This window comes from Meriones unguiculatus, chromosome 8 (assembly GCF_030254825.1).
Source record: "Meriones unguiculatus strain TT.TT164.6M chromosome 8, Bangor_MerUng_6.1, whole genome shotgun sequence".
Lineage (NCBI taxonomy): Eukaryota > Metazoa > Chordata > Mammalia > Rodentia > Muridae > Meriones > Meriones unguiculatus.
In genome coordinates this window covers 67,284,986-67,349,562 of record NC_083356.1, presented here as the reverse complement: position 1 = coordinate 67,349,562, position 64,577 = coordinate 67,284,986, and the positions used below count along the sequence as shown (strand labels likewise).

The following is a 64,577-nucleotide window of genomic DNA, read 5'->3' as shown; positions in this document are numbered from 1 at the left end:
GTCTCTCATCCTATAAGACAGAACGTGATGAATGGTCACTGTTAGAATAAACCTTGAACAAACTCTGCTAAAGGGGAGAATTTCTGTTCCCCTGTGGCTTGCTGAAATTCTCTACCCTGTATTGAAATTCTGAATCCTTCCCCCTCCTGCCAGGGCCTTACTCAGTCACCCACTATGACTGGTATCCTGTCAGTTGTGGGTTCAGAGGTTGGTCTGGTGTTATTTATTCTATTGTTAATTATTTTGCTCCCTGAGGTCTGCTTGCTGTCTTTTATGAGCAGACACTCATGTACCCCAAAATGACATTTGTAACCATGCCTAAGAAATTTTTCCGATTTGCTGAATAAAAGGCCTACACCTGGGAAAGGCAGAATGAGAGGCAGAGCTAAGGATTGAGGGCTTTGGAAACAAAGGATCCCAGAGACAGGTAGAGGGACAGGAAGGAAGCAAAAGCAGCCATGGGTTAGTATGGAAAGAAGCACATGGCCGGATAGTTGTGGATGCATAAAACCAACCCAGATGAGAAGAATAAACAAGTATTTATGGAATTATAGATGGGAAGTAGCCCAGAAAGAAATTATTAGAGTAATTGGCATGGGATGGGTGCTGGGAGGTAAGGGTAGTTTAGAGGGTTAATATCTTCCCAGCCCCAGGTAAAATGAGGCTTATCTAAACTCTATCAGGTGTCTATGTCCTTTATTGATTTGACAGCTGGTTCAATAATACCATCATAATAATTAAAGATTTTAATAATAAACATGACTTAACCATAGTTTTCTATTCTACAACACTAGGGCAAGGCAGTTTCTAGAGATAAAATAGCCTTGCATGTCAAACCACCCCAGGAAGTAGTAGAGACTGCAGACAGACATGTAGCTCCCTAAAGCTGTATTTAACGTATTTATTCCCCAAGCTCCTTGTATAAACTCTATGTGTCCCCTTTCCTCCTCAAACACACCCCTTGATGCACTAGAGAGTGTCTGCTCCTTGTTCTTGAAAATCAAGTCTTCTGCTGAAGACAGACTGATCTTTTTCTGCCTCTTGTCTCTCTACACTGCTTCACAAATCTAAGTCACCAGTATAATTAAGAATCTTGTCATTTCTCTTTTCCTTGAGCCAGACCTTAGGATTGGAAACACAGCTGCTCAATTGGATGAATTAGATGTAATGGGTTAAACTGAACCCTAGAGTAGCAGGGCAGCAATGAATCACCAAGTTTATAATAATTAATGTAATCACAGGCAAGGCAATGTCTCTAACGGCCTGACCCATAATGGGTAGCACAGGCAAAGTGAATTTTATAGTGGAGTGATTCCTATAGATGGACATTTGTAACAGGATAATCAGCCATAGTGATGCCTGAGTGAAGCCATAAGCCATTTTTGTTCAATTTGTATAAGCAGAGGAAAAAAAATCTCAAATGAGAAATACTACCTTGGAGATATCTTCATTCAAGAAACAATTTCCAGACTTCATCATTTTCAAAATCAGAATCCTTTGAACGGACAAATGACCAGGTCCTCCTGACAAAAGACCAAAGGATTGGAATGTTAGTCTTTCTTGCATTTTTTTTCCCCAGAGAAACCTACTGCCTTATACAAGGGCGACTTTACAGTGAGGTAAAGGAAACAATCAGTCTCTCCAGGGTCTACTAGAAACTGGTTCTGAACAAAGTAAAATTCTAGGAAACCCCAAGAAGTATTGCAGCACTTTAGTTAACATACGGACTTATCAGGGGTGTGATGGAGTTTCAGCTGGAGTGGTTCCAGTGGGTCTACAAATTTGTCCTGTGATTATTTCCCCAGTTCCAGATTGTATAATATACTTAGAAATTGGCAGAATTCCCACACTGTTTCTCTAACCTGAGAAGTAAAGAATATTGGAATCTTTTAAAATTATATCTATCAGGGAAAATAGTGAATCAAAACTATTTTCTTTTATTATAACTATTTTCTTTTATTATAGAGAGACAGGGCTAAGGACTTAATATCATATGTTAATTGGCATGCTATGGTCATATACTATACTGTGATTAGTTATACTATTACATATTAATATATAGCATATTAATATACTATATTAACTCCCTAGCCCTGTCTCATAACTTAATTCGAATGTAAATTGATATTCCATTTCCCACAAAATATCACACTGGTCCAGTACATTGAAGACATTATGCTGATTGGGCAAAATGAAAAGGAGGTAGTAACCACCTCAGACATTCTGGCAAGGTATATGCAAGTCAAATAATGGGAAATAAATCCAACAAAAATTTAAGGGTCATCTTCTACCTTAGTAAAATTTTGAAGAGTCAAATAGTGGGAGGCATGTAGACATTCATTAAGAGCTGATAGAAGATTTATTACACCTGGCCTTTCTCATCACCAAAAAAAAAAAAAAAAAAAAAAAAAAAAAAGAAGTGCAACATTTAGTGGGCCTGTTTGGATTTTGTAAACAGCACATTCCTGCCTTGGCTGTGACTGAGAAAACTTCAAGCTTTGAATGGGGCACAGAACAAGAAAGGGCTCTTCAACACGTTTAGGCTGCTGTGCAGGCTCATCTACTCCTTGGACCACATGATCCAGCAAATACAGTGGTACCCAAGGTGTCAGTGGTGATGGGGATTTCTGCTTGAAGCCTTTGGTGGGCTCCTGTAAGAGATGTTTGGGATTTTGGAACAAGGTTCTACCACCATGTGCAGACAGCTATTCTGCCTCTGAGAGAGCTCTCTAATGCACTTGCTGAATTGTCAGTGACTTGGAAACAGGATAATTGGAAAACAGTCGAGAAAGGCATTTGGGGAAGAAATGTGTGGATTGATCGTCCATCCAGATGGGCAAAGGATATTAAGATACTTGTGTCCTATGTAAATGTTCACCCAAAGATAACTTCAGCAGAGGAGTTCATTGATTAAGTAAATAAGATGTCCTCTTCTGAGCCAGCCTCTTTCCCAAGCCATATCTGCTCTTCCCATAGTGGGTTCATGAAAAAAGTGGATATGAGAGGGATGAAGGCTCCACACGGGCTTGACAGTTCTGTTCCCCTAATCATAAGTAATACACTTGAGGTATAGCAACTCTGAACATTGGAACTGTTCTTACTCTTACTGCTAAACTCCCTGAATGCAATATCTGATGTTCTCTCTAACCTAGGTACAAAGAAAATTAGCCTCTATCATTGAATTCCCTAGACAGAAACCTGAGAATTTTTATCATTTTTGGTATCTTATATAATATAAATCCTTACCATGACAATTGAGAGGTCTATTTGTAGCTTACTATTTACAACTCTATTTAGAAGTATGTAAGAATGACTAAAAAAGTTAAACCAGTTTGTTACAAAGAAGCTAAAAAGACATTTTAAATCTTTGGCCAAAAAAATTGTCACAGATGGCTGAAACTTACCTCCAAGCCAAAGGCACATCTAGGGACACAGATGAGGCTATTTCTATTTCAAACTGACATGGCTTCTCAAATATTACTTTTCGTTTGCTGTAATATTTTCTCACATCTACACAAATTCTTCCATTCTTCATATTGCAAGACTAAAGGGGATTGTCCTGGTTTCCCTTACATAAAAGCGATGAGGGGGAGAGACACTTGATATATTAGTTAACTTTAATGCATGACATTTGTATCTAGTTCTGTTTCTGATTATTAAATTTAAAAACAAATGGTTTTCGAATCCAAGAACACATCAAAGATATCATCGACTATGACCAAGTAGGCTTCATTGCAGGGGTGGTTCAATATACGAAAATCCATCATTGTAATCCACCATAAAAACAAACTGAAAGAAAAAGACCACATGATCATTCCTTTAGATGCTGAAAACCCATTTGATAAAATCCAACATTCATTTATGTTTAAAGTCCTGGAGAGATCTTACCTAAACATAGTAAAGGCACTTACCTAAACATAGTAAAGGCAAAATACAGCAAGCCTATAGCCAACATCAAACTAAACAGAGAGAAACTTAAAGCAATCCCACTGAAATTAAGGACAAGGAAAGGCTGCCCACTCTCTCCATATCTCTTTAACGTAGATTTAACATAGTTCTGGAAGTCCTTGCTAGAGCAATAAGACAATTAAAAGAGGCCAATGGGATTCAGTTTGGAAAGGAAGAAGTCAAAGTATCACTATTTGCAGATGATATGATAGTATACCTGGGTGACCCCAAAAATTCTACCAGGGAACTCCTACATCTGATAAACACCTTCACCAAAGTAGCTGGATACAAAATTAACACACACACACACAAAAAAAATCAGTAGCCCTCCTATATACAAAAGACAAAAGGGCTAAGAAAGAAATTAAGGAAACAATACTCTTCACAATAGCCACAAAGTACATAAAGTACCTTGTAACTCTAACCAAGCAAGTCAAACACTTGTATGAAAAAAAATTCAGTCTCTGAAGAAAGAAATAGAAGATATCAGAAGATTTGGAAAGATCTCCCATGCTCATGGCTTGGCAGGATTAACATAGTTAAACTGACCAACCATCCTACCAAAAGCAGTCTACAGATTCAATGCAATTACCAATAAATTACCAACAATTTTTTTTCAGAACTTGAAAGAAAAATTCTCAACTTCATATGGAATGACAAGAAACCCAGAATCGCAAAAACAGTACTCTACAATAAAAGATCTTCTGGAGGTATCTCCATCCCTGATCTCAAACTGTACTATAGAGCAACAGTTATAGAAACTACATGGTACTGGCATAGAAACAGAATGGTTGATCAATGGAATTGAACAGAACACGCAGAAATAAACCCACACACTTATGGACACCTGATTTTTGACAAAGATGCCAAAACCATACAATGGAAAAGAAATAGCATCTTCAACAAATGTGCTGGACTAACTGGATGTCTACATGTAGAAAAATGCAAATAGATCCATACTTATCACGCTGGACGAAACAATAATCCAAGTGGATCAAAAACCTCAACATAAAACCAGACACATTAAATCGGTTAGAAGAAAAAGTGGGGAAGACTCTAGAACTCAGGGGTACAGGAGAAAACTTCCTGAACAGAACACCAACAGCACAGGCTCTAAGATCAACAATTAATAAATGGGACCTCATGAAACTGAAAAGCTTCTGTAAAGCAAAGGACACTGTCATCAAAACAAAGCGACCACCTACAGATTGGGAAAGAATCTTCACCAACCCTTTATCTGACAGTGGGATAATATCCAGAATATATAAAGAACTTAAGAAGTTAAACACCAACAAACTGAGTAATCCAATTAAAAAAGGAGGTACAGAGCTAAACAGAATTCTCAATAGAGGAACATCAAATGGCAGAGAAACACTTAAAGAAATGGGACCTCATGAAGCTGAAAAGCTTCTGTAAAGCAAAGGACACCATCATCAAAACAAAACGACTGCCTACAGATTGGGAAAGAATCCTCACCAACCCTTTATCTGACAGAGGGCTAATATCCAGTATATTTAAAGAACTAAAGAAGCTGAAAAGCAACAAACCAAATAATCCAATTTAAAAAATGGGGAACAGAGCTAAACAGAATTCTCGATAGAGGAATATCAAATAGCAGAGAAACACTTAAAGAATTGCTCAACCTCATTAGCCATTAGGGAAATGCAAATCAAAACGACCCTGAGATTTCACCTTACACCCATCAGAATGGCCAAGATGAAAAACTCAAGTGACAATACATGCTGGAGAGGTTGCGGAGAAAGGGGAACCCTCCTCCACTGCTGGTGGGAATGTAAATTGGTACAACCACTTTGGAACTCAATCTGGTGCTTACTCAGACAATTAGGAATAACGCTTCCTCAAGACCCAGCTATACCACTGCTAGGTATATACCCAAAATTTACTCAAGTACACAACAAGGATATTTGCTCAACCATGTTTATAGCAGCTTTATTCGTAATAGCCAGAACCTGGAAACAACCCAGATGTCCATTAACAGAGGAATCGATACAGAAATTGTGGTATTTTTACAGAATGGAATACTACTCAGCAATCAAAAAGAAGGAAATCATGAAATTTGCAGGCAAATGGTGGGATCTAGAAAAGATCATTCTGAGTGAAGTATCCCAGAAGGAGAAAGACAAACATGGTATATACTCGCTTATATAGCCCTACAAGATATGATAAACATAATTAAGTCTATACACCTAAAGAAGATAAATAAGAAAGGAGACACAGGGTAAGATGCTCAATCCTCACTTAGAAAGACAAATGAGATGTGCATTGGACCTATGACAGGAGTCTACCGCAGAATGCATCTGAAAGACCCTACCACACAGCATTTCAAAACAGATACTAAGACTCATACCCAAACCTTTGGCAGAAGGGTCGTTAGTATGATGGGGAAAGGATAGGAGCCCCACAAGGACCAAATATATCTGGGTACAGGGTTTTTTTCTGAAACTGTTTCTCCAATCAAGGACCATGTATGGATATAACCTAGAACCTTTACTCGGACGAAGTTCGTGGTAGCTTAATAACCAACTGGTTTCCCGTAGTAAGGGGAACAGGGACTATTTCTGACAGGAACTCAATGGCAGGCTTTTTGACCTTCACACCCCGCAAGGGAGGAGCAGTCCTGCTAGGCCACAGAGGAGGACTTTGCAGCCAGCCCTGAAGATACCTGATAAAACAGGGCCAGATGAAAGGGGAGGAGGTCCTCCCCAATGCGTGGACTTGGAAAGGGGCAGGGAGAAGCTGAGGGAGGGAGGGTGGGATTGGAAGGGAATAAGGGAGTGGGATACAGCTGGGATACAGAGTTAATAAAATGTAACTAATAATAATAAACAATAAAAAAGAAAGAAATGTTCAACATCCTTAGTCATCAGGGAAATGCAAATCAAAACGACCCTGAGATTTCACCTTACACCCATCAGAATGGCTAAGATCCAAAATTCAAGTCACAACACATGCTGGAGAGGATGTGGAGAAAGAGGAACCCTCCTCCATTGCTGATGGGAATGTAAACTTGCACAACCACTTTGGAAATCAATCTGGCATTTTCTCAGACAAATAAGAGTAGTGCTACCTCAAGATCCAAGGCATATATACAAAAGATGCTCAAGTATACAACAAGGACATTTGCTCAACCATGTTTGTAGCAGCTTTATTTATCATAGACAGAACCTGGAAACAACACAGATGTCCCTCAAATGAGGAATGGATATAGAAATTTTTGTACATTTACACAATGGACTACTACTCAGCAATTAAAAACTAGGAAATCATGAAATTTGCAGGCAAGTGGTGGGAACAAGAAAAGATCATCCTGAGTGAGGTATCCCAGAAGCAGAAAGACACACATGGTATATACTTACTTATAAGTGGATTCTAGACATATAACATAGGATAACCATTCTAAAATCTGTACACCTAAGGAAGCTAATCAAGAAGGAGGACCCTGGGTAAGATGCTCAATCTTCATTCAGAAAGGCAAATGAGATTGACATCGGAAGAGGGAGAAAACAGGGAACAGGACAGGAGCCTATCTCAGAAGGCCTCTGAAAGACTTCACCCAGCATGGTATCAAAACATATACTGAGATGCATAGCCAAACTTTGGGCAGAGTGCAGGGAATCTTATGAAAAAAGGGGGAGACAGAAGGACCCAGAGGGAACAGGAGCTCCACAAAGGGAGCAACAGAAACAAAAAATATGGGCACAGGGGTCTTTTCTGAGACTAAAACTGAAAACAAGGACCATGCATGGAGATAACTTAGAACCCCTGGACAGAAGTAGCCCAAGGCAACTCAGTATCCAAGAGGTTTCCCCAATAATAGGACCAGGGATCATCTCTGACATGAAGTCATTGGCTGGCTCTTGGATCACCTCCATCTAAGGGGGGGGGCAGCCTTGGCAATCCACAAAGGAAGACAAAGAAGCCAGTCCTGATGAGACCTGATAGACTATGGTCTGCTGGAAAGAGAAGAAGACTTCCCCTATCATTGGACTGGAGGAGTGGCATAGGAGAAGAGGGAGGAAGGGTGGGATTGAGAGGGGACAGGGGAGGGGGCTACAGCTGGGATACAGAATGAATAAACTGTAATTAATAAAATAAAAAAGTAAAATAAACTGGTTTTACACAGTTATTCTGATCTATACTTAAATATATTTTCTCTTAGTGGGAATTGATTATCAAATAAATCTCTCCAATGTGACTGGAGCTATTAGACTTTTGTTCTTCTTGTTAGAAAATATAAATCATGTTTAAGAGGGTTTTCTTTTTGGTAAGTCTAGAGCCCAGTCCTTGGGAACAAAGATACAGCTCAAAATTGTTGAGTTATAATTCAACACACACACACACACACGGACAAAAAAAAAAAAAAAAAAAAGGAATTTAAGATGGAAGCACTGACAAATCAAGCCAGTGCAGCACAAAGGTCTCCTGGTAATTTATAGTGTACAGGCAGCCCAGGAGTTTACTATCATGATGACAAATGCACTGTCATTGTTAATAGAATATTTCCTTGCCAGGACTTCTTGTTATGCAAGTCAGGTTTCATATGTCGTGTAGCATTATAGCAATAAAGTCTACAGGAATTTGCAGTGAATTTCAATTATGAAAATATTATAGTTAACGGGCAATATGTGCAGTAAAGATAGGGGTTTTTATATGTGCCTTCTGGTAGTCTATGAGTCAATGATTTATACTATAATTTATATTAGCATTTTTTCAGTATGAAGAGGCACAATTTGGTAAAAAAAAAACTTAATTTATAACATATGAAGATATATCTATGTAACTCTTGTATTTTTATTTATATTTTATTTTATTTTTATTATCATTTATTACAATTTATTCGATTCGGGTCCTGGATTTGGCTCCCTCCCTCATTTCCTTCCAACACTACCCTTCCTCCCTCTTCTCCTCTTATGCCCCTCCCTTCATCCAAGATAGGGAAGGTCCTCCTCCCCTTCCATTTGACCCTAGCCTTTCAGGCCTCATCAGGACTGGTTGCTTTGTCTTCCTCTGTGGCCTGGCAAGGCTGCATCCCCACAGGGGAAGGTGATCAGAGAACCTGCCGCTGAGTTCATACTGCCCCCTTACTAGGGACCCCACTTGGAGACTGAGTCTATGAGCTACATCTAAGCTGGGGTTTTAGGTCCTCTTCATGCATTGTCTTGGTTGGGGTACCATTCTCTTCAGGGCCGAAGGGCTCAGTTTTTATGGCTCTGTTGTTCTCCTTTTGGAGCTCCTGTCCCCTCCAGGTCTTTCAATTTCTGCCTTATTTCATAAGATTTCCTGCACTCTGCCAAAAGTTTGGCTATGAGTCTCAGCATCTGCTTTGATACCTGGATCAATAGAGTCTTTCAGAGGCCATCTGTGGTAGGCTCCTGTCCTGTTCCCTCTCTTCTACTGCTTCCAGTGTCTATCACATTTGTGCTTCTGATTGAGGATTGAGCATCTTCCCTATGCTCTTCCTTGTTGTTTAGCTTCATAAGAGTATAGATTTTAGAATGTCTATCCTATATTATGTGGCGAATATCCACTTATGAGTGATTATACCATATATGTCTTTCTGCTTCTGGGTTACCTCAGTCATGATCTTTTCTTGTTCCCACCATTTGCCTGCAAATTTCATGATTTCCTTGTTTTTAATTGCTGAGTAGTAGTCCATTGTGTAAATGTACCACAATTTCTGTATCCATTCCTCATTTGAGGAACATCTGTATTGTTTCCAGTTTCTGGCTATTACGAATAGTGCTGCTACAAACATGGTTGAGCAAATGTCTTTGTTGTATACTTGAGCATCTTCTGGATATATGCCTAGGAATGGTATGGCTGGATCTTGAGGTAACACTATTCCTAATTGTCTTAGAAAGCTCCAGATTGATTTCCAAAGTGGTTGTACAAGTGTTTACATTCCCACTAGCAGTGGAAGAGGGTTCCCATTTCTCTACATCCTCTCCAGCATGTATTGTCACTTGAGTTTTTGATCTTAGCCATTCTGATGGGTAAGTTGAAATCTCAGAACAGTTTTGATTTGCATCTCCATGATGGCTAAGGATGTTGAGAATTTCTCTAAGTGTTTATCTGCCATTCTATGTTCCTCTATTGAGAATTCTCTGTTTAGCTCTATACTTCATTTTTTTAATTGGATTACTCAGTTTGTTGGTGTTTAACTTCTTAAGTTCTTTATATATTCTCGATATTAGACCTCTCTCAGATATAGGGTTGGTGAAGACCTTTTCCCAGTCACTAGCCTGGCATTTTGTTCTGATGAGTGTCCTTTGTTTTACAGAAGCTTTTCTGTTTCATGAGTTCCCATTCATTTATTGATCTTAGAGCCTGTGCTGTTGGTGTTCTTTTAAAGAAGTTGTCTCCTGTGCCAATGAGGTCAAGGCTCTTCCCCACTTTTTCTTCTAACAGTTTTAGTGTGTCTTGTTTTATGTTGAGGCCTTTGATCCACTTACTGTTTAGTTTTGTGCAGGGTGATGAATATGTATCTATTTGCATTTTTCTACATGTAGACATCCAGTTAGACCAGCATCATTTGTTGAAGATGCTGTATTTTTTTTTCCATTATATGGTTTTGGCTTCTTTTTCAAAAATCAAGTATCTGTAGGTGTGTAGGTTTATATCTGGATCTTCTATTTGATTCCATTGACCCACTATTCTGTTTCCATGCCAGTAATATGCAGTTTTTATTAATGTTGCTCTAGAGTACAGTTTGAGATCAGGGATGGAGATACCTTCAAAATATCTGTTATTGTACAGGATTGTTCAGGCAATTCTGGGTTTTTTGTTTTTCCATATGAAATTGAAAATTGTTCTTTCAAGTTCTGTAAAGAATTGTGTTGGTATTTTGATGGATATTGCATTGAATCTGTAGATTGCTTTCCGTAGGATGGCTATTTTCGCTATGTTAATCCTACCTATCCATGAGCGTAGGAGATCTTTCCATCTTCTGATATCTTCTTCAATTTCTTTCTTCAGAGACTTGAATTTTTTTTTCATATGGGTCTTTCACATGCTTGATTAGAGTCACACCAAGTTACTTTATGTTAGTTGTGGCTATTGTAAAGGGTACTGTTTCCTTAATTTCTTTCTCGGCCCCTTTGTCTTTGTATATAGGAGGGCTACTGATATTTTTGAGTTAAATTTGCTAAAGGTGTTTATCAGCATAATGAGTTCTCTAATAGAATTTTTGGGGTCACTCATGTATACTGTCATATCATCTGCGAATAGTGAAACTTTGACTTCTTCATTTCCAATGTGTATCCCCTTGATCTCCTTTAGTTGTCTAATTGCTCTAGCTAGGACTTCAAGTACTATGTTGAGGAGATACAGAGAGAGTGGGCAACCTTGCCTTGCCCCTGATTTCTGTGGGATTGATTTAAGTTTCTCTCCATTTAGTTTGATGTTAGCTATAGGTTTGTTGTATATTGCCTTTAGTCTGTTTAGGTATGTCTTATATCCCTGATCTTTCCAAAGCTTTAAACATGAATGTGTGTTGGATTTTGTCAAATGCTTCTTCAGCATCTAAGGAGATGATCATGTGGTTTTTTTTTTCCTTCCATTTGTTTATGTAGTGCATACAATGGTAGATTTCCACATATTGAACCACCCCTGCATGCCTGGGATGAAGCCTATTTGGCCATGGTGGATATTTTTTATGTGTTCTTGGATTTGATTTACAAGTATTTTATTGAGTATTTTTGTATCAATATTCATAAGTGGGGTAGATCTAAAATTCTCCTTTTTGTTGGGCCTTTGGGTGGTTTATGTATCAAGGTGATTGTGGTTTCATAGAATGAGTTTGGTAATGTTCCTTCTTTTTCTATTTTGTGGTATAGTTTGGAGAGAATTGGAGTTAGCTCTTCTTTTAATGTCTGGTAGTAATCTGTACTGAAACTATCAAGCCCTGGGCTTTCTTTGGCAGGGTGTATTTTTATTTTTAATGAACTCAAGAACAATGTCCTTTTTCCTGAATAGTACTCTTGGTTAAAAATTTTTGTTATAAAGCAATAGTGTGAAAGATAATGTCTTTAAATTGAATTTAACATCTTTTGTGTTAATTTGTTTGTTAACTCTATTCTGCAATTAACATTTATAACTTAACATGTGATTTGATGTGTGCTTTTTCAAATATTAGTATAAATTAAAAAAATGTGTAAGCATTCATGTTAAATTAAGATTAATTTGTAATCTACAACTTACAGTTTCTTTTGATATGGAGACCAACAGCTGTATTTTAAATATCTAGATGGTGTGTGTAGCACTCAGACATGTAGATTTAGTCATTATTATAATGGTTAGTTTTTGTCGATTTGACAGAAACTAGAGTTACTTGGGAAAGGGAACCTTTATTGAAGAATTGTCTGCCTCAGAGTAGTCTTTATGAATGTTTATGGGGAAATTTCTTTATTGCTGATTGATGTGGAAGGACACATCCTCCTGTGGATGGTACTATTCCTGGGAGAGTGACTGTGAGCTGCATAAAAAAGGTAGAAAGTCAGTAAAATTTCATCTGTGGTCCCTGCTTGAATACCTGCATTCAGGTTCCTACCATGGGTTTCTACAAGGACTGTGACACAGAAGGGTAAACTAAAATAAACTCTTTCCTCCCCAAGTCACTTTTGTCAGAATGTTATATAACTGTATAATAAAGCAAACAATAACCATACATTCACATATGCCATCTGACAAAAACAAAAGAAGTTAAAATGTAAACAGTAACTTAGAAAATAGCCAGGCAGTAGTGACCCATGCCTTTAACCCCAGCACTCAGAAGGCAGAGGCAGGCAGATCTCTGAGTTCAAGGCCAGCCTAGTCTACAGAGCAAGTTTCAGGACAATCAGCGGTACCCAGAGAAATTTTGTCTCAAAAAACCAACCAACAAGCAAGCAACAACAATAAACACAAAAAAATTACAAAAATAAAAATAATTTACTAAGAATTTCCAAATTTAAAAACACTGTGATGTTGGAGCTGGAGAGATGGCTTAGAGGTTAGGAGCACTGGCTGCTCTTCCAAAGGTCCTGAGTTCAATCTCCAGCAACCACACAGTGGCTCACAACCATCTATAATAAGATCTGGTGCCCTCTTCTGGTGTGCATCTGTACATGCAGGCAGAATGCTGAATAAATAATAAATAAATAAATCTTTTTAAAAGTAAAACACTGTGATGGATAGATAATCTTGGTTGTTAACATGACTACATCTGGAGTAAATTAAAACCCGAGCAGTTCTCTGGTTTTCAGATCCTACTGATTAGAAGAATTACAAAACTGAACTCAATTTCTATTTAACTCATACCCTGTGTTGGTTCTCAAAAATGTCCAGTGTAGGTATTTTCATTTAACAAGGAGGACCCTGGGCAGGGTGCACAATTCTAATTCAGGTCAAATTGAATAGGCGCTGGAAGCGTTATAGTCTTTGCACCTTGAGACAGCAGGTGATGTAGGTATTCGTTTAGGGCTGAATCTTCACGGTTCCTTAGTCTCCGCCCTTAAAGTAGTTTTGATTCTCTGTTTTAACTCTAATCACTGCAAAAAGAAGTTTATCTGATGAGGGGTAATATCTACATTAATCTATAATAATAGACATGAATGTTATAAACATCAAAACAGTTTGATGTCATGTCAATTTAGCAAAATAATAGTAGGATGTTTTTCCTGAGGATTTGTTACCTCTCCAGCTATAGGGTCCTAGCCAGTAATAAAATAAGAGAGAAGAAGTCCCTTTTATGGAGCTTTGGAGCCTGAGCTTCCTTCCTTCTTTGTTTCTTTTTTCTTCTCTTCTTCTTCCAGCAAGAAAGTCAGAGCAGGCAGTTAATCTCTTAAAAGAGATTTATTAGAGGGACAAATCTAGGAGAGGAGGGATGAATCCAGGAGTGGCTGCCTCTGCTCCCAGGAAAAGGCAGCAGAGAACTGGGCAGACACAGCCTTTATAGAACATTTCTTAGGAAGCAGAGCTTTCTAGGGCAGGGATGTCTACAGTGTGGATTGGTGGGATTCAAGTTCCAAGCTTGGGGAGCTTAGGGATTGGTGGGTCTTAGCGGGAAGCTCAAAAATTGTTGTTTTCTTGCACAGGGATTGGTGGGTTTTTGTGGGAAGCTCAAAAATTGCTCAATGTTCCTGATCAGGGATTGGTGTTTTTTTGTCCAGACCTCAAATTTGGATAGTCTGGGATGTGTCCTACTGAAGGGTTGGAGATGGCAGTTACAGAGCTCTTGGGGAAGGACCTGAGCTGCTGGAGCTTCCACAAGCAGGAGTCTGGCCACTTTTCTGCCATGAGGTATTACAAAGTTTACAAAGAGTCCACTGTGAAGCAGGACACTAAAGCAGGAAAGGTTGTTGTCATCATGGGCAGGCCCGTATGATCATCAGTAGGCATTCTGAGGTAGGAAAGCTGTTGTTAGTTCACATAGTAGTAGGCTGAGGCACAAATAGCCAACATGGACAGCTCTACTAAGGTGCTTACATGATTATTTTGTCTCCTATCTCCACAGCCCCAGGGCAGGAAGGAGGAGCTGACTGCTCTGAGGCAGGAAGGACTAGCAATGAGCCACTTGTTGTGGGTTATTAATATTTATTTTTGATTTATCTTTTAGTTAAAGAGTGGTTATTCCTAAACCAGCTGTATACCCAAATCACCACACAGAGACTAGGATTTATGTAATTAACCTAGAGCACAATGCGGGGCAATAGTTAACTCCATCCTAAATCTTTAACCTTGCATAGTTTCCTTCCATTCAGATTTTCCACATTATATTTGCTTTTAGTCATATCTTATGTCCAGTTCATCTCTCCTGGTGGTTCCAAGTTCTCTCCTATCAATCTCTCCTCTTCAACCCTTCCCCTTAACTTCCTTCTCCTCCCCTCCAGACCAGGATGTCCCACCCTATTCTCTCCATTGCTCATTGGCTGGTTGTTTAATTGAAAATACAGAGAACAAATGGTGGCATGTTTACACAAGCTTGAGACAGATGATGCTTAGAATAAACATCACAGTGCAATGTCCAGACTGAAACCAGATAATGGGGTAGAGAAATCAGCATATGAATGAACAAGGGTAAATTGTATACATTCAATGAGAACATTATACCAACAGAGGTGATGGACAGGGGGCCAGTGGGCAGCAGGGATTCCCCAGTGCCACATGGAAGAGGGATGGCAAAGGTCACCATGTCTTGGAGGCATTGGGACTGCTTGGGTGGCCACCTCACCTTGGGATGGCCTGCCAGTTTGGGGCAGTATCTCCACTGCAGGACTGCTAGTGTGGGTCCCCAGCTGTCAACCCAGATCAAGGCTCCACTGTGGCAGCCCATCTGTTGTGGCAATGGTTTTAGGTGGTCTTAGGTGTTGTGGCCTTAGGTCTCTCTGGCTCTTTCTGCTGTGGCGGTGGAGGGGTGGCAACTTGGATCACTGCAGGGATAAAAGCCACACAAGGCCGAGGTTCCAGCAGCAAATCTGCAGTGGCATCAGGCCATGCCTGCGGAGGTTGGGGACCTGATGCTCCCTGGGGATCATGCGCTGGGAGAAAGCAGCACTTGCAGGGCTGGACAGTACCTGACAATACAAAGGGCAGAATTTAAGGCTAATGATGCTATCAATGTGTATTCTTTCCTTCATCATTCTTGCAGTTCAAGATGTGAGCCCTCAGTTTCTTGCTGCTTGTTGCCATGCTTCCACTCTGCCATCATAGGCCCTTATATCTCTGAAATCTTAATCCCTTGTATATCCTTTCTTCTAGGAGTAGTCTTGATCATGGTGTTTCATCACAACAAACAAAAAGTAAGTAATACACTACTTAAATATGTAAACTTTCCATTGCCATAGAAGAGTGGATAAAAGGAACTGTGATGGTACCTGATGCCATGCCAGTTGACAGGTAGAGCTATACAGACCTTATTGATTATGAAAATGTCTCTTGTTACCAGGTGGGCATGGTGGCACATAGCTGTAATTTCAATACCTGGGAGGCTGACATACAAAGATGGTGAATTCAACATTTATGTGGACTATATAGTAAGTTGTTGTCAAAAGACAAACGACAAGAATTTTTATTATAGATATTCAAATTTTAACTATGTATTTTCCAAAGATCAAAATAATAGATTAATTGGGATTGTTCTTCCATGCCCCAAAGGTATGACAAAGTCTAGAATGTCAAATTCCCTTGTAAGGACAAATATGGGGTATCATTTGATGTCTTCTAAGTTAGTGGTAGATGTAAACAAAGATGCCTTCAGCCAAAAAATGGTATCTGTGTTCAAGATGGATATACACAAGGATTAGAAACAGTTGAGAGTGTTCTTTGCTATTCTATCCTAAAGCTTTGTTCCCATCAAGTTCTTGGTGGCTTACATTCCTGGTATCTTCCACTTGCTCCACAAGTCTATTCTGTTCATTACTTTCAAACTCTTATACTTTAGGAAGTCCAGTGGCTACTCTGGGTCATATCTGTATGATAATCTTTCCATTTATCTACATAGGAAGCCACCAAACCTGATTACTATTCTCCAGATAAATGAGGCCCCCTTCTACATCAGGGCTTTTGTACTTGCATTTCTTTCTCGTAAATCTTTGCACATCTTACTCGATTATACATCACTTAAATAAATTTCTATTCACATTAACTGTTAATTTAAAAAAAACATTATTTTGTATATATTAAGTATTTGCCTATATGTGTATTTATGTGCCATGTGTATACCTGGTACCCTCAGAGGCCAGAAGAAGGTGTTGGAGCCCTGATAGTGACAGCTAGTTGTGAGCTTCTTAAAGAAGGGCTGCAACAGCTGTTAACTGCTGAGCCATCTCTCCAGTTCCCATTTGACCTTTTTGAAGTAATCTTTTCCCTGACCACTCCACAGAGTTTCATATTGTTTTCACTGACTTTTCTTATTCACTTTTATTTACATAAGTGTTGTGGGTTATTAGTATTTACTGTTGATTTATCTTTTAGTTAAGAAGCAGTTATTCCTAAACCAGCTGTATACCCAAATCACCAAACAGAGACTGGTATTTATTTAATTAACCTAGAGCACAGTGCTGGGCAATGATTACTCCATCCTAAACTCCCAAGCCCACATAGTTTCATACCATTCAGATCTCACCCATTATACTTGCTTTTAGTCATATCTTAGGTCTGGTTCATCTCCCTTATGATTCAAAGTCCTGTCCTGCTGACCTCTGCTCCCCTCCTCCACTCCTTTCTCTCCTCTCTCCCACTTGCTTCCTTCTCCTCCCCTCTGGACCAGGATGTCCCATCCTATTCTCTCCATCGCTCAGCTTTGGGGCTGGTTGTTTTATTGACAATACAGAGAACAAATGGTGGCATGTTTACACAAACTTGAGACAGGTGATGCTTAGAATAAGCATCACAATGCAATGTCCTGATTGAAACCAGAGAGTGGATTAGAGAAATCAGCATTTGAATGAACAAGGGTAAATTATATACATTCCATAAGAACATTGTATCAACACATAAGTCTATTTTATTTACATTCAGGTTTGTGAGGTGTCTTGGCTTGCTTTTCTTGCTGTGAAAAACATCATGAATACAAGCAACTTGAAGAGGAAAGGGCTTATTTCTTCTTACATGTTAAAGTCCATCATTAAGGGAATCTAAAACAGGAACTCAAAGAAGAAACTGAAAAACACTGCTTAGAGGCATACCCCATCCTCCTTTTGCATGTTGCTAGCTTCTGTACATAACCCAACACCAGGATAAAGTGAACTTTTTCATATCAATTAGCAAGTTTTTAAAATGTCCTACAGGCAAGCCCACAACCCTTCATCACTTAAGGTTCCTACTTCCCAACAGGACTTGAGGTTTGTGGCAAGTTGACAGTGAAGCTAACTATTACAAGAGATCAGAAATTTTTATTTTAATCATTTTTAAATTTTGCAATTATTATCTTATGTCTGTATTTACGTGTAAAGGGTTGCACACACATGTCAAAGTCAGACTACAGATTGTGGGAATTGGTTGTCTCCTCCCACTACTGGATCCTGGAGGTTAAACTGAGGTCATCAGACTTGGTAGCAAGCATCTTTATGTGTTATGCCACCTCACTGCCCTACAAGATTTTTTAACAACAGTATTTTCCTTGCTTCAAAGAAATTAAACATATGAGACCTTAGTAAATATTGGAGAATGTGTTATTACTTCCTGAATGAGTAAATAAATGACCAACTGTTTATATTTATTATACAAAATTACTTACCAAACATTTTCACAAATCTATTTCATGGTTTCCAAGAGAAACTGGTCTAATACATTTCTGGATGATCTGTGAGTTGTTAACCACCTCTCTGCTGTTCATATCTTGCAGGGATAGAAAGGAACCACTTCACTCGGTGCAGAGACTCTTAGGACACTAGGGGCTATGGAACATTAATGCCTTTGCCCTGATGACAGGTTGTGCTTCCTGAAGTACAAAGTTAGCTCACAGAGAAAGCCCTGGATAAAAATCTCATTTGTAGAAACTACATTGGCTCATCTAAATACTAGCCCTTTGTCTCTAGCTTTTATTTTTCTTAATATATTTTTAAATTTTTGTCTTAGGTGGGTTTCCATTACTGTGAAGAGACATTATAACAATGGCAACTCTTACAAAAGAAAACATTTAATTGAGGATGGTTTACAGATTCGAAGAATTAGTCCATTATCATTATGGTGGGAAACATGGTAGCACGCAGGCAGACATGGTGTTGGAGAAGGAAATACGAGTTCTGTATCTTGATCCACAGTCAGCAGAAGAAGACTGTGCCACACTGGGCATAGCTTGAGCATACAAGACCTCAAAGCCCACCTCTACAGTTACACAATTCCTCCAACAAGAATACACCTACTCCCACATGATCATACTTTTTAATAGTGCCACTTCCTAAGGGCCAAGCATTCAAAGACATGAGTCTATGGGAGCCATACCTATTCAAACTACCACAATTTTCTCTGTATTTTATATTTCTATAAGCAACTAATCATACTTGAAGTTATTATTTTTAAGTAATCCTTATGAATCTGGCACTTTATAAGAAAGACTTTATTTTAATTTCCAAAATTTTATCTGAAACAGTTACTATGGGTAACTTTATTTTTCATATAACTAAATATGAGATTATAAAGAATAAAAGTTGTCTCTGATCATGTAGTTGGTAATCACCATTCTAGGACTCGAACCTAAGAAGTAAACTACCATCGCTCCGTCTAACTGGACTACATTATTCATTCATCAGAAAGTAGTCTTTATTTTTCTTAGAAACATCATCCTGATGAGGTAAACATATATAAATACACTTTTATCACATTTTTATTTATTTGTGATGCTGGGGATTAACCTACACTCATACAAGCAAAGCAAGCACTCTACTAAATGGACTACATACAATAAAATTTTTAAATGACAAAATATTACTCAAACAGTGTTATGTTCTAAGCCCAGGACAAATGGCTGACTGAGTTGTCCATTAATATTACAAAGGGGACCACTAGGTTCCCCCTGAATCTCTCAATTTCTACCCATTACAGGGCCATCCTGGTGCATACTCCATCCTTACCCTAAATTTCTCCAGCCCAGGGGTTGGGCTGCCCTGCCCCAAACTAACCTTCTCTTTATAATCAAGCTATTTTTGCTGTGACAGTCACTTGATCAGTCTCTTAGGCCAGGCTGCCCCTCTTGGTTGGCAGCTGCGATCTTCTCTCCTCTTACCCCCTCCTAACATGGCCCAGCTCAGTCTGGTTGTGTCCACTCTGGACTTTCTCAAATGTAAGGGCCTCCTGCTATGCTCTTCCTCATATCTACAATAAACTTTCTCCTCCACTGTTATGCCCAAGTCTTGCAGACCCCAAAGACCATCAAGGAGCCAATTCCAGTGCAAATTCATTGGGTCTTTATTACAAGCTCGAGATTGGGCCCACACTGTCACTGACACAGCGGTTCTCCAGAGTAGAGCTCAGAGAAAAGCAGGTTATTATTGGGCTTTGAGCAAGGACTGGGGAATTCCAGCTTGGCAGTTCTATTATTGATTGCCATTTAGCAAATGTCGGGTGATAAAACCTGATTGATTGTGTCTGGAGGACCAAAACATAATTGTTTTACTCAACCTATTGTAGAGAACACCTGGGCAAACTCCAAATTCACTGATTAGCCATTGAGAGCGGTGATGGTTAAATATTACCAGAGGTGAGTGGTCAAAGCACATTTTTGTGGAGTTTTCTCCTTTTGTTTTTGAAACTGGAGTTCATTCCCGAGTCACTTACCTTTAAGATGGAGTTTGTTTTTCAGAAATGGGGTTACACAGGCCTCACATTTCTTCCTTCTCATGGTCATTCGAAGGCCCAATCATGGGTCTTCCAGAGGGGTCATTACTGTGTTGCTGTATGATCCCTCAGTGTCTTCCAAATTTAACCTTCCATAATGGAGTCTGAATACCATTAACAGTATCACTCCCAAGCTTTCCTTCATAAAAGCTATCAAGTGATTTAAAATGCAAGGCCCAAAAGTAAAAAACAAAATCAAAATGAGTATGGGTCTCAGCAGGGTGGATATAAGGATAGTAGCCAAGGGGAACTAATATACCAGATTAAAAACATCCTCTGAAATCCTCTCTTTCTGGTGTCTCTCTAGACTTTCTCTTACTCTTGCTAAGGATTCCCTAATCACTCCTGAGTGGTTTACATAAAAGCAACATTCTTCTCTGAGGGCCTCACAGGGCTTCCTGTTGTAGGAATAGCAGGTCTAAACCCCTCCTGTTCTGCAACACTACTTCTGCTAAGGAATCAACATTTTTTTTTCTAAGTGAGTGATTGAGTTCTCAAGGCATTTACTATCTTCATCAACATCTGCCTTTAAGATGTTACAAATCTGGGTTTGTACAGCCAGTACTGTAATAGCAGTTCCTGCCCCTGCCAAGCCAGCTCCCAGGATGATAGCTTTCTCTTCATTGTGCCTGGTTCCCCGTTAAGTGCCTTAACTACCTCTTCTTTGGGGTGGTCAGTAATCCATGGGACTAGTTGGACTAGCACACAGAAATCTTGAGTATGGTTAAGTACTGTTCCATGGACACATAGGCCCAACCCTGTGGAGCATGCCCACTATGCCAGTGTCGGAGGCATCAGGTACTTTGTTGTCTGGTCCGAGGACAATTGCAACATATGATTACAGATGGCAATAGTGCTGATGGGAGGATGGTACATGCCTCACACATAAACCTTGTCCTGCTACTGACTGAAGGGTGAGTTTTGCACCCTCCTTTTGCTGTCATCTGCACCCACTGGAGTTGGTGGAGAAGTTGATAGTGCTGTTGAGTGATGCCCTCATATTAGGGAGGCTTAGAATTACAACATAACCAACAGGACTCTGTAAGATCAGGTCTAGGCTATTCCTTGGCAAGGGGATTTTAAGGTCTTATTCCTGGAACTGATGACTTGGGGGAGGGGGTGTGCTTGGTCCTCTCACCACCATATTTAGAAGCAGTCATGTCCTTTCCTTTTTTTAGTTTTTTTCATTCAAAAAGTATTATTACATAAACATGTGAAAACATTAACTATATACTTGGATCTGCCTAGTTTTATAGACTATGAATATTAATTCTTTATAAATTTTCAATCTCATTTTATGACTGTGGAGATTATTTAATTTTTCTTGGCTCATGGTAGCAGAGCTGACTACAGGCTGCAAATTTTTACCATAAGAAAATATTAGGCCTTAAAATCTTTAAATACTGTATAACACGGTACATTTTCTCTTTGGATTTTGACAAAAACCTCTAAGAGCAAGTGTTAGAAAAGGTCTTAGGTAAGAGCAAGTTTATACTAATTCTAAGGGAAACAACTCAATTTAGGCAAGAGGGTATTTTCTTTTTAAATGTTTCTATTGTTCTTGTTTCTTTTTTTGCTTTGTTTTTTGTTTGTTGTGTTGGGGATCAAACTTGGGGCCTTAAGTATGCCTTGCAATTGCTCTAGCACCTGTTTAATTTCTTGAACCATATTTACAACACTAAACACAGAAAGTGTAAGGCAGATGGCTCAGAAGAAAAGTTATCCTGTTTATCATCTCTCATATAGAAGGTACCATGCTACACTGAGAGATTCATAGTGATATACAAAACAGTATTCCAAATTTATGTTGTTTTGTTTTTTAATTTTAATCATAAAAACAAACTGAGAAGTCAATATTTGACTACCTCAGATTCTTTATAATGCTGGTAATACAGGGGAAAGGCAATAGCTGCATCCACTGAAACTGTATGGCCTTCTGTTGTGACTGGGCAAGACAATGTAAAGGTTCCTTCTTGCTAAGACTATTTCAGGTTGAGCTATACTTTGGTCTCCTTGGTGAAGAATTCAATGAAAATTATCCCTGCTATGTTCTAGGAACTCAAGGTTAGGATGTCCTAGCTAATTTATCTTAAGCCTGTTTGTGTGGAAACCCCCTACAACTAATGACTTAATTTAGCTGCTTCTGTTAAACTGCTTGCTTCTGGAAAGCCTGACTCCCATTCTCCTGTGGCTGTTGATTGGGGTGGCAGGATGTGGTTTTTGCCTTTAAAAACCCTGTGCTCTGGATACCTAGATCCACCCAAATACAGCTGGAATAAAGCCTTTCAATTGACTATAAATGGGTCTGAGTGGTCATCTCTGGTGGGCTACCTGTAAAACTATCATGAAGGTTTAGGCATTTGAGGAGATGGTTTTCTGTGTAACACAGTATCTAGTAAAACAGGCATGACTTTACTCTTGTAATCTCAGCATTCGGTAAGTGTATACAGCAGGCTTGCCATGAGGTAGAGGGCAGCCTAGGTTACACAGTTTAAAGACAGTCTGGTCTATAAAATGAGAGTCTATCTCCAAAAACAGACAAAGGAAAAGGAAAAAAGGCTTGTGTGAAATGATCCATGTGAGAAAATTACACCCCACTTTATTAAGCAAATTAAGAGTCTATTGAGTTTTCTAAGGCACTGACCTAAAGCAGGTTTGTGTCTGAGAAAAACTCTTGTGCCTAAACAAAAGATGGTAAGGTTTTTCAAGTCACTGGCCTGCAATCACCTCACACTTCGTGCAGGCCAGGGCGTCTTTCTAATTGTAAACCTTGATGTGCAACTGTCCTTAGCATCAGGGCCTTTGGTCAGTAAGGAAAATAGGGCTTTGTTGTGGCATAAAACAATACCAAGAAGAGTGAACAGCCATTTATGTACAGGCAAATGTAGCTCCCAAAAAGAGGAGATACAAGGTCATGGCAATTTGACCTTTCTTAAGCTATTTCATTGTATTTCCAATATATTAAACAAAAGTAGATAAGAATTAATTTATCTGTGCATTTTCTAGAAAAGGCCAATAGAAATGAGGAAAAGGCCTCATTTAAAAATAACAGTCTGTGAGCATATCTATTTCTATCATTAAACAGCATGTCCATTCTCTTTCTACAAAAAGCCATAATTGCTCTAGAATCTTGAATTCTATCCTGCTGAAATTGCCCATCCCCATCAATCATTCATGAACCACAGATTTACTATGCTTTTTCAGTAGTCTCATTCAGAATCTAATAAAGCTATCCAAGAAAATACATCAATATAAGTCAGCTTTACTGATTATAAACAAAGTTTGATTATTTGTTAATGTAAACAGATTCTAAGCTACAGAGATGAGCTTCAAGTTAAGGGGCACAAACATCTCAAAGTGACTATCCCATTACATAAAGTGATAATGCTATCATGAGAAAGACAAAACAGCATCAATGAATTGAGTTTTCTGTACTGTAAAATAATGGAAAGTATCATTTTATAGTTATGAAACTTATTTATGAATTACTAAATTACTTATTTACTAACTTAAATATTATTATAAAAATTCCTGAACTATTTCAAGTAAAAAAAAATCAAATCCCCAAATTCTCTAAAATCTTACTATTTAAACATAACTTTCTAAAGTGAATTATTATATAATTTTATATTATAGTATAAATATAATATAAATATAGAATAATATATTTATATCTTATATAATCTATAAAACATATAAATATATAATATATGATATATTATGTATACATATGTTTATACAATATAAATATAAATACTATAAAAATTAGTATTTTAAACTTTAGAATACCTTTTAAAATGTTTCAGAAACTTAAAAAAGAAAAAAAATGATTTTCACAAAACATAAGTTTCAGTATATCAAAAAGAAAAGACAATTAAGTCTTAAATAAATTAGAAGAAAAATCACATAACAAAGAGTCAATTTTGTAATAATATTTTTAAAGATTTATTTTTAACTATGTATATGGGGTGAAATATATGCACATAAGTATTGATGACCACAGATGTCAGAAATGGCATCAGATACCCTAGATCTGGAGTCACAGTTGGTTGTGAGGTATAGGATATGCATTCTGGAAACTGAGCCCAGGTCCTTTGGAAGAACCATCCCATCAGCCTCTAATTTTATGATGATATTAATAAAAAGTATGATAGAAACTGGCATAGAAGAAAGTAGGAAGACAAATATGTCATCAAAAGTAGAAAAATATCTCTTTTTGTCATCATCAAAGAATCGGCAAGGATCACTTTACTATTACTCAAAGAATGGGTGGCATATATTTTATTACTATTATAAGAATTTCTTGTACAAAAAGAAAATGGAAAAGGTTTTCTTATCAGTAATTCAAAGAAACTAAAGTCACATGTTTCCAGTTAGGCAATGTTTAGCCTGTTTACCTTTTAAGGACAAAATACAACTAGAAGTAGCCCACATGATTCTTAAAGAAGCCCAAAAAATGCTTGGAAATTTGTAGATTTCACTTATAAGAGATAATATTGCACCATATTATAAAGTTAATTTTAACTTCAGTATGTATATATTATGTGTTTAATATGTAAATAAATCAACAATTGTTCACAATATAAGTTCTGAATACTGTTAGGATTTATACATGTGCCTCAACCACTATAAAACTCAGATTATTGTTAAAAAGTACCTTCCCCTCCTTCTTAACACTAAATTCAGGCTCTTGAAGATCTTTCATGATTTCTGCTTTGAGATCTGGTGGTGCTGTTTTGCTAAAGTTGCAGGTTTCTGTTAAAAAATCCCAAAGCAGTTCTCCATTTTCATTACCATCAATAAAACAGTCTGTTATGTCCATGGTGGACAAAAGGTCATAGCACTCATACTTAATCCCCAGGTCATCCAGCATCTGAGCGAGATCAGAGGATGTGACATACTGGCAGAGGTCATCCCTGGGTAGGCGGGAGCCGTACTTTTTCCATAGCTTGTCCCAGCCACTAGTGCCTATAAAAAAAAAACAAAGTTCATGTTCTCATTATTTTTTCTTCCAATCATTATACGAGACATTTAGAGTAGAGCAGCAAACAAAATAATATTCATACCATTTGTAGGGTTTAATTCAAGTAGCATAACAAAACCAGGGAGGAGATTAACCAAGTAACTAAATATTTATCATATGAAATAAAGCTGTAAATGAAAAACAGAGGAAGAAATAGGAATGGTCAAAGGAATTTCAGCATTGCTGTTTTGCCTATGGTGCTCACAGAGTCTGTTTAATATGATAACATTTGAACACATTTGAAATCTGCAGCAACCATGTAGACATCACAGGGAAGGTTACTCCAGACAGAAAGAAAAACCATAAAGGATTGAAGCAAATGCAGAGCTGGCACATTTAAGAACTGACCAGCCAGCCAAGGAACTTCGAGTGAGCAAGTAGAAGTGAAAAACACATCAGTGAAATATTTTAGTATAGAATACTCTTCACTTAGAACAAAATTCAAGTAGTTTATACTTCTTTTTATTTTACTTTTTCATACTGATTCACAAAGTGAATATTTATTGAGTTAACACCGCTCTATGACAGAAGCCTAGGAACACAGAAGATCTCTTATCATACACTGACAACGAAGTGACCTGATTTTATTCATTTAAACCTGTCTTTCTCGTGCCAATTAGTTTTACTTGTTTAGCCTACATTTTTTTTGTTTGACTATCCCCATATACAGCATATATGCACATGATAATGTCTGTTTGTTTTTCACTGAACCTTTTATTTCAATGTAAACACATCTGCAATATACAGAGTTTCTGTGTGTTACATGTAGTCATTATTAAATCATATTCTCTTCTTTTGGATGGACTTTAGAACCTTGTGGTTCTGGTTTTACAAAATACAAATAAACAACTCTTCAGCTGAATTCAAACCCATGTGACCATTTTCTGTGTACCTGGGGCTTATACGCAGGCATAGTAATAGACCGAAAGGCAAAGGCACTGATCTTTACTTTCCTATCCTCTTAAGAAGCTTCTGAGGTAAAACAGCAGGAAAGTCCCAGGGCAGAGAATGAGAGGTTATTGAAGGTACTATGGATAAAAACTAATGCCATTTACTCCATGATTTTAATTTGTATGTGTGATACAGTGCGCCTAGGTAAACTAGGGATAGTCCAGTTAACTAAATTAATGAAAAATGACCAACATTTTTTGTAGTATTATTTCTTTTCTCAGGTTGAATATCTTAGTTAACTCCAAACTAAACTATATAAAAGGGTGATTTTTTTTTTGTATTTTATAATTTATAATTATTTATTTAGTACTTCTGACAAATAAAAGCAAATTTCTGAAATATTTTCTTGTTTTGTTAACTTTAAGAGGTTAATGTGACATTTCTTCTCTGTGGTAACATACTCTTCCATGAAATGGTGGGTTTGATAATAGGAACACCTCCTCGCAGTTACAGCTAAATGGCCTGAACACTCTTAGCTGCTCATTCTCATTTCCAGGAACAATAACAATGAAAAATGCTTACTTCTTTCAGATAACAATCTCTTATTCTCAATCAGTAATAAAAGCTTGTGAACAACTTATAAGAAGTGAAGATTACTTCTACCATTTTTTTTCTAATACAAAGTACTTTTTACCAAGTGTCCTAATTTAGACATGGGGTCATAGAAAAGATTGGATTTACATAATCTCTTCAAAATGGAAAACCAGACATTTCCCATATAAATGACTAATTTTAATTAACTAGAGGTAAAAACAGTACATGGTAATGTTCCCTTGAACGCAAGAGTTCCTGGCTCTAAATCCTCACATGAAGTAAAGGCCACGATTATAAGCAACAATTGCACCTGCCATTTTAAAAGTTATTCTTTATATGTGAAGACAAATTTTGTAGCACACAGTTTGTGCGTTTGGAACTGGTGATAATGGTAAGTACTGTGGTGTATTTAGAAACAGATCGTCTACCAACAAGTGGACAATCCACGGAATCCATTAAAGAACTCGTACAGGGATGAGGCGTGGTGACAGGTGCCTTTGCTACTAAAGTGACTGAGATAGAAGGACCATTAATTTTGAATCCAACCTATACTACATAGTGAAATCTTATGAATGACCTTAATGTCAATGTTTCATTTTCTAGTATTAGCCTGTCTTTTGTATGACACTTACTATGACCCTGGAAGCAAAAATCTAAATGTCTTCTTTGAAAAACAAAACTATACTACAAAGTAAATAAATTATTTTATAGGTGTATAAAAAGGCTATAATGAACTGTGTTGCTGATGGCATTAGAAATTCAATTTAATATAGTATTAGGATATATAGTAGCATACAAAATACTTAAAAGTTTATTTACTTATTAGTAAATCTCAAAGATTGGGAAAGATATTCAAGTGACATAAAATACGTAAATATAACCAATGTATTTGTTTGTTCTCACATTAAAAATATCACTTGAACTTTCTGTTCATTAAGACAAATGCTGTGCTGCTTGGGTTTTGTCAACTTGACTCAAATCTAGACATTGGAAGAGGGATTCTCAATTAAGAAATTTCCTCCATCAGATGAGCCTGTGAGATGTTTGAAGGGCATATTATTTTTTTTTTATTGCAAGTTAAAGTAGGTAGGCCCAGTGTGAACTGAGCCATCGGTAGGTAGGCAGGCCCAGAAACAGCCAGTAAACAACATTCCTCTACTGCCTCTTCTTCAGTTCAAACTGCTCGGTTCCTGCTTTGAGTTTTTGCTTTGACTTTTTTCAGTGATAGACCTGTAAGCCAAATAAACCTTTTTCTCCCCAAGTTTGTTTTGGTTAGTGTTTCATTACAGCAGCAGATGTAGATGCATACATACAAGGCAAAGTATTTTTCTTTTCTTTTTTTGTAAAGTTTTATTCTACTTTCAGTTGTGTGTGCTTGTGTGTGTGTGTGTGCACGCCCACTACACATGTGGATGTGAACATGCATTAAGCTAGAGTTACAGGTAGGCGTGAGCTTCCTGAAGTAGGCGGGGGATGGGGACCAAATTCCAGTCCTCTATAAAAGCAGTATGTACTCCTAAACACTGAGCCATCTCTCTAACTCCTGGAAGGATGTTTTCTGAGAAGATGGAAGCAAAACTATTTTGATTCCACTAGGTTCTCTAAATTGAATACTGTTGTAAATGACATTTCTACTAATCTAAAAATTAATTTAAAACAAATTTTATAACAAAGACAAAATATTCTAACTTTATCTAAACACATGAATCCATGCATGTGTTCACAATTGCTTTTTAAAATGCAGGCTGATTGAAATGGCTTACCTGATACAAGAATAATGAGAATTTTAGCATTGGCAGCTAAGAGACCATGGAAGAATCTCAGGGTAGCTGGAATATCCTTCACATAATACAGCATCTAGATAGGAGGGAAAAAGAAATGAGATGCCTTTCTATGCTGTTTTGGACTACATAGTTTGTATGCCTGTTGTTTGGACTACATAGTGGAAGTTCTGATTTTTCACATTGACTGAATTTTTATCAAGCAAACTTGGTTTAAAGGTTAAAGATGTTACAAAGTCAAAATAATAAGACATCTGGGGAAGAACAAATATTCCATTCATCCAACTGAGGTGGTCCCTGCAGAAATCCAGGCAGAGAAGTGAACCCTCAAAGAGATAAGAATAAAACCCAGGTGCAGACTGACTTCATCAACCTGGATGAGACTTTGGGAAGTCTAATAACAGCCAGTTTATTCCCAATGTATTTAAGCTCAGTATAATTTGGAGAAAAAAAAAGTTTCTGGTGTAATACAATCCTCGGTGCACAAGGAAGTATAATTACATTTAAACATAACTACAGGTAGCCTATCTCTAGATAGCTTAAGAGTCTAAGAGTCTGGCCTGGTGTTGGTCATACAGATATATAGACGTCATTTGGGCTATTAGCCACCTCTGGTGTGGTAATCTGAACAAGAATGGCTCCACAGGCACATATACCTGAGTGCTTAGGAAGTGGGACGATTTCTTGGAGCATGTATGGCCTTGTTGGAGGCGGTATGTCACCGGAGGTGGGCTTAGTGGTTTCAAAAGTCCATGCATGGCCATGGCCACATCTCAGTCTCTCTCTCTCTCTCTCTCTCTCTCTCTCTCTCTCTCTCTTCCTCCTGCCTGCAGAAGCAGATGCAGAACTCTACTTCTCCAGCACTGTATCTGCCTACATGCTGCCATGCTTCCTGCCATGTAACAATCGACTAAACCTCTGCAACCTAAGAAAGCTCCAGTTAAATGCTTTCCTTCATAACAGTTGTCATGGTCAAGGTGCCTCTTCACAGCAGTCCATGACTCAGAACCATGACTGAGACAGAAGTTAGTACCAGGAAAAGAGGTATTGCTGAGACAAACATGACCATGATACTTGGAAGAATGCAGATTTGGGGACTTTGGATTAGGAAAGTGAATGCTGAAGGATGGCTTAATGGGTCAAACTAGTAGGAACATGGAAGATAGTGGAACTGAGAGTGCTACAGATCATGACAGCCAGGCTCAAAAGTTTTCAGAGGAGAAGAATATTAATAAGTGACCTAGAAACTGTTCACTCGTGATATTTTGGTGAAGCATGTGGCTGTTTTCTGCCCTTGTTTAAAAAAAAAAATCTGTCTGGTGCTAAATTGAAGAGCATTGGTTTAAAAGCATTAGCCGAGGAGATTTCAGGACAGCCTCGGATTGACTACGTTGCTTGGTTATTAGTTTCCACTACTAGGCAGATCTATAATGAAAACAAGCAAGCTGAGCAAGAAAAAATACAAAATGTAGTTTGAGCAGAAAAGGAGTACCAGGAAATGTAATGACAATAGGTCCACTGCTCAAGTAGATAAAAAGTTGAAAGAAAAGCTTGATTCTAAATGGAAAAGCATAGTGACCCCAAGGCAAAACTCTACCCACCAAAGCTTCCAACTGTGGCAAGAAATTAGAGAAAAGCTTAGGTAATGAAGGAAAACATCAAAAACAGAAATCTGATATAAAAAACTTTTATTTTAATGAGGGGCCCATGTACTAGCCCCAGCAAGCAGAAGAACTTGGCAGTTTCGGTCACGTCGTTCTGACTTTGAAGTCAAGGATTCAAGAAAAGGGTTACAAAATCTCCCTCAGTGACTAAGGAAAGCTGCTGAGGCAGGAATGTACAGGAGTGTACAGGCCTTCACGGAGGCCCAGAAGCTGTGAAAGTGAATTCTAGATTTTGTTGGAAACCACAAGATGTTGAGTCATGGGATGCCTGCCAAGGAGAGTTGCTAAAAGGGTGTGGACCCAGCTCAAGATAAAGAAGTATGCTGCAATCAACAAAGATGAAAGGAGTAGAAGAGCTGAAGAATATTTTGACATCAGATCTGGAGATTCAGAGTTTAGAAATTTCCCTGCTGGGTTTTAGTCTTGCTTGGATCCACTATTTCCTCACTAGGCTCTCTTTCCTTCCTTTTGGAAAGTAATGGTTATTCTGTCTGTTGTATGTTGGAAGTATGTGATCTGCTTTTTCACTTTGACTTTATAGGGGATTACAGTTAAGAAATTTGCCATGACTCTGAGAAGAGACTTTGGACTTTTAAACAAGGTTGAGACTGTTATGGACCATAGGCACTACTGGAGTTAGACTGAATGCATTTTTCATTATGATATGGCTATAATCATATGAGGGCAAAGGAGTGGAATGTGTTGATTTGAATAAGAATGGCCCCCATAGAATTACATTTTTTGAATGCTTTCCTTTATAAGAGTTGCCATGGCCATAGTCTCTAAACTGTAATAGAGCATTAGAACACATAGACAGTAAAAGATTAATCTTCAGTGGGCTCTTTTCTTTAAAACTATGAAGTGACCAATGAGGAAGACTAGGAAACATTTGCATAAGGGCAATAAACACATCTAATAAAGAAATAGTGTATGATTGCTGAAAACACTAAATGTCTCCTGACACATAAAAGATTTGTTTTCTAAGGAAGTATAAACAGGTTTAGGACTGCTTAAATATGCTGGCTTTAGACTCATTTTTTTTTCTTTTTTGGCTTCTTATAATTGTACTCCTTTGAAGTCACTGTGAATATGGACTATAAGAAGAGTTTTGTTGTTAATTAAACGTTCTACACAAAATAAGACCATTACCTAATACTAACCAACTTCCAACACTGATGCACTTTTACTATCCAAAAATTTCAGTGATGCCTGGATTTAAAGCCTCATGCCATTTACTCAATAATCATTACTTAGTAGTCCATTACTCCTGAGTCATACAAGTAAAGTCCTTCTAAATGACTGGGTCATACAAGTAACATATTGTGGATCTAATATTATAAAGCATGTCCCTGCTATTATATACATACTATTGAAAATACCTACTAGAAAAAAGAAAAAAAAACGAGGATTCAGAAACTGTTTGGAACATACACACACACACATACACATACATATTTTTACTAGTCATCTATACCAACAGAGACATTGAAAACTTGCTAGAATGTATTATCATTCTACAGTTCTAAACTGTCCTTTTATATGTCAGAGAATATTTGTATTTACCAACACCCTTTTAAAGTAGAAAGTGCTAACTTATAAAACTAGAAACCAAAGCATTTTCATTTTAAAACATTAAAATATTATGTGTTCTCCACACAGATTTGTGAAAAGCATCCTTTTTGGAGCAATTGTAAGACTATTTTTTTACCTGAATCATATGAATGAAGTCCCACTTTTGAGGCTCTTCTCCCAGCACACGTTTTTGATATTCAGATGATGTCTCCTTGTGCCAAGCAAATTTTATGTTCTCCATGTTTGATGTCTTGGCAACAAGCTCTAAAATACCCAGCAAACGTAACCTATTATCAATTTTCATTTAATTACATATGGAAGCCATTTTCATTTAAAACTTTAATGCAATAATGTTATAGGACTATGATGGCTAATCTTGGTTGTCAATTTGACAGTTTCTGGAATCAACTAAAACCTTAAGAAGCTGATCACACCTGTGGTGGGTTTCTTGATGAAGGAAGAGCCACCTTAAATTCAATCATTTGAGGTCAGAATGGGCCTAAGAATCAAGGGCCATACCCTCTGTTGGCAGCACTCATAAACAGATGTGAAAAAGGAAGCTTTGCTTTTAGCCTGTGGGTGTTAACTCTCACTGGCAAGTTCATTTATCCTGCTGCTGAGGCATTCTCTTCCTTTTATAACCTTAAAGTAACCTACTTCTTTGGGATTCCAACACAGACTGAAGATCAGCTGAATCGTCCAGTCTTACAGACTGAACAACCACTGGATTCCTAAGCCTCTGAATCCAAAGGAAGCCATTGTTGGAATAGACAGATCACAGCATGTAAGCTACTCTGCTACATCCCATTTCAGTAGATATACATTAATTCTGTCAGTTCTGTTCCATTAGGGAATCCTAGTAAAAGGACATAAAAAATAAAAGGTACATTTTTTTCTTTATTATGTAGCTAAGGAAATTAAAAGTTTTGTCTAGACTTTTCTTTTCTCTAGTACTGGATGAAATTGGAGGAGAAAGGAAAAAAATTAAGAAGTAAATTTGAGGATGTGGTTAAATATAGCTTATATTATCTTAATACAGGATTAAATCAATTGCAGAATTTTGTGAATAGAAATTTTATATAAAACAGAATGCATGAAGTCAATAAAGAATTCAAGTATTCACTGTCATTGGTTTCAGATGTTTCATTTCTGCCTTCCAAGAATTAGGTTTTTCTCCAAAAAATTTACCAAATACATAGTAGTCAGTGTGTTATTAACCATTTGAATAAGACAAAAGAAACCCAAAACAAACAAACAAACAAAATGAGAGAATAAGCCTCTGAAAACAGAATTTAACACATACCTTTGTACTTGACAATTTGTTCAGCACTTGGTTCAACAACTTCATTGTGTATACAGATTCCTGGGTATTGAGCCTGGACTTTGGAGAGAATTTGAAGGTCAATTTCACCTAGAAGGTAAATAAATAGGTTACTTTGGATGTAGTAATTAAGAACAACTTAAACTGATTCACTTTTTGACTTATATTTACAAAGATTTACAAAAATATTAACACTTAACTGTTGTGCTGACTTAATACATATGATGTTCAAACACTAGAAGTAGAAATAATAATTGACATAAGGAGGGGTATGAATGTCATTCACTTGTTCTTTCATTCACATAATCTTTATTCATATATCTGTTACTGTCCTTCATTTGTTCAAAGTTGTCAGGGACTACAGGAGGCAATCACTAAATTTTGTTGTTGACAAATATAATTTTAAAAATTTGTCAATTGAAAAATGTATTTAAGCCAGAGATATTAAAATATGAGAAAAACACAACTTAGGACTGATAACTAATCTAGGCCAGAAAAAAAAACACTTTAAAAAAGGTTTAAAATAAAAATATAAATGATGTACATACACAATACAAAAGCATGGTGGATATTTCTTTTCAAAATTCATGCTAAGTTTCAAGTGCTCTCTTCTCAGGGTGAGAGGAGCATTTGATGATCAAATGTAAGGACTTGAGGTCAATCCCCAGATCCATGGTGGAAAGAGAAAAGCAACTCCCAAAAATTGTCTCCGACCACCTCCATTTGCACACACATGAACACACACACTCACAGTTATGGTAACCAATTGAGGCTTTCATGCCATTGAACGTCTTCTTCTATGTCTGACTCATTATTCTTTTACCTCCCATATCTCCTAATACTATGCCACATGTTTTTGCTGCTCATTAAGTCTAACTTTGGGAAGGTTCTGTTAACATCATTCACACCAAAATAGGCTAAGATAATTTTCATATCTTGCCAAAAGATATTTACATTTTAATGAAGGTTAACAGGTAACCTAATTAAATAAAAGTGTGAAATTCAATTTGGATATATTAGCAAGAGGGGAAAAAAGATAGTTTTTGTATGAATTTATTTTTTAACTAATTACAATTTATTCTTTTTGTATCCCAGCTGTAGTCCCTTCCCCCACCCCCTCCAAATCCCATACTCCCTCTTTCTAATACTCTCATGCCCCTTTCCCGGCCCACTAATAGAGGAGGTCTTCCTCCCCTTACATCTGACCCTAGCCTATCCGCCCTCATCAGGACTGGCTGCATTATCTTCCTCTGTGGCCTGGTAAGGCTGCCCCTCAGCACCCCCCAACCCAGAGGGAGGTGATCAAAGAGCCAGCCACTGAGTTCATGTCAGAGACAACCCCTGTTTCCCTTACTAGTGTACCCACTTGGACACTGAGCTGCCATGACCTAGATCTGTGCAGGGGCTCTAGGTTATCACCATGCACAGTCCTTGGTTGGAGTATCAGTCTCAGAAAAAAAACCCTGGGCCCAGATTTTTTGGTTCTGTTGCTGGTCTTGTGGAGCTCCTGTCCCCTCCAGGTCTTTATTTCTCCCCATTCTTTCATAAGATTCCCTGAACTCTGCTCAAAGTTTGGCTCTGAGTCTCAGCATCTGCTTCAATACCCTGCTGGGTAGAGTCTTTCAGAGGCCCTCTGTGGTAGGCTCCTGTCCTATTCCCTGTTTTCTCCCACTTCTGTTGTCCATCCCGTTTGCCTTTCTGAATAAGGATTGATCATTTTACCCAGGGTCCTCCTTCTTGATTAGCTTCTTTAGGTGTACAGATTTTAGTATGTTCATCCTATATTGTATGTCTAATATCCACTTATGAGTGAGTATATACCATACGTGTCTTTCTGCTTCTGGGATACCTCACTCAGGTTCTTTTTTAGACCCCACCATTTGCCTGCAAATTTCATGATTTCCTTTTTTTTAATTGCTGTGTTCCATTGTGTAGATGTACCACAATTTCTATACCCATTCTTCAGTTGAAGGACCTCTGGGTTGTTTCCACGTTCTGGCTATTACAAACAAAGCCTCTATGAACATGGTTGAGCAAATGTCATTGTATACTTGGGCATATTTTAGATATATGCCTAGGAGTGGTACAGCTGGGTCTTGAGATAGCACTATTCCTAATTGTCTGAGAAAGTGCCAGTTTGAGTTCCAAAGTGATTGTACAAGTTTACATTCCCATCAGCAATGGAGAAGGGTTCCCCTTTCTCCACAACCTCTCCAGCATGTATTGTCACTTGAGTTTTTGATCTTAGCCATTCTGATAGGTGTAAGGTGAAATCTCAGGGTCGTTTTGATTTGCATCTTCATGATGACTAAGAATGTTGAGCATTTCTTTAAGTGCTTCTCTGCCACTCAATATTCCTCTGTTGAGAAAGGGCGATGTGGCTGTGATCTCTGTCACCCCTTTGACAACCAGGGTTGATTTGGCTGATCTGTCTGGCTAGGTGGGTGTCCCCTTCTTTTCTCACCCGCTCCATGTGTGTCCCTCCCCAAGCTGCATCCTTGGTTGAAGAGGACAACTTTCCCCAAATAGAGGAGAACTGGTCTTCTGTCAAGGGTATACGAGTATCTGCGCTCCCCTGCTAGAACCTCCAAACAAGCTCAAGAAATAGTTTTTAAATATAGGGGTTCAAAAAAAAAGAACAAATAACGTTTATTCAGTGTCAACTCTATTTTACATTGTACTTTATATTCATTTTACCATTTAGCCATCACAATGAGTGAATTTGGTGGTATTATTATTAATAATAATTATTTGCTACTGCTACTATATTATCATTTTCTGGTGAGTAAAATAAAGTTTGGGTAGGTTGTCTTAATTAGGTTTTTATTGCTATGATAAAACACCATGACCAAAAGCAACTTGGGGAGGAGAAAATTTGTTTTACCTTATACAACTTGTAAGGCCATCACTAAGGAAAGCCAGCACAGGAACCTGGGAGAACGAACTGGTACAGAAGCCATAGTAATGTTGATTATGAGATTTCTCCTTATGGCTTGTTCAGCCTGCTTTCTTATAGGACCTAGGATCCCCTGCCTAGAAGTAGCATTGCCTACAGTGAGCTGTATCCTCCCACATCCATCATCAGAAAATAACACACAGACTTGCTAACAGACCAATCTGCTGGAGGCATCTTTCCCAATGAGGTTTTTTCTTCACAAATGACAGTAGCTTGTGTCAAGCTGAATAAACCTAGCCAGCACACCAGGAGAACAAGACCCTCTGAATCAAGCAAGGCACATACAAGCTCACAGAGACTGAAGCAGCAAGCATAGAGCCTATATGGGCCTGCACCAAGTTTTTTTCCTGACAGTAAGAACAAGTGGGTCTCTGACTCTGGTGCCTGCTATTAAGACTCTTCCTCCTGTTGGTGTGCTGTGTTGAACTTCAATATGATCGGTTTGGTTGCTATCTCTTAGAGGCCTGGTCATTTCTAATGAGAGAGAGAGAGAAAGAAAGTGGATCTGGAGAAGAGGGGAGCGGGGAGAGGGGGGCTAGAGGGAGAGGAAATTGTAATTAGAATGTACTCTATGATAAAAGAATCCGTTTTCAATAAAAAGGAAAGAAAAAACACTGTCCGGCACAAAGGTCATATACACATCATTCATGCTTAAGACATGTTTGGAAATGAAATTCCTTTGACCTACACCATCAAAATAGAGATTTATCTGCTGATAGCTCCAAGTTTGTCGCTTTCACTAAGCAACGGCATTTTGAGAAAAAAGATGTCTGATATCCTTTTTATCCTTATTAGTCCTTGCCTACAACTGTGCCTGGGCATAGTTGAATGTGCTGAATAGAGAGAAATGACTAACTAATGACTATTCTTCCCACAAACTCCTTTCTAGTTATTTCTCCAAGTTCTTCTTATTTAGAGGCTTTGCCCTGACTGATGTCCTGAGTCTTACCCGTTAGTGCTTCTATATGTGCTCTTCTTCCTGAATCTGTGCTTCTCTTTCATCCTGATCTCTCTACCTACTGCCATTCTTTCCAAAAGTCTCTTTAGGCTATGCCCCATCACTTGGAGAGGCAGAGCTCAGGAGTAACCAACCCCGATGGAGCCCTGCATCACTTTGTTCATATATTGACCACGTAAGAGCTCACTAAACACTGGGCTACGACAACTTATCTGCGTCTTCAAACATGATCTTGACTGCAAGCTCTGCCATCTTATTACTAACCACACAAGCAATCCAAATAGTGATGTGCCTAAAGTTTAAGATACGCTCATCTAAATCTAAGTTATTTATTCTTTAAAGTCCTTCGTACTAAGAACTAAAAAGCTATCAATTCCTAAGAAGCCATCTTTAAAGCAAAGCAAATGATGTTTAAAAGAAACAAAAGTAAAAGAAGGGCAAGAAACTGGCAAAAGAAACTGAAGTCTAATTAAAAAGAGAGAGATACCAACCTGCCCCAAGGGACTACAAAAGGAAAGTTAAATTAAAAAATCAATTATAAAGATATAAAATTCAGCATAGAAAGAAATAACTGACATATCATCATGTTCCCTTCTGAGGCTTGATGATATTTTCTGCTAGGATGGATCCAGATATATTAGAAGTTCTCAAGTGGCAGATCATATCTAGCTCAGCCCTAGTCATGTATAAAAAAGGCATTCTCTTGGGATACTCAGAGAGCATGCAATTCTTTAACCGTAACTGCTAGAAAACAAGCAAAGTGGGCAGTAACCACTCTGGAATCTGAGCTCTGGGCATGCAGGATCCTTCACAAACCTGAATACATAACAGGAGGAGACAACAGAACTGTTTCTTCAAGAGTAAGCATACACAGTCTACTTCTAACTGTACAGGCGCATTAAAGAAATCTCAGATAGACACATCCTTGAAATGGCTGTAAGGTCTGGCAAAAGTACATTCTCTGAAGACAAGAGACATTTTCAGAAAAATATATCACCAAACAAGTTGGGTAATCATAAGTTCCTATTTCTCAAGGATACTTCCACTTTATGCCCTTTGTCTTATTTGATGGTAGTGTCTCCCTTTTCCTTTTCTCATTTTTCATTTTTCACACAAAATGTGATTAAGAACACAAACAGCAAACAGTACAATGAAAAGACAACTCTCAATACAGACCTTTCAATAATAACTTTATATATTAGTGGCTTCAACTCCCCAGTCATAAGATAGAAGTTAATTGGATGGATTTAGAAAGTCCAACTATTTATTATCTACAAGAAATTCCTACAACTCAAAGGAGGCACCACCTTGGAGAGAAATATGAAGAAGGAAGGAAGGAAGGAAGGAAGGAAGGAAGGAAGGAAGGAAGGAAGAAGGAAGGAAGGAAGGATGTCACTATTCTACTAGCTGACAAAAATAGACTTCCAAATAAAGATTAATCAAAAGAGATTTAAAAAGAAAAAGATTTTTGACGAAGGAAACAATTAAATAAGGAAACATTACAATCCTAACCATAAACTCTGGCTCATCCAGTTTCATAAAAGCTGACTTGAAGACACAGATAACTTGCCAAAACAGGCATATTATCTGAAGAAAAATAGAGAGTGGAACATGATGTCATACATCAAATCAATATAACAAGTATCAATAGACTACCTGTTCCACCTTAATATCAAAGAATATAGAACTAAAATAAACCTCATTCTAGAACACAAAATAAGTCTCAACAAATACAGTGAAACTGAAGAAATTCTGTGTATCCTGACCTCAATATAATAAGGCTTAAAATTAGCAGCAAAAGAATCTCCAGAAATCACACAAATTCATGAAGATTAAATAATATACTACTGGATGATGACTGGGTAGTAAAAACTCAAAAAGGAAAATAAAAGGTTACTGATTTTAAATGCAAGGAAAGCAAAACCCAATCAAACTTATGGGACATAATAAATGTAGCCTTGAGAGGAAAGTGTATATCTTTAAGCACCTACTATAGAATGAGAAAGAGCACAAATAAGTGACTTAGTGATGCAAATCAAGAGTTTAGAGAAACAAGAACCAAACCCAAACCCAGAAGATAAGGAGAAATAATAAAAACCAGGGAAGAAATTAATGAAATAGAAACAAACAAAAAAATCAAAACAAAGAATCAATAAGTCTGAGAGCTGTTTCTTTGAGAAGATAAAAATTGGCAGACCCTTAGTCAAAATAATCAAAAGAAAGAAAAAGAAAAACAAATTAACAGAACCCAAGTAGAACAAAGGAACACTACAACACCAAAGATAATCAGTTTATCATAAGGGAATGCTTTCAAGACCTATATTCTTGGGTTAGAGATATGGTTCACAGATGAAAGAAAATAAAAGAGACTTGAATTATCAAACCATTCAGAAATTCACAGCACATTCAGGAGTAAATGTGAACTTGGGAGCCATGGACTTGCTTCAGTGAGAAAGACAATGTTTGCGTTTCCACTCGTGTGCAAATACTATTAGTCCTTACTTGGGAAGGGGCCAGTTAGGCAACTTATTTTTGACATTCTGAGACTTGAAGCACATAAACACCTAAAGTTTTTTGCATTCACTAAAGCCTTATCAAGAAATGGTATTAAATATCTTCATTTTTAAAAAGTCTACAAATTTTCCTGTGAAAATGGAGATATAATTGCTGTATTTGAATATATCAAATTTTTCTAGTCTTCTTTGTGAATAACAGAGCAAATTAATGGTTTTAAACTGATTTTCTCTGTTAATCATTTTGTGGAATTTCAGCAGTTAGTAAAATCCAAATATGTGTCAGCATAAATCAGTGTATTATAGAGAACATCTGTCAGCATATAAGCAGCCTGCCTCTAGGTTGCTTAGCAACCTGTGACATCATCATCAGTCAGCCGCCAGGGGCCTGGGATAAAAAGACCCCATATCTTACTTCTCTCTCTCTTCTCTCTTGTTCTCTCTGCCTCGGTTTCTCTCCCCTCTCTGGTTTTTCTCTCCTGAGGCGCCTCTCCCACCCCCCTTCTCTCTTTTCTTAGACTCTCCCACTCACTGTCTCTCTGTCTCTTCTGTCTCTGTGTGTGTCTCTCTCTCCACCTCAGTACAATAAATCTCTTCATACCAAATCTGCATTTTAAAATATAGAACAATATCTTCTCAAATTACCGTGCTTATAAAGATTTAATTACAACCAGTGGTAAGCTCAAGCTGCTAACGTTACTGATATTTTTTGTTTGTTTTTGTATTTTTTTGGTATTTTATTTTTTGGTATTTATTTTGTTTTGTATTTTATTTATAAATTAAAACATTTCTACAAAAGTTTAAATTATTTTTTACTCAAGTTCATTATTTTTAAAAATTAACCTTGATTGTTCATATTATATATCAACTTTTCCAGGACATATGCCCAGCAGTTTAGTTAAACAGTATTATAGATATATCTTCAAAGGTGTTTCTAGATAAAGTAATACTTGAGTCAATAAATTAGATGAAATATATTGAAAACTAAAATATAAAACTCTGAATTGGGGCATTGTTTTTTTTTTCAAGCTCTAAATCTTAGTCTGATAGTCTGTAATAATCAATATATAGAATTTAAGCAGTTGTGCGAATCCATATGTGTCAGCATTATAGGTTCTTCTTGGGACTCCAATTACCCAGCCTTTGTATTGGTAACTGGAATCGCAAACTCCCGTGTCTCCACGTGTCTCCAGCCTAAAACCACAGTCCTTTGGATTTCTCAGCTGTCATTATCATGTAAATGAGCCTGTTATTACTTTACATATGAATCCGAGTGGTCCTGTTTCTAAAACACCTCTATAATTTTGTCTTTATAACACTATCACACACACACACACACACACACACACACAAAAAAAAAAAGGAAAAAGGGAAAAAAAGGAAGGAAGGAAGGAAGTTTAATAAAACAGGCTCAAATTGATTATGGTTACTTCTTATATTCATATGGCTATCCTAAGGTGTGTAAAACCAAGTATGAAATAACTCACATTAAAAATTTAGTATTCAGTTTGACATTATTTATCTCTGTAATAACGAACTTTTTAGCACTAGAATTACTAAAGGTAATCAACCTCAAAGAGAAGAAAATTTCCCCCAAACTACTTTTTTGTTGTTTTTCTAATGGTGAGTTATATATTACTCCTTGTTGGAAGCAGTTCCAGGAATCAACAAACAAAACCTACAGTTAGTTTCTGCCCATATATTTGCCTTCTCATTTATTTATTTTTTCCCAGCCTTGGAAGCCCAAAACTACGATTTTCCTTTGTTCTCCTATTTCCTTACGAATCAGTTATTCTTGGTTGAAGTCTCTGTGCACACAGGAGTATTAAGCCACCGTGCTGAGTTACTTCTCACGGAGGTTTCTTTTACATGGTGAACACTGCTCAGATCAATAAATACTAACATGTATTTCTCTCATTTCTCTGTCTTCTGTCCAAGGATCCACCGAGCTAAGAACTCAAGGGAGCTAAAGGAAAACCATATTTACGTTCCCTACAATGCAGTATTACATAAAACACACAACAGGATTTTGAAAAATGAACAGATTGGTAATGGCACACTTCTAACACATTAAGTGCAAAAAAAGTATCACAACACCATATGGAGTTCTTCAGGGCAAACAATGAAAGTACAAAGGCTGAGTTATAACTAATAAAAAGCAAACGAGAACACAGAGGGTACAACGAACATCGTGGAAGAGATAACCCTGTTAAGCCTCTTCTGGGTTTTAAACCATTACACTAAAAATCTGACAGAATTTTGAATAACTGGTAGATTCTGCATGATGCTTATGGTTGGAGTCCCCTCTCATGCATAGAATTACTAAAGGCAATTGAGGCTTAAGAAAAGTTAGGGCCAAGTGTATATTATTTCAGCTCTCAATCTGTCACCTTCAACCGATGATAAATGTCTTTTTAATTTATTTTTCTCTCATATATTACATCCTAACCAGTTTCTCCATCCTCCTTTCTCCCCAGTCCCCCACCCCATCATTGACTCCTCCTCAGCTTTTCTCAGAGAAGCAGGTCTTCCAGGAGGATCAACCAACCCTGGCTCATCAAGTTGCAGTGAGACTCACACCACCCCTCACACCAAGGCTGGCTGAGGTGAACCAGTACAAGGAGACCATGAAATGGTCCCAAAAGCGAGCAAAAACAGGTCAGAGACAGCTCCACACCACTCTTAGGAGTCCCACAAGAAAACCAAGCTACAAAACCATAATATATATGTAGAGGGCGTCAGTCAGGCCCATGCAGACTCCCTGGTTGTGGGTTCAGTTTCTGTGAGCCCCTGTTAGCCCAGGCTAGTTAATTCTGTGGGTTTTCTTCTGGTGTCACTGTCCCCTCTGGCTTTGACAACTCTTCCTCCCTTTTTTCCACCGGATTCCCCATGTAATAATAAGTATCTTAAACCTTTTAAGATCTCAGGCAACTGAACATTAGCTTCTTCAACTTTAAATGAAGCCCCCAAGAGATGTGTGGAAAATAAAACATAGTAACACCTAAAAAGTATCAAGTAATGCCCTCATAAAATAACAATCCTATAATACTTCAACTCCTCTGTTAGCCCTTTTCTAAAAATAAAGTGCATAAATCGTGCTATTACAGTGTATAAAGAAAAAGAAAACATTTTAAAATGTCTTTGTTACTAGTCATGTGTAATGGTGCATACTTGTAACCCAAACACTAAGGATGTGGAAGCAGCAGGATCGTGAGTTCAAATCCAGACTGAACTATACAATGAGACTTCATCTAAAACAGAGACAAAAACAAACAACAACAACAAAAAAAAAAAACCACAAGACAACAAATGTACTAGTAAATATTGAAAGGCTCCCTAGCTATTACAAGATCACACACCATTTGCTGCTCTTTCTGTCCTTTATGTTTCACATCTGTAAACTGGGCTGAATATAGTCTATGCTAAAGAATTATTATAAATATTACAGTATATGGAGATAATTTTTCAGTTAATGACATGTAATAGGTATTAAATTAAAGCAATTATATATTGATTCAATCGTTTAACATTTTTAAAGATTTATTTGCTTTTACTTATGTGGTATGTGTTTGTCTATGTGTACCTGTAGTGGAAAAATTAGTAAAGCCTTTGTATCTGACATGAGCACTGGAGAGTTGGGATTGTTTTTACGCGTATCTAACCTGAGGAAATCTTCTCTATCTGATCAGTGACTGTTATCTGAGATTTATGGAGATGTATTTCTGAAGAAGTTTTATGGCCTTCTCATGACGTCACTCACAAAACATTCCTGGCAAGCCTGGATGGAATTCTTGCATTACTGAGCACTGCAAAAGGTGCCCAAGAAGGACTGAGAAGTGTGTGGGTCATGTGCTCCTTTCAGGCAGCACATAGATCACATCAGAAGCTCTGAGGAACTTGACTTACTCTAAAATTAACTTTTGTGTAACAATCAATAAATATGCTTCCACAAAGCTGCTCAGTCCACCCTTGTGCTGCAAAGCCTTATTACACCCTCGAGTGCCTCTCTTTATTTCGTCATCCTACATATTTCAGATCACCAACATGTACCATGTACATGCACATGTCCACACACAGGCCAGAAGAGCACAGTGGATACCTCTGACATAGGTGCCCATGTACTAGTCCTCAGCAAGAACAGGAGTGCTATCTCCCCACTCTAAAGTTTGTATACTAAATTGAATTGTCTTATTTAATGGCAAAAGTCATGTAGAATCCCATTCCCCAATTAAGAGACTAAATCCCAACAGGTACAAGGATCTATAAAATACAAATATAAATTTCAGGAAAATTACAATGCCACATCATAATCCATATATATGCATGTAGATAGGTGGGGTATACGTATATCTGCATATGTGTATACATGTATGTACTGCACATGTTATATATGTATATGCATATATTACATGTATACATACATATACATTATCTAATATCAGACTGTAGCCTTATTCTTATTACTTCTATTGCTATACAATTGAACTTATTTGCTTTTCTAAGTATATATTTTTAATTTTTAAAGTTAATTCATCATTTTGTGCATGTTTGCCTGTATGTGTATCTGTGCAACATATATGTGCCATGTCCTCAGAGGCCAGAAGAGAACATTAAATCCCCTGGGAATGACTTACCAATCATTGTGAGCTTCAGTGTGGGTGGTGGGATCCAGCCCAGGCCACTGAAAATGCAGCAGTGGCTCCCAAACAATAACTCATCACTCTAAAACAAATATAGTCTTTTCATTTACAAATGATGATTTTTTTCTTCATTTTGTCCGTTATCATTTTTGTTTGTTTGTTTCAAGCCTTAATTGGCTCAAAGAATCTTGCTTCTGCTTTTAAAACAATGGCTCCAATGTCATGTACTCTTATGCTCCATTCTTCCAAATGTGTAATACACTTGTAGACAGTCCTAATTTTATAGACTATATCACCAAGGCCTACATCTGCCTCAGAATATAACTTTTATTTTGCTATATATTAAAAATTCAAATTTGAAACATTTCAAGTTACATATCATCAATACTTTGCCTAAAGGTTGAGTGCATGTCTAGAAGCCCATGGGAGAGGAAAAACATGATCTAAATATATTAAATGAAAAAATTAAGTTAAAAAAGAGTTCATATCTCCAACAGAACCAAACACGGAAACAATTATGTGAATGGAGAGAGGCCTACCTCTTTCCAAAAGGGCTACTCATAAAACCATAGATTTTTAGACTAGAAGCAACTCTGATGGCTCAAACATTCACAGTGTTCATGTCTCAGCCCTTTTCTAACATATGTGAACAGGTTGGTCCCTCCCCTCCACACCCCTGCCAACATGTACTTCACTTCCAAGCAGGTTTAGTTACTGGCAAATTCTTATAATGAACTGAAAAGTCACTTTCTTGGGCTTTCCATTTCTGGGAACAAGTATTTTTCAGGTTTTTCACAGAAAATACTTGAAGGCAGCAATAAATTCATTCAGCTTAATTTTTCTTGCTCTGTCATCCTCAAATTCTACGCTTTCCATCATTTTCAATTTATTGATCTAGACAGTACAGCATTAACCTCTGCTTTCTGTCATCTCCTAGTGAAGTAAGAAATGGAAGTAATAAACCAATGTTGTGAAAGATTGATCAATAAACTTGCTTTAAAAGTTGCTATACAAAAGTGAAACTTAGCTAAAAGAGCATGGCTCTGCCCGGGAGTTGAAGAGGTCACAACCTTGGCTGACAGCCACTAATTAAGTCCTGTGCCTCTTATCAGATAAAGAGTAATTACACCAGGCAAGGATGATGACCCTAGTTAACAGTCACTCAGAAAAAGCAGTGTTGTTAAATTGTAAATCTACCCATTTATCCAAACAACCAAACTTTGGAATTTCTGTGTCTGTAAAACAATTGTACAAAGTGTAACATAGCACCATGAACCCCTACAATCTAACAAACGGGTTTTCAGGGCTGGATGATCTTTGTTGCATTAGTCAGAGCAGGTCACATATTATTATTATTTCTGAAAAGACATCGTACTATAATGACACTGTTTTCTAAGTCCAAGAGACACTTAATTATATTTGTTCTGCTGCTATCCTCGCTTAAAAGACTTACTAGCCAATTTGCCTACCTAACAACTGAAATCAATAAACTTGTGTTCCCTTAACATTTTATTTGAGAAAGGAGATAAAATTAAAAAGCTGCTAAGATCATATTTTCTCTTATTCAACTTTTTAAAAATTTACCTATTTTTATTTCACATGTATTGGTATTTTGCCTGCATGTATGTCTATATGAGGCTGTCAGATCCCCCTATAACTGGACTTACAGACAGCTATGATCAGCCATGTGAGTGCTGGGAATCAAACCCAGGTCTGCTGGAAGAGCAGATAGTACTTTTAACCACTGGATCATCTGTCCAGCCCTAAGAATCATATTTTCAAATATTTAGTCATTACTAAATAATCAGTTTTCTCTTTTATCAGGTTAATAATTTTTACATCGATTCTGTACAGTTTGTTGGACCCTATCTTTATCCTACCTAATAATGCTCAAGTTGGTTATTTGAATGAGGATGAATTACATTTTTCCTATTTTTATCCTCTATAGAAATGCTAGTGTCTATGTGCTGCATAACAAAAATTCACCTCATACAAATGTTCTCAACTGATAACAGTAAAATTTTTACCAAAAAATTATGAGAGGGTTCATACCACCTGTACATGAAGTAATGGAAATACAAATTAAAAGCTGGATAGAATTAGACTGTTGAATTTAGTTCTAATTCTTATAATACTTTCTGATACTCAAATATAATAACTGAAAAAATAAATTTCATATATGCAAAGCCCATAGCAAGAATGTAATGCTAGGGCTGGAGAGATGGCTCACAGGTTAAGAGCACTAGTTGCTCTTCCAGAGGTCCTGAGTTCAATTCCTAGCAACCACATGGTTGCCCTGGTCTGGCATGCAGGTGTACACGCAGGCAGAATGTTGTATACATGATAAATAAATAAATCTTTAAAAAAAAAAAGAACAATGCCAATAAATCCTTTCTGGAGCATGTTTCAGGCATAAGTGTTAAGTTTGTAGCATTATAAATTAGTAGCATTTCCCCTTACCAAAAACACTATGGATTTCTTGTTTTCCATGCACCATCTAGCATGAAACAACACTCATAAAAATGAAATGATTGTGAAGCCCTACCAGGTTTAATTTTAATTTAAGAAAACATCAATGTTGAAATGAACCAAAAAGCAAACTCTATAAGATTTAGAGTAAAAATAATGTTACTATTCTAAAAAGTAAAAAGTGATTGTTGAAGTCAACGTGATAAGACTTAAAGAAACTCTGATAACATATAACAATAAAAACATTCCTGACTGCTCATTGCTTCTTATCAAAGCATACATATGTAAACAACTGCTGAGGTTGGGCTCTGTAAAAGTTACATGATCTAGGATTTTGCCCATGATTTGTCTTCCTTGTGATTTCCTCTCTTTTTTATTCATATATGTTTCATACACGTCTCCATCACTAGAACATATAATTTGTAAATAACAGAGCTACGAATGTAGAAAATTACTTAAAAACTACCCAAAGAAGTTTTCCATCAATTTCCTTTCTTTTGAACTATATCAATCCCTAATAATTGCTTGAATTATGAATAAAAGTGTCATAAGATCTTTTTGAACACTACATTTTTCATAAGGCATAGTTGACATAAACACTAGTTTCTAAAAAGAAAAGTGTACATAGGCATATTTCCTTCTCATAATTCTGAAAATAATAAATGACCAAAGAACATGAGCACTCAGTGGCATAAAGCAGTGTTGCTAAAGTTCCTTCCCAGAAGGAGATGAAACGAAGGTGTAGCCCTTCTCCTAAGGAAGATGCTGAGCTTCCCACAGAGCACACAGGTAAGGGATGAGTTACAGGGATGCCCGCACTCCTTTAATGGCCACACCCAGAAAGCTGCAATCAGTAGGAATGAGGGCTTCCCACAGCCACCTAAAAGGATGCCTCCTTAGTCGTCCTCTTGGCATATATATGAATTTATAGAGATTCTAATTCCTCCTCTGTGCTATGTACAAACTTGCCAGTTGGTAACAAACAGTTGAATACTGGCATTTGGGGGGTGGAGGGGTTAAACTGTCAACAAGGCCAGCTGGGATGACTGTTTTGCAAGGGGGGGAGGTGAATGGCCCCAGATGGCAGCTGCTTGGCCCTGAACACAATCACTCATGATAAGTTGCAATTTCACTTATGGAGTTTGTAAGTTCGTTTGCTTTGGGTAGCTGTTTCTCAATTGTGCTGGGAGAAATGGTATCACAGCTTTGAATGGAAAGAACATTTTTACCAGAAGTATGTAGAAAATCAGCTGAAGTTGCCTATGTATCTGAGAATGGAACATCTAGACAGTAAACCCAGACTCCAGTGAGCTATGATAGTGATGAGATCCTGTGAAGTAAACTGGGGGAACTGAGAACAAAGCACAGAAAAAGGCCAACTGCTGCACTTGCAAGAGATAAGAGTTCAGAGACTGATTTAAAAGGACAACCAAGTTCAAGGACGATACAAACCTCTTAATTGAAAATGATAAAATATGAGAGGCACTCTTTCTCTAAGGCAAGAATATGTGATTCCTCAGTGGATGGTGCTTGCCTTTAGTTGTCAGATAAGCATTACCTAGTGGCAATACAAAATTTCAAACTATATGAAATAACTCACTCATAACAAGGACACCTTGTCCAAGCAATTGTTGAATTAATACTTATTTATTTCATTCAGTTAATGAAAGCTAAGTATACAATTTGAATTTTTCAAGTTCTCTTTATGTTTCTGACCACTTTCTTAGGAAAAATAACCCTGAGAAATTCCATATTCTCTCCATGATAGAGCCTGGTAGCAATACAATGTTCAGCCTCCAACAAAAAGACTCAAAGCATTCTTCCCTTTATTTTGATGAATCCTATTAGTGCCTAGGTGCATCTTAATGTAAAGAATCAGTGTACAGGCCGGATATTCTTAATAAGAAATTCATAAGAATGTGGATACAGAGCTGAAAGGTGGGAGTGCAGCCTTTAACCCTAGCACTAACTCAGGAGGCAGAGGCAGCAGATCTCAGAAGTTCAAGTGCATCCTGGTCTACAGAGCAAGTTCCAGGACAGCCAGGACTATACAGAGAAACCCTGTCTTAAAAAAGAAAAGAAAATTTACTGTGACAATGGCCACTCTCAGCTGCTCCATCGTAGTATCGAATTCCCCAGTCCAATTACCTAAAATATAGCTCAACAATTGTTTAGACAAAAAAAAAAAAAAGAACATTTCAAGAACAACAGTACTAAGGAAAAAAAAAGAAAAGAAAAAAGAAAAGAATGTGGATACATTTGCATTAGAAATTCAACTAAATACATTAAAAAAGAATTAACGAAGTCATGATATAGACTATTTTTTAATCATTGTTACTTGTGGAACTTTTCTCTAAGTCCATGTGACAATATGAAGTATCTGAAACTCATACGTAAAACACTGGAAATGACTCTCTATTAAGTGAGCTAATAGGATATTCTTTGGGTAATATTGCTATTACAATCTTTTCAACTTATACTATCAGTAAGCAATAATACAGTATCATGACTTAAACATTTCTCTATAGCATGATTTACGACAGAAACCCTCTTGATTTGTCCTTGCTGCTCTCTCTTATCTGTATGGCTAAAGATAACAGGGCAAATAGATTTAAGATTAGTCCTTATTGCATTATAACACAGTAAATTTTATGAAAATTGAACAAATAGTGCTACCATATTCTTTTTCACTTGATTTTCTTTGCGTTAATATGGGCTATAATCTACCCCATTCATACGGCAAGGAACACTTGTATTTAACAGGCTCAAGGACACTAACAAGTGTCAGTGTAGGCTCCTCTTAGTAGGCTGTAATCATAACTATGTCAGCATATTTTATATTAAATCAAAGATGACTACTACCTTAAAAATGAAACAAACACTAACTGTCAAGAAAAAACTGTCATTTCAGTGTTTCCAAGAGGCAAACTTTTGTCTTACAGGAGGAACAGCACATGCTGAGCACTTTATTACAAGCCTGTAGATAAGAGGCAGCATTTCCGTCTTACTAATGACAAAATCTCAGCTTACACCAGTCAAAGTTATACAGTTTATACAGTTCGTTAGGATAGTTACAAATGACACATATATCAATCCGCTTTGCTGCAGTTATTACTTTTCTTCCTGAATTAAAAACTTTGAAGAATAATACAAGCAAGTGATGTTAATAAAACATAGATAAGAAAGTAGTTTGAATGATTAAAAAATACTTTCAGAATTCACTCAGAAAGGAGTTTAAGAGGCCAATTCATTTCAGAGATGAGGCTACAAGAATGTAAATTAACTATGATTCTAAGTAATTTTTGCCCACATTGAGATGTTTTTAATGATGGGAGCTGTGTATCAATTTACATTCTGGTAAAAGTTTACAGTCCTCAGTAACAATCTTCTAAGTTTTCCTGGTTTTCTACTTTCAAAAAGAATAAGAAAATCTCACCTTGAACCTATCCTATACACTATAATGAAGGCTAATGTCCTAAAGCTTATAAGCTTATTAAGAGTGATTAATATGAGTTGAATGGTGCTGATAGTATTTATAACTTGATCTTTTACAAAAGCAAAAGAAAGTGCATTCCTAGAGCATAAACATGGACTACCAAAAACCATCATGCCTATAAGAGAATATAAAGTTTACATGTGTTTTTCATACCTGCACCTCCACCTACGCTCAGAATCTTCATTTCTGCTTTTGTTTCTCCAATTCTGAAAAGCAAGCAAGCAAACAAAATTAAATAATTTAAGAAACACACAAACGGTACTTTGGCAAGTCTTCCTATCAAGTCTATTGAAAAGCAAAAGATTAATCAATGGATGGACAAGATATAGACATGAAAGTAACAGTCATGTCTGTGGCCCTTTAATTATTTCTATTGTTACTTTTAGAGTACCTAAAAACATGGGTGAAGGGACCTACCTCGAACATGACGAGCATGGTTCTGAAAGGTCTTGCCCTTCTCCCCCATTCCCTCTGCCTTGCTAAAAATTATTAGGTTGCATTCCTAAAGCTAGCCACTAAGGTCTACTTCCTTATTTCACTACTTCCTCCTCCTGAGGCTGAGGTCCAAGTATCAAAGTATTGATACCAGCAACCAAAAGCCCTCAGTTCACCTAATTAACATGCCCAATCAAATACTACCACATCCTAGTCCATCCTAACACAGACCTCCTGTTTTCTTTTCTTAAAAATTACACCTTTTAGGCTCACTTGCTGCTATTTTTCTGCCTGCAACAGAAAGCAGCCACTTTAATTTTTCTTCCAAGCTTAATAAAGGATCTCTCTGTGAAAACAGGTGTTTGGGTGAGTTTTATGCTTAGTCAGGGTCTCGGATGGAACCCCCACAGTTGGGGGTATCTCCTTCAACAGGATCCATTTCTTCCTTGAGAGAAAAGAACACACTATAAACATCTCACAGGTAAAAGGTGGCATTTCTTTGAAGACTAGAAAACAAGAGCACATTCTTGTGTCAATCTCTGTGAACATTTTACACTGAAGATAGAAAGCTTGGGGCTGGCAAGAACTTGGTGCTTCATGCCACCTTTATGATGTCTTTTTCCTCCTCCTTCCTGCGTTCCATTTAATAAACAAATTTGTATTATGTGTTTACTGTATACCTATCCTAAGAATTATATTTTAAAAAGCATGAATAAGATAGAACTATCAACTTAAAATCAGGGTGCATAATTGAACTTTCATGAGCCTTTCACAGAGTCTATAGTCAACATTCCTTCTAGGCTGGATGCACTCAAAAGACAGTGAGTAGGTCAGCACTGTGTTAAACATTATTCATCTTCGGTCTGTGCTGTGCGACTAAAGTAAGTCAAGAACCCGGCTAAACTAAAGGCTGAATGTGTACTATGCAAAAAAAATAAAAATAAAAAAAATGTTTTAAACTATTGAGAAAGTAACCCATAACCTATATTTTTTGAAACAAGTAGAAAGCTCCAAAGAATGAAATTATAATTTCAGATAAAAGTGTCTACTTGGTATCTGCTTTAATATTTTCATGTTCTTTAATTTGAAAACGTCACACAGGCACATAATGGGTTTTCACCCGCTATTCCTTTCCCTCCAATTCTCCTCTGTCTTCCCACCTGTTTCCCTCCCATCTTCTGTGCCCTGTGTGTAAAGCCTAAGTCCACTTATACTTAGTGGCACCTGTGTGTGCATGGGGTGGGGTACAGCGCCCATGAGTTAATTTTTATCTCTTTATCCTACTACATGTCAATTAATGAACCTGGTTAAGACACAAAATACAAGGCTGGGGAAATGACTCTGTCGGTAAAGTGCTTGACAAAAGAAGAAAAACTGGAAAAGACCTGTAGAATTCTGTGTTTGTGCAACAAGTCTGCTCTGCTTGGGCAGAAGTGCCCCACAGGGAACTAACTCCAGAAAGAAATTCAGACAGCAAAAATAAAAAAACAGGTTTTTGTTGTTGTTGTTGCTTGTAAACTTGGTCAGTCACTTTTTACTAGTTTTCTATAGTTTTTAAAAAAAAGAGTCACAACAATTTATCCCCATTTGGTGAGTTTACTCTCTTCTGTTACCTCAATAATACTTAATCAGCTTTGAGACAAATTGACCATATTAATCAAAAATAAATGCTAAATAAAGGAGTCTATGATAAGGATAGAAACAAGTCTCACTGATAATGGTAAAATAATCTTTTCAGGATCATATTGATAATATTAAGTTGAAAGGAAAAGACAGTTTGGAGGAGAGTGGTAATAGAGAAAATAAATTTAAATCAATAGCATTAAAATTGAGAAGCACTGATTCTGTGCTCTGGAGCAAACAGTATTATGCAGCTACTTCCATTTGATTCTAAGAAAAAGAATATCAGAACCCACGTAAGACTGTTTTTAAAACGTAAAATTTGAAAGGAGGCTAGAAAAAAAAAATCTTTGTTTAATGATTTGTATGTTATCTTTTTCCAAATAGGTTGGGCTTGCGCCGTTAAAGCCTGCAAACAGTTAACACTTAGCCTGTACTGCCAGCTATGCAGCACAGACCAGAGAATTTAAAGCAAACAGAGCTGCACAAAGCGAGGCCAGCCGGTGTAGGCAAGGCCAGGCAGCAGCGGCCGGCAGCTGGGGTCGACTTGGCCATAATCTCAGGGTCTCCTCCACCTCTGTCTATGCCTGGGCAGGGTTCCACCTATTTATCTTTGGCCCACAGGTCAGTCCATTAAAAGAAATGCTTCTTTTTGTTACCTTGCTATTATGCCTGGCAGCTTCTTGTCCATGAATTCCTGCATGCACTGGTGTTCCGTGGAATTATTTAGGAACCTCCGAAAAGATTCAACGTATCTGCTGTGGTCAGAAAACAAGCTCCTCATGCAAGATGCCATATTGGGATCTTTAATAAAGACAGGGAGGGGAGCTACATTTAACTTCCTCTCTTCCTAGTTCCTTCTTTTCCCTCTTTCGCTCCCCTCCCCCACCAGCTTCCAGAACCTTGCCGTCTGTCTCCCAAACCACGCCAAATAAGGAAAAACTAACACACGAATAAGAAATAAGTGACAGCGCTTAAACCTGCTTAGCTTTTGACATGCACCAACAAACAGCTCAGTGGGCCAGTGTGCATTGGACTTTCCGCTGGTACTTTGCCCCCTACTAGGCTGTAAAGCAGCCCAGCGTCACAGTAAAGCAGTAAAAGCCTTCCAGTCACTTCCTGTTTTTGCAGCAGCGGTCACTAGTAAATTCCAAGTAGGAAAGAGGATTTTTATCTTTTTGGGTTTTTTTGTTTGTTTGTTTAGGTAAAAGGTCAGTTTTTAGATTGACCAGGATTGCTACAAAGCTGCATATCATATTCAAAAACCTGCAGTTGCTAAAATCTACACCAACCACGAGCTGGCTCTGTGTGTTGTATAGGAGTTCCCTGCCTTCATCTATCTTAGCTTTTGACTCTAAAGCTCAACTGCTGATTTCTTCAAATATTTGAACAAATCAGGAAAATTTTTAAGTCAAGGGAGATCATGAGAGCTGTAAGCTAAATTTAAAGTGGCATTCCATATGGGAATAGCATTCAGTAGCATTCCCATTATGGGAATAAAAGGATTACTGCATGTACTCCTAATTCCTGAGCCCCCTAAAACTGAAAATTTCATCCACTGGTCTGGAGTCCCACTTTTATCTCTATGTGGTTGCTCTCCGGACAAGTTGCACAGAAGCTTCTGTTTCCTTAAATGGTTAAAACTGTGCTTATGTGTTTACTGTAGCATTCACAGTGTTGAATACTTCCGCTAGTGAGGTGTCCTGTACTGTTACATGCTCTCCCAACAAGCTGCACAGAAGCTTCTGTTTCCTTAAATGGTTGAAAATGTGCTTATGTACTTTAGCACTTCCACTAGTGAGATACTCTGTACTGTTACATGCTGTCCATCTCTTTCATTATCAGGCATAGAGTGTTACTAATAACAGAGATGATTCTATTGAGGACTTGTGTGCCAGAAATAGTGCAGCTCTTGAAAATTGAGTTTAAGGGTTGCTTTTTTTCTGTGCCTCCAGGAGCTTCCCTTCCCCCCAGCACAGGTGCGAATGCTGACGTTGTAAGCGCTTGGGTGGTTTGCTCAGTGTGACAGGGAGAGGTGGAAGGGCTGAGGAATGTTTTAATACTGTCTGAAGCCCTAGCACTCATGCTCTCATATCCAGTCCAAGCCAATCTCCCTGGACCTCCTAGATGGTGCTCCCATTTCAGTTTGCCTAAACTAAACAAACGGTATCCAAATTATCTCAAAAAGAAAAGACAAAAATGCTAAATTCAATCACACACACAGGCACACACACACACACGGGAAATACTTTTACACCCAAAACTTAGGAGAACGTCTAATCATTACCTTGCAAGGGTGCCATTTGTTTAGAATTTGAATTGCTCATTTTGAACATTTTTATGACTCTTAATCCAAATCATTAATTTGATTCCCAAATTCTTTGTCCAAACTTAAACTCCCAGGAACAATGCAAGAATCTGTTCATGATCTCTTTAATACATTAAAAATATCTTGCTTGTCTATGATTGTGCTAATTTGTTGCATGAAATTGTGAATATTAAATGTTTTCATTTCATTGATGATAAGTGAGAATAAATAATGTTTATTCTGTTAAGAATTTGTACTTCCTGCTCTGGGTAGCTTTCATTCATTTCCTTCACTCATTTAAGTTGAATCCTGATGCATTTTCTTATGTGTATGTGCTCTTTATAACTTCAATATGTTAATCTTTATATTTTAGCAGGCATTTTTTCTCAATATAACATTTACCTTTATAAAAATAAAACAGTCAACCTGGTCTACAGAGTGAGTCCAGGACAGCCAAGGCAGAGAAACAGAGGAACCCTGTCTCAAAACAAAACAAACAAGCAAACAAACAAATAAAAGTCATTGAAAAATTTAAAATCAAGACTTTACAACATTACTTACTCCATAAAGTATTATAACTTTATACAATTTATTTCTTGATTCTCCTTGTTGGAAAGACTCTAGTTTATGTTCTTTTTACAAATAGCAATTGTCATAAGTATAGTATACCGGAGGCTGTCTATTGATGCACTATAAGTATAGTATACTCTAAGTATAGTATACCAAAGGCTGTCTATTGATGCACTATAAGTATAGTATACTCTAAGTATAGTATACCAAAGGCTGTCTATTGATGCACTGTGACCAGAGCATTGTTTCACAATGTTCTATTTACTCCAAGATTTACTTCAAGGTTTCATTAAATGCTCTAAAGAATAGAGATTATGCAGTCAAATAACTTATAAAGTAATAATTCAGGATGCTGTTCTGGGCATTCAAGATATATTAGCATATCAAAATGTTATATAACCATTTTCACATACTCTCTTGAAAAACATACCTTATATCTACAGCATTTTTCTCATTAGTTTTGCATACAAAATTCTTTTTTAAGAGTAAATCTTGTTGCTTTTAGCATAACTTGTACTTTATTAAATGCTGGTTTCAATGTAACCACTTCCAGTTAATATTTCACAGAAAATATTTTCCCAATCATTACGTCACATGGAATTTTTCTGGGAATTGGAACATCCCCAAGTTGTCTGGGTGGAATGACCAAATCTGGGGACTCTTCCCTTTGGAATATTAATTAAAAGCATCACACATTGCAGTAACTTTTCAATGATAATTAAATCATTATTGCCTTATAAGTCTTTCAGGTACATGAGGATATAATTTTAAGACAATTTTAAAATGAACTTAAGATTCTTATGTATTGCCTAACCAAACTGCAGTTCCCAGCCCATTACTTACCATTTATTAAGCTCTTCTCACATCCAGTCTCCTAGAAGAAAAACTCATGTTCATAGACCTAGCATTTCCTCTACTTCCTCAGATAATCATCAGCTTCAGTTTTATCCCCTCTATTTTTAGATTTTGTAGAAAAAAGACATATGTTAACTACTTTTTATTACTTGCCTTCTTTTGCTAAGCCTGGAATTATTTTAAATGGTCCCCATTAGTATTTATTTCTTCCTCTTCTTACAATTTATTTCTTCTTATAATTTGCATTATACTACTGTAGCATAATTTAAAAAATCATTTTCAGTTGTCATGTGAGCTGTTTTGACTCATAAATTAAACTCATATAAACATGTTTGCACTTGTCTTGATGCATATGCAAATTAATATCTGCTCTCACAAAAGAAATGCCTGTGTTATAGAATAAGAAAATGTTTATGGGAAATAGGAACATGGTACAATTCTCCCAGAACACCAAAGTTTAAGAGTATTAGTTGTTCCATATCTTTACCCATTGTATTGCTCATCATTTTGTGCATCTCCTTCCAGGGCTATAAAATAGCATCTGTATTTTAGTTAATTACAAACAAATTAACTGAAGTGAGAAATGATTTAATCTCAAAAAAAGAAATAAATTAAAAACAAATAATTCTCTAATTTATTTTGAACTAATAATATAATGGATCTGACTTATACTTTCAAGAATACTGGTATGCTTGGCACCACATGAAGGGTTGTGGAAGGCCTGAGCACGGCAGACATTTCCTGTGTGTTCCTTTATCTATATGTCTTCTTTAAAATTTTTGAGTATTTTGACAAAATTTATGATTTTTTTTAAATTAATTCTGTGTCCTGGGTTTCAGAAAATTCTCATTGTAAAATATTTCTACAGTATTGGTAGGTGTTAAAGAGGATACTGGCTTAATTCTTTATATTGTTGGTATTTTTAAAATGAGATCTGAGTGCACGAACTTCTTGAGCATGTTGTGGCAGAGGAGAGAATGAGTGAGCAGACTGCACCTTGACTTTGGAAATGGCTTGGGCACTGTAAAGTCATTTGCACAGAGGGAACTGCATTGCGACCTTATGATGTGCCTCCTCGGCCAAGTCTGAAGATCTAAGCTAGATCTAGTTATATGGAAATGTTGGGAGTGGTGTGGGAGGGTCCTGATTTGGGTGATAAGTATGCAGGGTCCTTAAACTTGAGGTACCAAAAAAGAGCTAGACCGAGGAAGAGGCATAACCGTTCTGGTAGTTTGTGACTACAAGAATTAAATGAGCAAAATAACAAGCTCTCCTCTCTTCTATGCATCTATTTCTGCCAGTTTTGGCGAGAACAAACAGAAGACCTGTTGACAAGAAAGTTTGGATGATGTGACTTAAAAGACTCAAACTTTTGAAAAAGCAAACAGATTAGGGAAAGTACCAAAAAAATAAAAATCTAGTAACAAATAGTCAATGACCTATACAGTGTTCACAGTGCCAACTTGTTGTGAAACTATTTTAATTTTTCAAAGTATAAAGCAAAATACTTAAAAAATGTTTTTAATTAATTCCAAACAATAGAATATAACAAATAGGATATAACTATTTTCACAGTTACATATCAAGAGAAGATTGATATATAATCATATAAGTTAACCTTATAATAAATGGTATATGATAATAGTATGATAGTAAAATGATAATGAATTTTATATATGATATAATGATAAATATATAGGATATAATATTAATGATAGCTTAAAGGAATGAGAAGCTCTCATGGGACTATTGACCCTTAAGAGCATTAAGAGGTCTTACTTTATTTTTTGAGCAGTATACTTGGTTAGAAACTATTTTTGGGGAATCTATCAGGATTTTGTTGAACTCATCTGGAAGATGATGAACCAGAGCTTGGCACTCCTTAGAAAGACTGTAAGCAATGGTGTGGAACTCCTATAACTTCTAAATCTCAGAACTGACCAAGAGCAGAAAGAAATGACACCACTCCTTTAAGAACTCACAGAATCAAGAATTATTGTCCGAGTTCTACCACTACTTGAGACTCTACGTTACTCTCCAGCATGAGTTTGGGAAAATATTAAGTTTAGTTGGGTTTGCATGTTTTCCCAATAAATTCACATCTAGTTTTCAAATTATAAGATTATTTGACTTAAATTTGTTGTCCTCTTTTTCTTATACAAATTTTGACTGCTTTCCGTTTTCAAGCATAAATTATACCATCACAATGCACAACCATTTAGAATATATAAGAAGACTATAATAATTATATGCATGCTTTCAAGCAGAAGTAAATAAAATTTGTTTATTTGTATGGTTAATTAAAAACAAGAGGCATATACATTTAATTTTTATTATCTATATGAGTCAAAGTATTTTAAGTATTCTTAACTTTAGAAGAAATATCTGAATTCTTAGTATGTTCTTTAAGAAGCTATTACACAGCATTTATGTGTGGACGGGTGTCAGTGAACATCTTTTCAGATTGCTAGAAGCTGATTTCCTAGAAATTCAATTGTTGTTACAATTTAGCACACAAGCAAATCAAGTTTGTAATCAATAAACAGTTAAAGGCAGAAGCATACTATATACAAAGTGCATTTAAGCACTCCCTGTTCTGCTAGTTCAAATTATCAGGTTCCACTGGGACAAATATAGCAACACTGAAATATTGATTAAGTGAAAGATGGTGAGGTATGTGGGATAAATTCAGTGACAAGAAAATCTGCTTCTTGAAAATTCAGAATTACACTGTAGGTTGTCTTGTCTCCAAAACTCTGAAAGAGAAAAGGAAGGAAGGAATGTAGGTGGGTTTTTTTGTTTTTTTTGTTGTTGTTGTTTGTTTGTTTGTTTGTTTGTTTGTTTAAAAATAAAGGAAGGGGGAAGAGCTGATGCAAAATACAGCTTCAATCTAAGAGTTTATTCTGGAACAAATATGAAGAACCATGGCCTATGAATATACATTCAGGTTTTCACAAATACCATGCTCCAACATTCTAACAGTTTCATGAAGATTCTACAGTAACAGGACAAAAAAAGTGATAAAGCACTTTTAGAATATTGTTGTATAAACATCACACAGATGGGTTACAGAAATGAGGAGAAATCCTTGCTATAGACCGGAGATGGTACATTATATTTTGATGCCCAGTGTATTAGTATATTGCAAAACTATTTAACCAATAGTAACTAGTGTTAGTATTTTGGAACACAATCTGCTTCTGGGTTGCCCAGCAACCTATGATGTCATCATATGTCGCCTGCCAGGTGGTCACACCTAGAAGGCGTGGTTACCATGCCCTCGTAAAAGGGCCCATCCGACACGTGGTCGCTCTCTTACTCTTGCTCTTACTCTTACCCTTACACCCTCTCTTCTCTCTCTTGGGGTGCCCCTCCTTTCTTTTTCCCTTTCCCCCTCTCTCTCCCCACCATGCCCTGCTACCCACTTCCTCCATACCCCCCTAATAAACCTCTCGCAGAGAATACCAGTTGTCCCCCTGCTTCATCTATTTTTAGTTTTTAACAACTAGCATGTTCAGTGCGGATACAGCAATGGATGGCAGTTGAGGAAGCTAAAGATGATAGCCAAAGGTAATTTGGATCTGGACCTGCACCACTTCACAGTCACAAAAAGTTTAAGGAGAAAAATAGCCTTGGCCTTGGACAATCCTTGTCATGGGATTTTCATTCCTCAGAGTTTAATTCGAAGAAGTAGAAGGAAGGAAAGGAGCAATAAAAACAAAGAACAGAAAGAAAAATGAACAATAATTTTTGTTTCCCTATTTACCTTACATCCCAATTGTAAACAAGTGCACAGTGTTGTTTATAGTTCAGGTGCCAAATAGAAGTCAGAATTTTAAAGCTAGTCACTAGTCAGATAAATACCGAAAAGCTGACGTGGGATGGACATAGGCCCTTGGCATATATGTAACAGTTGTGCAGCTCTGTCTTCATTTGGGACTGTATCTGACTCTGCTGCCTGGCTTTGGATCAGCTTACCCCTACCTGGGCTGCCTTGTTTAGCCTCAATAGGCACCTAGTCCTACTGCAGCTTGATATGCCAAGGCAGGTTGGTATCTCTGGAGGCCTCCCTTCTTCTGAGCCTTTTGTGAGAAAAAATGGGGGGACAGGAGGGTGCCAGGAAGATGAGGGATGTAAGGTAAATATATTAATACTATTGCCTACTTTTTGATCACCTCCCCTTGGCAGGGGCTGCCTCTCCAGAACACAGGAGAAGAGGATGTACTCAGTCCTGAAGCCACTGGGGGGTGGGGGGGGGCTCTCCTTTTCTAAGGAATAGGGGAGGGAGGGGAAAAGGAGGGAGGGTGGGACCAGGAGGAAAGGAGGGAGAGGACTACAATCTGGATATAAAGTGAATTAATTAATTAATTAATTAATTAATTTAAAATATTTTCTGTGAATCTGACTGGTTTTTCTCTATACTTATGATTCATAGACTTTACTTTTACAGACTTTCCAATATTTTCTTGACTTTTGTGCCCGAATTTTTCTTTTCTTTTTTAAGATTTAACATTTTCTTAAACTAAGCTAGCCATTTTCTCTACTTTGTCTTCAGGACGTGATATTCTCCCTTCACATCATTCAATAGGTTCATGAGTTTTTCCGTTAGCTTCTTGTTTGAACCCCCGAGTTTTTCATTCCGAGTTTTATTTCAGTTTGGCTTTTCTTTATCAATTCTACTTCTTTCTTAAGTTCTATTGTCATGCCCTGAGCCATAATTTCATTCAAATATTTGGTTTTTCACAGTCTTTATTAAGGCATTCATTCATATATTCTTTAGGGTTCTTGAACATATTCACAGTGTAAGACCTGGGGTCTCACAGCTCAGGAGTTCAATCGTGCCCTTCCCAGAAACTCCCCCAGACCAAGACTCATTGCAAAAGCAAGAGGTTTATTTACCATTGTACAATGGGGTCACCCCCGCTGGTCAGCAAAGAGTGGCACCGGGAGACAAAGGCCTTTAGGTTTTTAAAAGAAAAATTGTGGGAGATTTGAAGTTCTAGTTTTGGCAATTTAGGATTGGATGAGGAAGCTATAAAGTAAGATAATTGGTTAGTTTTAGGTGTTTAAGCTTGGCCAGTCCTGCCAAGTGTGGATGCAGCTGCAATTTAAGGTGGGGGTGGTTAGCTCATCCTTGAAAATTAGGGTTGCGGGCTCTTGGCTGGAGGTCAAAAGCTAATCAGAAGAAGTCTAGGTTCGTTGCTAAGAAACGCTATCTCAAGGACAAGGGTCTGGTCCTTCTTTTGGTGAGTGAAGGTCATTGTTTGCTTGCCCTTTTTTTATATCTGTCCTCACGGATAGGGTCACATTTCTTCACTCTCTGGAAAGGTACTAAGAGGCTTTAGCTTAACCTGGACCTAAAACTCAAAACTATAGGCTTTAGAAGACATATAGGTTACAAAGTTAGCCTAACCCTTTCATTTCCCCCTTCTCCTTGTAACTGCTTCAATCATGAAGCAGCTGCAGAGTGAGAATTTTATCTTAAGAATTTTTTTTTTGACTCAACATTTCAGCCTGTAGAATGGGACAATGAGCCGATGATCCGTCTTCTGGAATTTCTTCATGCTGATGATGGATCATTGAAATCTCAGTTTAAAAGAGGCTGAAATGCTGGTCAAAAGTTGGGGAGAGTACATGGGTAAAGATTACTAGGAGCCAGTCAAAGGCTGGTCAATGAGGCAGTCCTTAACAGTCTCTGGTTAGTTGATCCAATTGAAGAGATGGGGAGCTGAGTCATGTCAGCTTCCAACAAGTCCGGATGTCAGTTTGCAGCCCAGAGTCAACCAGGTGAAAATCTGCTGAGACAAATTCAGACTAGAGACAGAAGTTAAGATTTGTTTGTTAAATGAAAAAAGTGAGGAATCCCAACACCAGGGAAAAACTCTTCTGGGATCCATTTGAGCTATGCCAGATCTAGGTCTTATGACCTTTTGATTTTTATAAACTTATATAAATTTTTGGTACACAAAAGGAAACTCAGAAAAGTAACATATCAGCAAATCTAATACAGCAACATTTTGAGAGTAACAGATAAAAACTATATCCAACAGAATTGGTACCAGTCAGCTGTTTGTTTTATATCTTTTATAAACAACTTAAGTGTGTCCATGTGGCAGCCTTTTTGGAGTTAACGGCATCTGAGCAGCGGAACTCAGCCTCTTGGCTATTTTTTAAAGTCCAGTCTCTCACAGACTGACCTTGGTGGTCTTACAGTGGACTGCTCTGACCCTGAGAAACTCCGTGCAACCATAGTAACCAGACAGCAGGTTCTGTGTAACCTTGAGTAAACCCTCCTATATTTTGGCTAAGTAAAATTGCCTGCGTGTGAAACTGCTTGTACTTTTTTTTTACTTAAGTGTTAACCTGACGTCCATTAAATTGACACTTTGACCAGTATGTAGACCAACATTTTTTAGATTTTTATAACCTGAAATCCTATATCCTCAGACCCTATATAAACCTTATATTTTTTTTATTTAACTATTAATATAAGACATTGGCAACTGATGTAAAGCCTGTGAGCAGGGCAAACCTGTATTTTTTTTTTATAAAAAAGATATAGTACCCAGTAGTTTTAACTAACTAATGAACTGTCCAATGAGCTGATAGTGAACCTAACTGTCTGCTCTTTAGCTGCCAAGTTACTGTTAACTAAGCCTAGCCTTTCAGCCTAGCTGTCAATGTGATCAGAGACCTGAGAAGGATAAATTATGAGCTAAGTAAATGTATCGATCAAAATGACAGAGATGACTAGTTAGTCCATTACCTAGGCAGTGTCCCTTGTTCCTGTGGTCTCCTGGCTTTCTGAGCAGAGGCAGTCCAGCCATCAGGCATAGAGGATGAGAAACTGCTGCTGTGGAAAGAGGAACAGGAGAGATTGACCTCACCTTGCCTCTCACAATGTGAGACAATGGCTCTTCAGGTGTCCCCGGATTTGTCCACAGTTTAGGCTGGGCCCTAGCAGTGGGCCAGTTGGGGCAGTATTGCCCAGTGGTTAGCATACCACAATCCAGAGTTGCAGTCATCTGTCGTTGTCCAAATCTTCTCGGAGACCTTGGGGAGCTACTGCCAGGATTTTGGGACTTTCTGTCACAATAAACTTACATATGTTAAAATGCCATATTCATCAGATCTCTGATAAGCTTGAGGGCCAGCATATCTGAGTTACTCTTTGTTTTTATCATCTGTTTTAAACTGTGTCCTATAAAACAGAGTGCTATTTAATCTAGTTTTAGCATATTTCTGAGATGCATGTTTTAGAACTATATATTTTAAGACAAATAGGCAAACTTTATAGTTACCCATCCTAGGCTTAACCTTAAAAATAACCCTATACAAAGACACTAGGTAGAGCTCAACATCTTAACCAACTGCAGTCATTAGCATAGCTTTAAGTCTGCTCTTTCTGAACTAAAATTAAAGCAAACATTTTAATCAGATACAGTTTATAGAGGAGCTAGCAAATCTTGCTGATCCTACCACTTTGTATTAAAATTGAACAGTAAAAAGCTTTGCACTTAACACTAATCAGAGGACTGAACATAACTGAGAGACCTAAACAAAATGGTGGTAAACTCATGTCTCCACCCTCTTTATCTCTGAACCAGCATGGCGGCTGGTCACGTGTAACTGAACTCAGCTGGAAGTCCTAAACAAATATGGCAGCAAAACTACAGCTTCACGTGCTCTCTATCCCTGAACCATCATGGCAGCTAGCCATGTGTTAGCACAGGCTGTGACTGATAATACCAAACATAGCTATTAGGTGCTGTTGATGACACAGCAAACACTGTGGAGCATCCATAATCCCCCACAAACAAAAGTTTTAACATAGTGATCAAATAAGTTTTAGAACCAACTGCATAACAGAACAGTACAGAACACTTTTAAACTGTATGAATTATTTTAGCCATACCAAACCTATCAGCCAGAATTTTTTTCCCCTTAAAAGAGTATAAAAAAACATTTTGCAATGAAGAATCACCAGCCTTTTAAATGAATTATAACATATTTAAATACAGTTTGTTTTTTTTTTTTAAATCATATTAACTCTCTGGCTTTATATAATACATCCAATAACCTTCTGCAACATCCTATATACCTTCAGGTTTCTAGCTTTCTTTTTCTGGCTTAACCGACATTTTTGCTTTAGACAAGCTATTTTTTTTTTAATATCTCTTGCTCACTCTTTTTTTTTTTTTTTTAGACAACAGGAAAACTCTCATTAATTTTTTTTTCCAAGGGTTGGGAAACTGTTTTAAGTTCGTTGTTAGACTGCCCAAGAGTTATTGCTTAAAAAATCTGATAAACTGTAAATGTTTTATCCTCTTAAACATCTAAACAATTTTTAAAACTCGTCTCTGCAATATTAAAGCAAAGTATCTTTTTTAGGAGTGAATTTACAAAGCATAACCATAATTTTAAAAGTCGAAACCAGATTTTAAGACCAAAATTTATCAGTGAAAACAACCCAATCTTTAGAACCAATATCAACTTAGAATAAGACTTTCTTCTTATCCTAAAAAGAAATAAAATCATTTTGACTCAGAGATTTTGCAACCTTTGTTCTTTTCCTGAGCCATACCATGTGGCAATTTACATTGTTGTTATTTAAACCTATGCATTTAT

At 37.3% G+C, this 64,577-nt stretch overlaps 1 protein-coding gene across 2 annotated transcripts; it reads right to left on the bottom strand.

Annotated features, from left to right (window-relative positions):
- Positions 1-24,204: 24,204 nt before the first annotated feature.
- Positions 24,205-53,293, bottom strand: Hnmt (histamine N-methyltransferase). Of its 2 annotated transcripts, none has more exons than XM_060389685.1 (7): positions 53,197-53,293; positions 52,876-53,020; positions 50,315-50,367; positions 33,112-33,219; positions 31,945-32,072; positions 28,555-28,648; positions 24,205-25,251 (listed from the first exon to the last, which is right to left on the bottom strand). In XM_060389685.1, exons 2-7 carry the CDS (start codon positions 53,010-53,012, stop codon positions 24,890-24,892), a joined length of 882 nt encoding a protein of 293 aa, XP_060245668.1. In that variant the 5' UTR covers positions 53,013-53,020; positions 53,197-53,293; the 3' UTR covers positions 24,205-24,889. The 2 variants fall into 2 exon arrangements, with proteins under 2 accessions (XP_060245668.1, XP_060245669.1); XM_060389686.1 differs by lacking the exon at positions 53,197-53,293 and adding an exon at positions 53,164-53,180.
- Between the last annotated feature and the right edge of the window lie 11,284 nt (positions 53,294-64,577).

Coding starts and splice junctions, on each gene's coding strand:
- Hnmt (XM_060389685.1), bottom strand. CDS start 53,012: ATGGCATCTTGCATGAGGAGCTTGTTTTCTGACCACAGCAGATACGTT. Junction 50,368..52,875: donor CTGCCAGGCATAATAGCAAG/GTAACAAAAAGA, acceptor CTTGCTTTTCAG/AATTGGAGAAACAAAAGCAG. Junction 28,649..31,944: donor ACTTCATTCATATGATTCAG/GTAAAAAAATAG, acceptor CCTCCTATCTAG/ATGCTGTATTATGTGAAGGA.